This window comes from Mytilus trossulus, chromosome 10 (assembly GCF_036588685.1).
Source record: "Mytilus trossulus isolate FHL-02 chromosome 10, PNRI_Mtr1.1.1.hap1, whole genome shotgun sequence".
Lineage (NCBI taxonomy): Eukaryota > Metazoa > Mollusca > Bivalvia > Mytilida > Mytilidae > Mytilus > Mytilus trossulus.
In genome coordinates this window covers 63058314-63130402 of record NC_086382.1, presented here as the reverse complement: position 1 = coordinate 63130402, position 72089 = coordinate 63058314, and the positions used below count along the sequence as shown (strand labels likewise).

The window sequence follows — 72089 nt, the reverse complement described above, 5'->3', positions numbered from 1 at the left end:
CCTCATGTGCCACCCCTTGTGCTGCTTGTTATTACAAATCCAGTAAAAAGTCTAGTTCGGTTATTCACAATCGTGACAAATTAGGGTATTGTAGTTACTATATAAGGAAGATATACGATATCATCTGTGAAACGTGTATTCCATAATGGTCAACCAACTAGTGATGAAGTCTGTAAAAAATTTCCAAGGGATGATTTTAACTTCATCATTTGGAACTCTTTGTTTTTTTTGACAGATAACTATTCAGGCTTTTGATTATTCATTCACTGTGTCGACTTTTTACTTTATAAAAGTATATGAAAATTAAAATAAGTAAGTCTGGGTTTCATCAAGAACAAATTTCTGTAAAAATTATAAAAAAATTTGAGCTTGCATTTAGGAGATAACTGTATTGTATTTTAAGCTCCGACGGCATCAATTGGGGATTTGATGGTCTCAAATTAAGTTTACTGGCGACGCGTTAGCGGAGACAGTAAACGGGTATTTGCGACCATCAAATCCAAAATTGATGCCGTCGGAGCTTAAAATACAATATTGTTATCTCCATTCTAATGAAACTGACAGAAAACAACGTTAAAACATGTATTTAAAACCTGTCATATGCCGTCTGCGCTTGCGCGTACTTCTCATAGCATCAATTGTCAATTGATGCCATGTAAGAAAGTGACGTTATCCAATCAAAATGAACGTTACAAACGTTGTTGCATTAGAATCCACGTTATTTTAGTACATATGATGATATGATATGATTATCAATTAGATAACTCTCCACAAGAGATCAAATGACACATACAATAACAAATGTAGGTCACCGTTTGATAAGAATCTGTATTAAAACTTTAATCTGTCCATATTGTAATGTAAGTAAATATTTACAGTACTTCTATGCATACAGTGATTATAAAAACACCAAAGTTATGCGACATGGGACACTTTTTATATAAAAACTGAAATTGATATGTCGAAATGCACATATGGGACCAATAAGTATGAAATATTACAACAGACCTAACATCATTAGTGTGTTTTATTACTCTTTTTAATTTCACTAGTTGATTGAATTGTATTCCGATACAAGTAATGTTCAACACTTGTAGTGAAATATAATCAGAAAAGCTTGAATAATTGAAAAGATAACGGAACTGATAAAATGTCTGACATCATGGCTTGTAAAGAGTACAAAAAGGTCGTCTCTTTTCGTATTTTTTTTCTAAATAAAAGATGCCCGGATATCATTTAAAATGGTTAATCAAACAAAACATTTTTTTTAATCTTTTCAAAAGAAGAACAATAAGCAAAATGAAACCCTCAGAAAAGTGGGATGGTCGCATGTTCATAGAAAGGGTAAGTAGGTTATGCCTCACATGTGGAACCCTTTGTGTTACTGCTGTTAATATCAAACAGTTGGTAATAGGTCTAATTCGGTAGATTACTATGTTGTTAGTCAAATATCATGTCATTCAACTGATATATACATGGTATAAATAGTTCGTCAACAAGAGTAAAACAACAAGGACTTTACAGATGCAAATTAAAAGACCAATCAAAGCCGTATGAAACAGTTAAATAACAAAAAGAAAATTTTTGACGAATATCTACTTCCAAAGGTCAACTTCCCATACCTAAAAACAATAGAAACATTACAAAATGTGAACACTTGTTTGCTGAGTAATACTAAATCTGTATTTCATCTGTTTAATGTTTCAAAACGATGTCGATCTGTCATATGAAACATAAATTTACCTCTTTAGCTTTAAATTATTTGTGTTTCTAAAATCTTTATATATTGCTGCATAGAATGTGCTATTGATTTTTGGATGATACTTGGGTAGTACTGACTGTGCAAAACAAAAGCAGTCAAAGTTGAATACTGGTTCACAACCCAAGGTAATATGCCCATAGAAAGTGTAACAAAATAGTTTTACAGGAGATTGGAACATATTACCTGTTTCTATTTGGCAAAAGACAATATATTCAGTGAACGTTAATTAATCCATAGATTTGTTTTAAATCAAAATCTATAATGATCTTCTTTGTGAACTATTTTACTAACAATACCGATAAATACTAAGAATGTATAAACACTTTAAGGGATAATTTTAATACAAAGCGATACAAATGAAATAAACAGGTTTAACCTTGAGCTAATTCAAACAATTAATGAACCAACTCGTTTCCTTTTAGTCCCTACTGATTTATTTTTAATCAAACTCTTAGAGTCATTGAACTGGTGGAATAACTCGGTAACACAGTCAATAAAGCTGCAAATATTTAATCACAATACATAGATTCAAATAAATAGTGAAAGAAAAACCATGGTGTTCAGAGCTTGTACAGAGAAGTTAAAATTATGTTAAGGGTTTTGAAAACGAAGATTGTGGGTACATGTTTACTGTAATCAATCTAAAAACAATAATCGGGCGTGATCATAATTTAAAAGACACAAACCTCACAAGACATTTGAAAATATCAAACTTTGACTTTACTTTTTTCTCATTTATTAATGAACTCTCCGTGTTTTTGTTTTTCTTTTTATTAAATACTCGATATAACTGTTGCTACTCATATGAAGTAACATTTTACATACTTCAATAGCAAAGGGTATGATATTTACCCTAAAACAACTTCAAAAGAGTTATGAAGAAGAATGACTGAAATCGTTTTATGGTTGTCATCATCAATTGGTTCAGCGATACAACTTGTTTAGGTCTTAGCTCACTAGCGACATGTTTTCAGGGCCTTGGATCTTTAGATGCTAGAATCATCGTTTATTTTGTAATTTTACTCATGATTTCCCTTTCCCGAATCTGACATTTTGATAGATTGTCAATTCACTAGGCGGGTGATGCGCGCAAACATTCCTACTCTTTATTTGTAGAAGTACCCAGTCTTGTTCCTCTTGAATATCACATGAATCCTTTACTATTACTATGTGTTGGTTAATTAAATCATTGTTGCCTTGACACAGTATGGTATTGTTGTTTTTGTTAACACTTGTATGATATATGTTTTCTAGTTAACTTCATGTTAGTTATCAAAGGTACCAGGATTATAATTTAGTACGCCAGTTTTGTCTACATAAGAGTCATCAGTGACGCTCATATCAAATGAAGCAGGACGTTGATATAGCATAACACTACTTCGTCTGTCAAAAGTCAGGAAAACTGGTATCTTCTCGATTTTTTTAATGACTTTTACAAAAGTAACGAAAACATAAGATACATTCAGAAAGATTAAATGTTGGCCGACCGGTTATTGTTTTTGATAGTGATTTATTTGAGAAAGAGTTTAGCAACTATTTAAATCTAAAAAGTTATATCAGATGATCTTGAAGGTGAGCAGATCCTACAATATAAACTGACTTTAGTTTAAACATATTCATTTAGTGAAGTTTAAACATATCTATTTATAGTGGATTAGGAAACACGTTATTACAACTTAAATTCATACCTTTCCATTTGGCGGGTGCGAGTGCTACTTTGTTGCAGCGTTCACCTGCTCCATTTCGAAATCTACAAGGGGGTCTTCTTGTTATCCATTCGTTTGAGCTTTTTATTTTGCCATTTGATTAGGGACTTTCCGTTTTGAATTTTCCTTGGATTTAATTGTTTTTGTAATTTTACTTTTAACGTGCAAAAGATATGGTTCTCTCATAACACAGGTCAACAATTTATCGTTCCCTGCAGATGGACTATAATTGTTTCTCAGACCATACTCGCAAATGGCTCGCAAATTGTCTGTATATTCTTTATGTGACACATATGGAAAAGACAATGTAAATGCTGTTGGTCATGGTTCTTATTGGTCGACGATTGTCTTTGCACACAAAGTACTGAAATGTTAAGAAAAACACACATTTATGGCATTTCCTTGACATAACTTCCATCTGTCAATCTATAAAGCAACTTACGTGTTTGAGTTTAGGAGAAATTGACGTTAGATGCAAGCACTTTTGAGTAATTTGGAAGGTCTAGTGTTAATATACCCTTACATCCTAAAAAACCTGCAGTGAAACATTTCCTTTCCGACCAATATTTAAAGAGTGTACAACTATTAACAAAGTGATGTACAAGCTTTGAAAGTTCCACCTGCGTAGATTGTGTTGTTGCCGTTTTGATCGTTTGACATGACCAATTTTAAAGTATTCTCTGCTCATACAATATTAATTAACAACTGGGATTTTATTATCATATCTAATCTATTTGCTGTTTGAAGTTGACATGCATGTGTGTATAATGTAAATAGTTGTTCAATTAAAAAGGACGTTGGTTACATTGATTTGATAAATAGACCAAATTGTACAAATAGTAATTATAAAATTATAGATATCTTTTTTCATTTGAAATGTTATGTAATTTATCAAAAGTGCATCCTTACTGATGTTTTACTTAATAATTCATAGATACAATGATATCAAAGCAAACGACGTGTACAAGATATGTAATAACCAAATACTGAATGTTAGAATCCTACAAATTTGGTGAAAAATACACATGTAAATGCAAAATACAACAAATCATTCACCTTTATATGGCCATACACTTTAAAGACAGCCAATAGGTCATAGCTTATATTGTAAATATGCATTGCTACTATCAGTTAGTATTTAACTAGACGTCGGATACGTACCGATAGATCATATAACAATTGCTCAATCATCATTTTTTCCATTATCAGCATTGATTGTAATGTTGATTATAAAATTACAACGGACTGATTCCAATATTTGAAAGTTAGAAATGTATAGATGTTGAAATTATATGAAGGGTTCTGAAATAATTCTAATAATCACATTGGAGTTAAAATGTAGTTGATGAATTTAACATCGCCTGATTTGAGTAAGTTTCATAAAATTAGTACAAGTTTTGCTTTAATTTTTTTTATATATATTATGTATAATTATGTAAAAAAAAGGTGTACCTACATGTACTGACGACAGCACGGCTATTTATGTTCACACCTTCAACCCATCGTGTGGCCTTCAACAGCAATTAAAAACATAAAGTGCGGTAAGTAATAAAAATCCTCTGTTTCACAAAGTTCAAAATAGCTCGAAAGCAATGGAATACAATGGATTTCGGGGTACTGACTCAAAACAGACAACCAAAGAATGTTGCAGTGTTACGATGTTAGTGACTGCATACATACATGTACCTCTCATCCGGGAATAGAGAACATTTATAACAGCTTTACAAATCAATTGAAAACGTATTCAATGACAAAAGTGATAAAAAAAACCGACAAAAGACAGAGTAAGACCTTCTTTCAAAGCAAAATTCCCACTAATGATTGGTTATCTTTCTCTGCATATCTTGGAGGGAAACGCTAATACATACAGCGTTAAGATGTTATTGCCACTTTGGGGGAATATGTATAATATGGCTGGCGACAAGATGCGGGTAGCTTCAAAACAACTGGGTAAAAATATTTATTAGTGCTGTACTTAGTCATTGTGAGTTCTGTGAGATCTTGTCACAGATTCCGAATATTTTTTTTCTATGATGGTGTCTAAGCCAAATTTTTATTTGAAATTAAAAATTCATATGGCTAAAGTACTCGTCTACTTTCAATATGATGGCCTTTTGCATGATGAATTCATTTGTATTTGTAAATGTCAGTATACAATTTTACACTTGATGTAGTCCTTTGATAATACAACATGTATCAACAGCATTTCAATTTCAGTGGTTTATAATCAGTTTCCTTTGAACTACATTCTCGTGTCTCCGTTACGATCGTTGTTAACTTTCATTATCTATGTTATAATATCTACATATACATATGGCCAGTTAGTTAAAAAAAAGTTTAAAACATATTGCCTGCAGAAACAACTCGTCAAAATGCAATGCTTATGGTAGCACCCAAAATAGGAAGGTTGAAAGACCAATTAAACAATAAAAAAATATAAAGAGCCAAACACGACAAAGTTTTCTATTTCCTTGGGAAAAACCCTAAGTTTATTCCTCATAACTCATTATTGTATAAAACAGTCATTTACAGAATTTGAACACCAATTTTCAATGGTTTTACATGGCAACACAAAATTGCTGAATATTGAGATGGTGGAAAACTGAGAAAAGAAACTTCCAACCGCAGTTACATTGACTAATGGTTGTTAAAATTCGCTGAAAATACGAGGATAATTATTTTGGATAAGTATCCCAGTTGCAATAAGAAAACACCATGATTCGAGAACACCTTTGAAAATATTGTTTTTTTGTTTTTTTGATAATCGCTGTCAATCAATAACTTTATATTTTCTCTATATATTTATCTCCAGTATTTATTCGTTATCCATAGAAAATAATAGACAATATAAGTATTACCAATGTTATTTAAACTGATCGGGCGGAGCTTACGTTTTAATTTGCATAAGGACAGTCTATTTGCAGATGTGTGTGATAAGGATGATTGCCGTTATAATTATAACTGATTTCTAATCACCTATCAGTGTCATCAAAGGAATTTACAAAAAAATGACTGGACACTTCATTGATGAGTTTGTTCTTAAACACCTATCCATAGATGGACTGGTTAATTATGAGCGAACCGGTTAAACTCCGCCAAGTCAAGTGAAATAAATTGAGTAATAGTTAGGAAGTAAATGCAATATATGATATGTTATTTAAATAGTCTTTATTATGTTTTGATTTCTTTACGTTTAGTGAATGTCACGTGATCGTTTCCTTATGAGTTAAAATCACGACATTTGAAAATATCCTGACATGAATATTTAAGTTAAAAATTTCGAAAAATGAATTTGACACTCCCAATGAGAAATTTAAGCCATGAATTTCTGACATAACGAATGTGACATTTACACTGATAAAACTTTAAACAGGAAAGATATTTTTGTTTTGAGAAATGGGCTAGAGCTCGAAAACTTTAAAACAACTGTTCATTTTTTTTTATTAGATGTTTATAAAATATAAGATGGCAACAGTATGCTTAAAAGACGGAAACGAGTTTATAAAAATATTTCAAACAATATTGCACATAAAGAAAATGAGTATTCAAATCTTACAAACCTCACTCTATCGAGAAAAAAAAAAGCTAAATTTTCCGAAATATTAAATTAATCTTACAAATAGCCTTCCAAAATCATTGAGTTTGTTTTCATTTAAGGACTTTTCTGTTATAAAAGTGCGATGGAATGAATCTTTATTTTTTAAAGTTTATAAAATTAATTTAGCAAAATGTTCGAGACTAAAATGGTATTCGATCTCAAGCTTTTGACAGCCTTACACAAAAGTAAAATCACTTAAATACTGAACTCCGAAGAGAATTACTCAATGAATATTTTTTGTGTATAGTTCAAGTAATCTTAATTTATCATATTGTAGACACGCTAGTATCTATTCCTTAAAACTATCTTGTGATGCCATGCAATGATCAAATAGAAGCATAAAGTCTCTGTAGATTTTGTAAATATGTGCTTTATTCCATCAGAAGGATATACTAGATCAAATTTCATTCACAAGAGCATGGAAGATTTAGTAGGTTTTTAGTACAATTATTAGAAAACAGAGACTTATAAATCTTCTACTAATGAATAAATAATGTACTTTCACGATTCGAGAACCATAGTCAATGCTTATATGTTCACCATCTTATTTCGTATCAAATTTCAATGTATCATTATTAGGAATGACGGATTTGGTGTTTCTATTAGTAAACAGTTTGTATCATACATAGTGAATACTACATGACTACTCAATTCATAATGATGATTTTACCGTAACGTGCTCACCTCAAGTGACGAATGTCGTAAATCCCTGTTTTGGTCAAATAAAGACTTGAAAACTGCTAAGCATTGGACATTTTAGAGTGAGAGCGAAGACTGAAGAATCCAGTTTCTGCATGTTGCAGCTATAATCCCATTTAGAAGTAATCCTCAATTGTTTTCTGTGCATATTATGTTGAAAAATATTGCTAATATTTGTATTTTTAAATACTCTTATCATTAAATTCTACATTTCTAAATTTCATCATTTTTCAAAGAAGTTATTGATTTGCATAGGCTATAGTCAGCAATGCAGTAAGTGCAATAAGTGTTGCAACCAATATGTACTTAAAAATAGTTTGTATTAATAATGGAAGTGGTTTGTCTCTTGGAATAACCAAAACAAGCGTAGATAAAGGTATCTAATAAAGTTTTGTTCAAATATTAGCAATGTTTAATGGTTTATTTACTGAGCATAAAAAACATCTATTGATACAGTGTGAACAACATATTGTGTAAATGGTTGATGACCGTAAATCATATTGCGTCAAACATATGTGTTAAATGATTTCAACTTGTCATAGATAATACATTGGTGTACGCTAGTCTAGAAAGACTCATTAGAAAAACATATGTCTTCTTCAAGAAACTTCACGTACACTTGTTTTATTGTAACACATTTTCAACATTTGATCTTATATTTGAAGTTGAATATGACTAATGACATAAATTGTGCAAATATCTAGAAGTCAAACTGAATATTATTATGTTGTTATGTTACATCACTGCCCCAGGTTATAGAGACAGTTGGGATCCCACTAATATGATTAACTCCGCTAACATGTTAGCCCCGCCACATTCTGTATATATGTGCCTGTTCCAAGTCAGGAGCCTGTACTTCAGTGGTTGTCGTTTGGTGATTTTTTTTTTTTTTTTTTTTTATTTTTTTTTACATAAATTAGGCCGTTAGTTGTCTCATTTGAATTGTTTTATATTTGTCATTTTGGGACCTTTTAAAGTTGACTATTTGATAAGGGCTTTGATCATTGTAGAAGGCCGTATAGTTGTTCATTTCTGAGTTATTTGGTCTTTGACGGAGAGTTGTCTCATTGGCAATAATACTATATCTTCTTTTATATTTATAAGTACGTCTGAGTCAGTGACAACCCTACAACAGATGTATCCATCGGATCGCCATCAATGATGGTGATACATGGCTGTGTACATAATGTATATACAACTCGTCTAAACATCAACCCAACAATGTTAGATCTGTAAATTTGCTTTCGCAAATTTTTGGTTCTTCCCTCGCCGGGATTCGAACCTGCACTGCAGCCGTCCCGCTAGACCACACGACCACCTGGGCTCTCAAAAAAAGAGCTTTCGGTGGCCATATGTTACCTTTTTTTTTATATATATATACGGTAAGACCTTTTCTCATTGTTCGTTGTGGTGTATATATGCGCGTATTTACTTTTGCCAATCGAGTTATTATGTTCCACAATCTTGTAATCCCTCATATATTTCTTTATCAAGAACAGTAGTCACTTAGTTTCTAATTTTCTCTTCTATTTTTGTACAAAATAAAAGTAAGTCATGAACAACATCAAAATAATTTCCAGAAAATCTACAAAAATGTTGAAATTATCATACAATGGATTATTTATGCAATCTCGTAAAGACTTTACTCTCCCAAAACAGTATGCATTTCAAAGCTTTAGAATGAATGTTTAATTGGCAAAAAATGAAACTTTCTTCGGTTTAATGTGAAAATGAATGACTACCAACTGCCAATATTTACGGATTGTTCATCCAACAACAACTATATATCAATAAACGTCACTATCTATTTCATTATCAATATCTGATATTAGATTATTAGAGAATAAGCCACTTACCAGTATTGCCATATATTGAAAGGGAGATGTACAGAAGTGGATGTTATTTGACGAATTATGATATTATTAACAAACTTGTAATAAATAAAGAAAAATCAGCGGTTGTTTCCATTGAATTAACACAAGCTTCTCTTTGATAAAACATAAAATATCTATATCATTCAAAAATAGAAATGGCACAAAAATGACAAACGAGTCACCGTGCGGTCCTCAACAATGAGAATAATTTATATTATATGGTAAACTAAAAGCACTGGTAAACATGATGTCAACACAACGACAACCAAAGGACTTTGGAGTCCTGTACAAGGAAAAATAAACGAACAGAACTTGTTGATGTGTGCTATACTATCGACCCTTACTGTCTCTCTGGTATCTTTCGTCCCTCTTTTACCCTGCACAGTGGTGTTACACATTATAATAAACTGTTGAAATCAGTAAAACTGTTGAAAATGTATTACATACAAAAAGCTACAAAATTACCAATCTTCGAGTTTTGGAAAGCTAGTTCGAAGCCTAAATTATACTCATACATGATGATATGTACCAGAATACTATTCAATATAGTTATATAGCAGATATAAAATAACAATTACACGGAACTTCTTGGGAGATTATGACATACTGTAATGCCAAAATATAAGTATCAACGAGACGCCGGGCAATAAGTGGACATAATTGAGATATATTTGTTAAGTCAATGCGAGAGCAGATTGACAGAGAAAGTTGCATTGATTACGATTTTTTTTTAAGGATAGTATATAAATTTGCAATCTCTAAATACAATTTCACCATAAAACTAAAATGTGAGTTTCGTTTGTAATGAGATTCATACATGAACAACTGAAGATCCATTTATTTTTATTTGAAATAATTAGGAAAACTCTAGTTATGAACTTCATGTCTAAATCACTACTTTTATAGACGTTTAAGATATTTCTAAAATGGTCTTCTTATCATGTGTACCAATACAGATTTTGTTTCAGTACGTAGTTTATAATAAATGTTTTCAAAATCAATTAAACAAGCAACTTTTGGTTGCTTTCTTAATTGCTTTTGTATATAACCCTAAAAATTAATACAACACTAAAAGCAGCACTTCTAATTGAGTGGTTTATGTTCAACCTATAGTTTTCATTCTCATTACATTATTGTCTTCTGGTTACTTTGTTTTCCGAACATTGATCGCCTGAGTATTATTCATACATACATTTAGTAATTAACACCAATAGCATGTTTCCCGTGGGAAATAAATCCCTTATGCAATGAGAACAAAACTGCAGTTCGAGAATACTCTTAAAATCTTGTTATTTCCTCTTTACTCTGATCGATGTCAGCGAAGAAATTCGTTTTCTTTGAATGCGATATTTGCAGTATTAATTCTGTCTGTGTGTGGATAATAAAACTAGTAAGAAAGCTACTGTAATGTGTAAATGCTATATAGTCCTAAAATTTGTTCCGAATACTTTCCGTCAAGTATGATGTACCAAATTGTTTTTGATGTGTTATAGTCAAGACATTTAACAATACCTTGTAATGAAAATTTAAGCTCACATTCTTTAAGTCATAAGAGTATGTTCATTTTATAAATTTCCGGCGATAAACGTTGTAAGATGGTGTTGTCTTCTTTGCGTACAAAATTTGAAGCCAATCCGCTGATTCAATTTTAAATACAAAATAAATGAGAGTAAACGGGGAATGTGGTAAAAGAGAAAAACAATCCTAGAATTAATAAGAAACAAGTTACAGGCCACAAGCACAGCGAAAAATCCAATAATCAAAGGCGGGCTTCAGTTGTCCCAAAAACAATAATTGATACTGTTTCAACGTAATGAACGCCACCCATTATTGCAAAATTATCAATAAACAAAAATAAAAACAAATACCAAGACTAACAAGGAATAAAGGTTCCTTACTTGGGACAGGCGCAATTATATGTATTTGAAATTGAAAACGGCATAGTGTCCAACCGAATATATCTTTTTTCTGAGAAATGGACCATATTGTTCGGAATTTTTTTTTTTTTTCGAAATTAATGAGTGAGTTTTAAACAGTCTTAAACGGTAATTTTGAACCGAATATAGTTATCAACTGGTACCAGGATCATAATGTAGTACGCCAGACGCGTGCTTCGTCTACACAATACTCATCAGTGACGCTCATATCAAAATATTTTATAAAGCCAAACTAGTACAAAGTTGAAGAGCATTGAGGATCCACAATTTCAAAACGTTGTGCCAAATACGGCTAAGGAAATATATGCCTGGGAAAAGAAAATCATCTAAAAATTCTACATAATGGCTTACTATTCAGTCATTTTTAGTCAACATTCAGATTTAACCGTTTGGTTGAACTTCTTTCTGTTTGACAATTCAATTGTAATCATCCATTAGTGTCCGATAAATTGACAGACATTCAAAACCATGTACTTCTACGTCATTCGTTATTCCAACATACTACCTCATTATATTAATCATATTAATGATTTGGAGGTTCACACCGTTCAAGAGCTGCATTAATTGACGTATATCAACCGGACCGTGAACCCAGAGATAAATAATTATTAAAAGCTTGTAAACATTGTTTTCCGTCTTGCAAGTCGTCAGTGGGTTCTTTGAGAAAAAAAATCTCTAAGAATTTCGTTCTTAGCAGTATATGTGTGCTGAATAATGGCAATCAACAACTTACTATGACAAATTCGTGTTTTACATTGAAGACCTGTTGGTAATCTTCTGCTGTTGTTTTTTCTATGGTCGGGTTGTTGTCTCTTTGATACATTCCCAATTTCCATTATCAATTTTATTATAAAGATTGCAAGAAATGTTTTGTGTTTATTTACTTCAAGCTTACGTGTTCATGTATCTTCTGTCAGGTTTGCATTTTTGCTTAAGTATGCAATTTTCTTTGTGGTTTGCGATCCACATGTCTTCAATATTAACCGAAAGAAATAGTTTTTTGCATTGATATTGCGTAAAGATAGTATAGGGCAATCAATCAACTAGTAGGTCTCTTCGTTATTTGTGAATGTAATAGAATAAGTTGATTAATTGAAGAAGAAATTAAGTATTCAAAGACATGATTCCTATTCAAGACGTATATGGATTTAGTCAACTATATTATCAATCAAAAGGTGTTCGTTAAATTTAAATTGGTTGTTCATATCATAGTTATAACAGCGCCATAGAAACCGCCACCCATTTGACCTCTATAATGTATGTCTTTCCATTATAGCACTACTCGCAATTACAAAAAATAAAATAAGAAGTGTAAAGGAAGGGAGAAAGATACCAAATAGATTTTCAAACTCATAAGTCCAACACAAACAACCATACCATGGCTAAAAAGAAAAAAGACATACAATAATACAAATGCCATAACAATGTATAAATAGTCTGAACAACATAAACCAAATAAAAAAAGAGGATGATCTGAGATGCAAAAGTTTCAGAATACCATTCACAATGGTGAGGTGATATTACACTTTTATACTCAATCAAACAAAATTTACAAACATCCAATGTCTTATTTAACGCTCTTTTTTAAAAATTATTTGCTTTGAGTGTTCCTGTAAAGGATAAATCCAGAAAAACGCTTTGGCCGCATCCATTTGATGAAGTGTTGTTTTTATTCTTTGTAGGAAAAATGATTTTTTTTGTCCCAATTGAGCCTTTTTGGAAAAAACGACAGATTTCCGCACCATGAAGTGATTTTGTACATATTGTAACAAACAGACATTTTTATATATTTTATTTCAAAAATATTTCAACAATTTAGGAAGTTAAAATCATTTACAATTAACAAAAATATGCAAGAATGACCATTAATAAGGAAGTAATATATATAAATAGGAATAACATATGCCATGTCAACAAGAAAATAGACGCTATATCACAGAAAATGTATTTATAACAAAAGCTAATTTTGTAAAGCAGCATGCTATTTTTTCGAATTATATAACAAACAACCAAAAACATTGGTGTGCTAAATTTTCAACTTACACTCAGTAGTATCATTTGAAACTTTTTTGAAAACTATGATTTTATTATTCTTAAATGTTCTCGTTCTTCACAGATATTATTTTACAATACCTTTGTTTATTTGATATCATCCAAGCGACCAACTGTAATTTGCATTATCCTGATTGATTTAGAGTAATTTCTCGCAATTTGATTGGCTGATATTGTCCTAATAAATTTCAGTACAATTTTTTATTACGTCATAGGAATTATCTCCCTTATTTGTTACGTCAATTGGGATTATCTCCCTTCTACCATTGACCTAATAAATTATTTTTTTAAAACGAGTTGCTTCATAGTCCTAATATTTTAATTTTTCACAGTTTTAGATTAAATATCTAAAATATATTTGGTTGATGTTGTCATTATATTGAATTTAAATATAATAATATGCAATAATTCGCCTCACCCGATATGAATTTTATTGACCCGATAAATTCTCGTATTAGGACAATTACACACTGTGTAACTAATATTACTCGAATTTTGCAATTTATATCAGAAATAATGGATCAATAAAAAAACATCAGATCTTAGATTCAAAAGGTAGCGTAAGTAGAATGGTTGCCCTTTCGCACTATTAAATGTTATACGAATCTTGCTAAATGAAGACTCATGATTAACAATACATCAAGTCAATATAAACTTGACGTAATATTATAGTTAGTGAAAAGTAAAATCACAAAAATACTGAACTCTGAGGAAAGTTCAAAAAGGAAAGTCCCTATAATCAAAAGCTCACGCACATCAACTGAAAGGACAACAACTGTCCCACTCCTGACTTGGTACATGCATTTTGTATGTAGAAAATATGGATTAAACTCGGTTTTATATCTAGCTAAATCCCTCGCTTGTTTGACAGTCGCATAAAATGCTATTATAAGGAGTCAGCAAGAACTGCAGTGAAAAAAATGCAGAAATTTTCACAATGGCTTTTGATTATTTTTTTTGAATCACCAATATTCCAACATTAACCCAATTAAGCAGCATATAAACCAGTCGTTTGTAAAAACGAAAATAGTATTTGTTAATTGCAACTTATAAATGATATAAAAATTGAGAAATTTAAAGCAAATACTCCAGCTCAATGTGTCAACTGTAGAGCTACTTATTACTGTCTTTTTTATATCTGCATAACAAAAAGTATAATGATCAGTATTTCTTGTCTGAAAATACTTTAAATTCTGCGGTTTAAAGCCTATTTAATTTGCACATATTTTGAAGCAACCATCCGAAGTATTTGGTCATATTGACATTTTTGTCGATCATATATTTCTAAAGATCTTGACATTTTATGCATTTTTGCCATAGTCAAAATTGTCTTTATCTTTCATGGTCAAAAGATTAACTGCCTTTTATCCTGTATTTTGTTCTAACCAGTCTTGCCATGTTTGTTTTACGCCTCGAAATTAAACGTTATATGAGATACGATAAGGACCATTTACCATATGTTTGGTTGACATAGCGTAGTAGGTGCATTTAAAAGATTTTTGTTAAAGTTTACAAAACACGCCACTGAAGGCAATATCTCACATGGCTCAGGTCAACTAAAATATAGGTCAACTGAAATGGTTTAATTGTTTTTGCACAATACACTATTTTTAATTCAATGTTTTCATGAATATTTCATTCATATACATACGACAAAAACAGGGATTTTGCATGCATATGATTATCGAGAGAGATGCACATAAATTGTAGGTTACAAAATTGCTTAAGTATAAATACAAAAATTTATGATATGAACATGGATTATAAAATAACAGTTTTAACATAGTAAGCACACGTAGAGAATAACAATAACACCAAACTTCATAAAGTGCTGCCATCACTCGAATCTATCGTAGTTTGTCTAGAATGACACGTTTTACATTTGCTAACAGGTATGCTACTGGTCGCACACATTGGCACGTGCTCCTGAAGTGGGTACCATTGAGCAACTGGTTTCCTTGGATTTTCTAGCATTTCGAACCAATGATCTCTTGCTATTCCAACAAACATAGGTCCAAGGGCAGTACATCCCATTACCTCATTACAGCCAATTCTAAAATATAATAACTTGAAACATATAACAAAACTTCACGCAGAAAACATAAAATTATGTAGTAGAGACCCAAATAGAAACCAATAAGTGAACTTTTAGGTGTAATACCAACAAATCATGGTATGTCACATCCGGTTGTATACGAAAGTAGGTCGAAAAAAATATTCCCTTGAATTTGACCGTTGTAGGTAATTAATCTTACATTTTATTGCAGTAAAACTATTTCTGTGTCATAAACATATATCTTGGGTATTTCAAAACACCATTATTTTTTATTTGTGATTTCTATAAGAATTTTATAATCTTGAGGTTACATGGTGACTAAACCTTGTGCACAGAGAGAATAAGGGGAGAAATTTGATTGGTTAACTTCCAATGATGGTTATTTTCTTATATGCAATGAAATGTTATATGAAATGTTTTCTATAGATCTGGACAGGATACAACTTTACTCATGCTCTTTATTTGAAACAAAGACAAATTCTGCACAATTTTTTGAAAAGTACAAATTTAACAAAGACTAATAGGGGAAAATCAATGGTGGTATTACACCTACTGTGGATTTATTAATATTCGTTGGATACCAATTTTCGTGGATTTCGTGGGTACAGGAGAACCACGAATTCCAATGTTCAACGAAATACAAAGTTTGTAAAGGAATGAGTGTAGACCTTGCAAAAACCATGAAATTAGATATCCACGAATATGCAAATTTTCCTCAAACCACGAAAATTGGTACCCATGAAAATAAATGAATCCACAGTATATGGTTTCTAAGAAAGTATTCCGTATACCTAATTCTAGATTTTTTTTAAAGAAACAAGAGGCTCTCAAGAGCCTGAATCGCTCACCTTAATTTTTTGGTTAAATCTCTTATCAATGATTATTTTGGCTTTTCAATTTATTTAAATGTTCTTTGAATCGTCCTATTTTCTTCAAAAGCAAAAAAAAAATCATTTTTTCCTATTTTCTATTTTAGCCATAGGAGCTATGTTTCTTGACATACAAGGAAATGAAATATAAAATTTATACTAGATACTCTGAAACTCATTTAGCCTAAGTTTGGCTGAAATTGATACAGCAGTTTCAAAGGAGAAGATTTTTTAAAGTAAGTCAACATGATGAACAAATTGTGAAAAAAAAGTCTTTAAAGGGCAATAACTCCTTAAGGGGTCAATTGACAATTTTGGTCAAATTGACTTATTTGTAGATCTTACTTTGCTTAACATTTTTGCTATTAACAGTTTATCTGTATCTATAATAGTATTCAAGATAATAACCAAAAACTGCAAAATTTCTTTAAAATCATCAATTCAGGGGCATTATACCTGTTAAACCAGTTACCCAATTCGGCTGAAAATTACAGGACAGGTAGACCTTGAGCTAATAAATACTTTAACATCTTGTCTTATTTGCTCTAAATGCTGGAGTTTTTGAGATATAAGCCAAAAACTGCATTTTACCCTGTGATCTATTTTTAGCCATGACGGCCATGTTTTTTGACGAAATAAAAAATAAAGCACAAACTTTATTTTATACACCCTACTGATCATTCAGTTGACGTTTGGTTGAATTTAGTTGAGTAGTTTTAGAGGAGAAGATTTTTTAAAGTTAGCAAATATGATGAACAAATTGTGAAAAATTGTCATTAAAGGACAATAACCCCTTAAGGGGTCAATTGACAATTTTGGTCATTTTAACTTATTTGTAGATCTAACTTTGCTGATCATTTTTGCTGTTTACAGTTTATCTTTATCTATAATAATATTCAAGATAATGAACAAAAACTGCAAAATTTCCTTAAAATTACCAATTAAGTGGCAGTAACCCAACAATTGGTTGTTTGATTCATCTGAAAATTTCAGGACTGATAGATATTGACCTAATGAACATTTTTACTCCAGTCAGATTTGCTCTAAATGCTTTTGTTTTTGAGATATAAGCCAAAAACTGCATTTGACCCCTATGTTCTATTCTAAGTAACGGCGGCCATGTTTTTTTACGGATCAAAAATCAAAGCACACACTTTGTGCAGGATAATCTAAGGAACAATCATGCTAAGTTTTAACCAAATCCGTTCAGTAGTTTCAGAGGAGAAGATTTTTTAAAGTTAGCAAATATGATGAACAAATTGTGAAAAATTGTCATTAAAGGACAATAACCCCTTAAGGGGTCAATTGACAATTTTGGTTATATTAACTTATTTGTAGATCTTACTTTGCTGATCATTTTTGCTGTTTACAGTTTATCTTTATCTATAATAATATTCAAGATAATGACCAAAAACTGCAAAATTTCCTTAAAATTACCAATTAAGTGGCAGCAACCCAACAATGGTTTGTTTGATTCATCTGAAAATTTCAGGACTGATAGATATTGACCTAATGAACATTTTTACTCCATGTCAGATTTGATCTAAATGCTTTTGTTTTTGAGATATAAGCCAAAAACTGCATTTGACCCCTATGTTCTATTTTTAGTAACGGCGGCCATGTTTTTTGACGGATCAAAAATCGAAGCGCACATTTTGTGCAGGATATACTAAGGAACAATCATGCTAAGTTTCATTCAAATCCATTCAGTCGTTTCAGAGAAGAAGATGTTTGAAAATTTTTTAACGACGACAGACGACGACGACGACGACGACGTCGACGACGACGGACGCCAAGTGATGAGAAAAGCTCACATGGCCTTTAAGGCCAGGTGAGCTAAAAAAGGAAAAGGAAACAATGGGTGTGTGGTGACATTGGCAACATTATGAATTTGTTAAAATGTTCTTAGCTAAGAAAATATTTATTTTATAATTGAATTGTAAAATGTTAGCATACGCAATAACTTCATCGCATTGGGATACTTTACGGCATATTTTTGTAATAGTGAACAAAAAGGTAGAACATACTGCATCCCAACGGAAATAAACTGTGCCCCTCTACTTGCCGACTTGTTTCTTTATTATTATGAGGCTGACTTCATACAGGAACTTCTTAGGAAGAAAGATAAGAAGTTAGCAATATCCTTTAACTCTACTTTCCGCTATATAGATGCCGTTCTTTCCCTAAACAATTCAAAATTTGGTGATTATGTGAAACACATCTATCCCATCGAATTGGAGATAAAGGATACTACAAATATTGTTAAGTCGGCTTCATATCTTGACTTACATCTAGAAATTGACAATGAGCGTCGGTTGAAGACAAAACTTTACGACAAACGAGATGATTTCAGCTTTCCAATTGAAAACGTTACTTTTCAAAGTAGCAAGTTTCAAGCAGCACCTGCATACGGGGTATATATCTCCCAATTGATACGATATTCCTGTGCTTGCCTTTCCTATCATGATTTTCTTGATAGAGGGCTGCTGCTTACAAGGAAGCTATTAAACCAAGAGTTCGAAATGGTGAAGTTGAAATCCTCCAGTCGTAAATTTTACGGACGCCATCACGAGTTGGTTGACCGTTATGGAATAACCGTTTCACAAATGATATCGGATATGTTCTGTACGTCTTAAATACAATCCCCTTCCCTTTCATGAATGTGACCTACCGAATTAGACTATTTACCGGATTTGTAATCACATAAGAACCACGACGGGTGCCACATGTGGAGAAGGATCTGCTTAACCTTCCGGAGCACCTGAGATCACTCCTAGTTTTTGGTGGTGTTCGTGTCGTTTATTCTTTAGTTTTCTATGTTGTGTCATGTGTACTATTGTTTTCCTGTTTGTCTTTTTCATTTTTAGCCATGGCGTTGTCAGTTTGTTTTTCATTTATGAGTTTGACTGTCCCTTTGGTATCTTTCGTCCCTCTTCTACACCGATAAACAATTGATTATTTCATTGCATTATGCAGGAATTCCTTAATGACAAGATGATTGCCTGTAACTCATTTGCAATAATACCGCGTCTACATATTTCCAATTCATCCGACATTTTTTACATCAGGTAATCACTGCAGCAAGTCTGGAATACGACAGCGTTTTGTTTCTTTTGTTTACTGAGTTTGAGTTTTTGATTTTGAAAATTTATGTTTTTGATTTTCCTTGGAATTTGTTATGTTTTTAATTTTATTTTAGAAATAGATATTCAAGAATATTGCACAGAATGCTAAAACAACATATTGTCATATTCCCGCATCTATACTATAAATTAGTGTCTAAGGCTCCAATTATTATGATGGTCATTAAGGCATATGTTTCATTTTTTTTCATTTTGATATATAAATGTTTGATAATAGTACACGAATCAAAGAATGAGGAAAACATACATCAATTAGTATTATGTACGTAACACAATGTGGCACGTACAAATAAATTGTTTACAAAACAATACCGCTAAATTGCATGTAAAGTGCTGACCATGTTGAGATTGAATCAAACAAATAAAAAGTAAAATTATAAAAAAAACGAACTCTGCAAAAAAAGTCAAAGCGGAAAATCTCTAATCAAAATCTCAAACACATCAAACGAATAGATAACAACTGTCATATTCTTGACTTGATACATGCATTTTCTTATGATATCATGATAAATGGTAAGACCTGTTGATGAGAAACTATCCAAATGTATAAACTATACAACTTTCTTAATTTTGTCAAAAAAACATTTGAAGAAGAGTTTAAAATTGTGTTATACAGACAAAATCAGTTCTAAAGATGCTCATACAGATTTTCATAAAAAGCCATAGTTATTCATGTATAGTTTTACTCCTACCGACATACCTGTCATAATCAATGACCTTGATCACCATATGAATGTCATCAACGTTTTCTCTTGGAACATCGAACACCATAGCTTCATTATAAACAGGACTCAACGTACACTTTTTAACAGAAGTCTTCCTCTTCTTAATTCTTTTTCCTTCACACATCAGTGAAACTTTGGCATATGGGTCTGTAAAAAGTTGAGTAATTTTTATTTTGAGTCTATATACTTGTAGTAATTGCTCCTTTTTTGACCAGTTAAATTTAACAATACAAAAGTATTATAGATATACGAAATCAAATTCTTCACGTGTTATATTGATTTTGTGGTCTCACATATAAAAGAAGGCGAAATGTTTTCGGGTATTTTTATCTTTATTCTGGTTTGAAGGATGCTACTTTCAATCTTCTTGAATAAAAAAACTGTCAAAATACCATCATTTCATGATCTTGTCAGAAACACTTAGTATGAGCGAAGGCTATATCCTTAACGAAATATAGCAATGACATACAGCAGTATTCAATAAAGGTGTAAAATACAATAAATACTAGATAGTTTTTGTCCGTCCGAATCGCCCTTCTGGATTTTCATCGCCAATCTTAAACAAAAAGTCACAACATTTGATAGACAGTGTTGTGTGATTACCATTCAATATTGCATGTAGGATCTATATGACCGTTTGTATGTTCAAATGTGCATAAAAGATCACTTTGAGTAGAGCCTTTGTTCACATCTTTTTTTAACCAAGTACGATGCGTTATTGGCAATGCCTTGTCAAATATGTCAATTTCGACATCATTGTGACATCAAATTTGACTTTTCTACACTAAAGATTCAAGATAACTTTTACCTGATCAGTAATCAATGAAAACTAGCATATTTTGGAAGTCCTGAATACTTTTACTATTTTTGCATTCTCGTGATATCTCTACTATTATATGCAATTAAGTATGTACATGTTCATTCACACGTCACGTTCCATTTATGTAGAAAGATATTTCAAAATAATTTAAATGAGTGTTCTATTATTATTATTTTTTTTTTTTATGTCTAATCACTAACTGTATCTTGAAATAAAACACCAATGACCGCTTACCGGCATTTTTGTCATGAAGAATGTAATCTTTTAGAACAGTAGAAACTGATAACGATTATAGCAACACTTCTATATAATCTAGCTCTATGAACTAGTCATTAAAAATATAGTTTGCTACGATAATTCAAATTACCTGAAGAACCAGTAATGTCCATTGCCTTTAGGTTTCTGGCCTTGATAATGGTCAGTGTAAGTCTTCCTGCAGTTGGCAAGTAACATAATGAGATCATTATTTCTCCTAAGTCAAACTTTTCCTGAAATTATCAGAAAAACAATATCTCAGTTATTTACACATTTATGAATTCCTTATGTTCATAAGTACATAGATCAATTACACTTACCATCTTGACTTACTAGCAAACTCCTGTTTTCAAACTTACACTATCGATGACTTTTTGTTCAATTTTGAAGGGCAAACTAGATTAAAGATATGACAAAGCAATACAAACGACGTTCTTATGTTGTGTTTCATTACCTCCGTTAATAACATACAACAATACAAAGGCAAAAATGAAAAAAACAACCAAACAAATCTAATATAACTTTCAAATTAACCCATTTTCATGTAAACTACTAGTAGATGCTTTACACACTTCTAACTTTTTTATTTGCATATAAGTAGAAGGACATATAAAGTTATATATATTGGTCAAACAGTCAGAAAGCAACCTTGCAAACAACAATTTAAGCCCAAAATGTAGGTCTTCCCGATCCGAAAATTCATTGCGCATTGTGCATGCTCAGTAATCAATTCACATCTGACCAAAATGTAACAAGGGCATAATAATTTTTACATTTTTACAACAAACGAAAGACACGGAAAACAAAACTAAAAGAAAATTTTTACAAAGATATAAATTCCTCTCGGCAATTTTGCATAACGGTCTGATTAAAATGAAAGTTTGATTTTTTCTTTAACTAATTTCCTCAAATTGGCGGTATATGAGATAATTATAGATTATCGTTGATCATCTGAACGAATTTGATTTAGAGATGACCAATGATAATCTGCTTATCGCTATTTTACCTATGACGACGTTGTCAATTTCATGTCAAGTTCGTTAGCAAAGGCAAGTCTCCCTTAGTTTCTAGCGATTATTTTCATATCACTCGACTACGCTTAAAAAGGAAATTATCAGTCAGTGAAATCAAAACAAAATTTCGTAAAATAGCGATAAAAGCAATCATTGAAGTTTAAACTTCTATTCTAATCTTCTTTTTCTTTGCGCCTTTTTTTGTGAATATTATTTTTAATCTTAGATACCAAGTTTACAATTTGATTATAAGATATATTAAATTGAGGATATTAACCATTCAATACACAGGGGAGAAGATTGGCACAATTTTTCTATAATCAAGTTACGAACTATGAATGCCGAATAATTTAAAACAAATTGAACATCTTTCATATATTTTTAATATGATTGTCAATTAATTAAAGTTCCTTAGGGTCTACGCGAATGAAATAATAATCCAATGTAACAAAAAGCTAAAAATAAACCAAGCTCAATGTATTATGTTAAAAGAATAAAAATTAACATATGAAACATATTCTTTTCTTTCTGACACATTCATTGATAGAACTAATTTAACCGTTCATTAACCTAATTATTTCAGTTGCAATTAACTGAAGACGATCAATCTCTTGTCGTGTGGACTGAACAATCTTGTCTCATACTATTTTTAGATTAATTGAACATTTCTTTTTTATCGAGTCCGTTTGACAAGTGAGGATAACAGTAGATAAATACATTTTTCTATAACATGTTGTAATGACAGAAAACGTGTCAATACCGGGAGCAATACTGTGTTAATGAAACTCTTTAGAGAATTCTACGGTATATCAGGCAAACTTATCCGTAAGTCTATAGATGAGTATAAAGCAATACTTATTTATTCTTCGTTAATGCAAATAGTCACCAACGGACCCGTCAAATATTTGTTAAGAACCTTAAGCTTAAAACAGTATGGTACCTTTCCAACACAGACAATAGGACTAAACGTTACCCTTCCGTCCGGACGTGGCTATTTTTTTTTTTAAAAGATACCATTTCTTAGCTGGATGTCAGGACCACTGCCATTTCCTCGATCTTGATATCTATATCACTAACGGAAAGCTGAATACTAAAATTTATGATAAAAGGGATGATTTTTCATTTCCTATCGTTATTCATCCTTTTTTAGATGGTGACGTTCCCTTGTCACCATCTTACGGTGTTTATATATCTCAACTTGTACGATTCGCTCGTGTATGTAACAATGTTTTAGATTTAAACGAGAGAAATTTATGTTTTACTGAAAAATTATTACACCAGGGTTTTCGATATCACAAACTAGTCAAAATATTTACTAAATTTTATCATCGGTATAAAGACATCATTCGTAAATATAGATCAACATGCAGACTTCTTATACGTTCAGGTATTTCACATCCAATTTTTTATGGAAATATTCTTTATAAAGCATAAAGGTGTCAGTATTCACCTCAGAAACTTACAAAACCTTTGAATAGACTTATTAAGAAGGGATAAAATTACGATACTGTTGTCAAGTCATTAAAGATTGCATATGTTGGCGTTAATATTGAGTCACTGATAAGGTCTTTGCGTCGGAACTCAACACATTTATTATAAAAACAGTTGTTGGCATGACACGGGTTATGTTCATCTCATATATGTTATGATGGTATGATACTAAACTCCTAACGGGAAGGATTACGCCTGATGTTCATATGATGAAATCATAATCTTTCAGTCAGTTTAATTGAAGTCTGGAGCTAGCATGTCAGTTAGCTGCTAGAAGTCTGTTGTTATTTATGTATTATTGTCATTTTGTTTATTTCCTTTGGTTACATCTTCTAACGTCAGACTCGGACTTCTCTTGAACTGAATTTTAATGTGCGTATTGTTATGTGTTTACTTTTCTACATTGGTTAGAGGTATAGGGGGAGGGTTGAGATCTCACAAACATGTTTGACCCCGCCGCATTTTTGCGCCTGTCCCAAGTCAGGAGCCTCTGGCCTTTGTTAGTCTTGTATTATTTTAATTTTAGTTTCTTATGTACAATTTGGAAATTAATATGGCGTTCATTATCTATGAAATATTATATATCTGTTTAGGGGCCAGCTGAAGGACGACTCCGGGTGCGGGAATTTCTCGTTCACCTGTTGGTGACCTTCTGCTGTTGTTTTTTTTTATTTGGTCGGGTTGTTGTCTCTTTGACACATCCCCCATTTCCATTCTCAACTTTATGTCTTGTTTACACAAATAGACATATACATTGTGTAATATATAATTCTTTGTATACAGAAACGCTGTGAAATTTGACCGTTAGAGCCTCCAAAGTAAAAATTGAAATTAAAAATACTAAATCGTGTTTAAGTGTTTTTCAGTACCATTATTGAAAGGGTGACCAAGACGTACTTTTATAGAGAAACACAACCACAATTGTTTAGATGATGGTTGATTGTTCAGAAATGCTATGGAAATGGTTGTGATGTATTGTATTTTGCTAAGATGTTCGCATATTTAAACATATATTACGTGACTTGGTTTAATTTCAGTAGCACACATGGGATAATGCAATCATTAAAACCGAATAAGACGAGATACTGTACGGAAAACAACCATATTGAGTATATTGTACGCATACTAACTATATAATTATACTTTGCATAATATCTACAATGTTATTGGCTTATTGGCATACATACAGATAATAAAAAAAAACTTATAGAACAGGGGTGGTGTTCTCGAAGCTATCTTAGGATTAGGACGTGTCCTAAGTCTATCTTATGACAAGTCTTTGTCCTAAGTCGTGTTCTCGAAGCTTTCTTAACCTATGATATATCTTATTTTTCGTCATAACTTTAAGACACCCAATAAGGTGTCTAAAGAGCATCCTATCTTCATCCTAGTGTAATAAAGTTTGGATTTCGCTTTTTGCTCATTATTTTACGTGAAAATGAACATGAAATGAAACGCACCATCGGTTATTAACTCGCACATAAAGAAAAGGTGCATGATTTTAAACTTTGAACTTTGTGTTTCACGATACGATTATACTAAAAATTTAATTCTCTTTTCAAAACAAATTGTTTTCCAGTTTAAATAACAATCTTTTTTTTACATAATCACATTGGTAATTATGCAATTTATTCTGCACATGTTATTATAAAATTCGTAAACAATTTTATTAAATATTTTCGTCATTAATAAATGTTTTATCAACAAATATCTTTGAAGATTTAAAATTTCGACTTAGGATATGTTTAGGACGTCCTAACATAAGATTCGTCTGAGATAGCTTCGAGACACAACTTAAGAGTGTCCTAAGTTGATCTTAAGTCCGTCCGAAAATTGGTCTTATCTATTACTTAGGACGAATCTTAGGATACTTTCGAGAACACCACCCAAGGACTACGTGTTTAGTAGAACACCTTGTACAGCTTGCATTATCACATTAACATATTAAGTGAGCAGCGATAATTGATTAAATTTTTTTTATGGGCGCTCGACGTTCTAAAATTCCTTAATTACGGTTACAAAAGTAATGTCACCAGACAGGCGAGTCTCATATATATTACTTCTTATCTTACATTACTTTCCATTATGATTCACTTCTGTCTACTAAGATTGAACGTAATCATGATATTGCGCCATTTATGTGTTATATTAAAAGGCCATATATGATCAAGGCAATATGCATCAATTTCAATTTATAATAAATCAATTCAAGAGAGAGATTATGTAACATCGTTTGACATATAAAGTTTAAGGAGAATGACTTGTTTTGCATGAAAAAGTGACAGTTACACACTTGTATTCTGATGTTTCTAAAATGTTTTCACATCCCTACAGTTTACATGAGAAATTGTTTACGCGTATTAAATAAATCAAACATGGTGTTTCGACATTTGACTATACAGTTTATCTCTGAATTTGTTGATTTCAGTTGTTATATCATATTTTTGGGAATTCGATGCGACTGTGATACAGATGAGAGGTTTAGCTAGCTATAAAACTAGGTTCAATCTACATAAACAAATGTTTACACAGTCAGGGATTTGACAGTTGTTATCCATTTCGTTGATTTGTATGAGCCTTAGATTTTGAAATTGGATAAGGGCCTTTTCGTTTTAAATTTTCCCCGGAGTTTAGTGATTTTGTGATTTTACTTTTTACAATGACTTTTTCTTATTTCCTTTCGCTTTACTTAACAATGCCGTCAGTTTCAAGATATCAAATACTCATGTACGTTCTGCTTTAAAGATTGATTTTATAACTGTACATTTCTATTCTATAACAGTTTAATTGTAGTGTGTCTCGAGTCGCCCACCTTGATCACATTGTATTTGTTTTATCTCGACAATAATGATATGAAAAATAAAATAGACAAAAAAGTATTACGATGTTCAATTGATTGTCGTATGAGGCCTAGTGTGCTATCATCGATCCATTAACTAGGAATAGATTTATACTGTTTGAACACAATTAAATTTAATCGGATCAGAATTTGAATAAACAATGTTAGAAAAAAACATACCACAGATATCAGGCTGTCAAGTGGATATCGTTAGGTTCTTTCCGTCGTAATTGGTTTTAAATAATTTGTGAAGACACAGCAGTTCGTTTATTTTTTTCATTTGAATTGCTTAACATTTTCTCAAGCTCGACATTCAAAATGATACTTACTATACAGTATACGGGTTATTTTAGTTTTAAAAGACATGTATTTGCGACGATTACCCAAATATGCCTTAAAACCAACGAATCGCTTTAATTTCCTTACACTGAACCTCGCTCAGTTGGTTATTTTGTATATATGACATTTGTCTCTACCGTTAGAAAAATGACACGCAAAACCAACTATTCATTAAGATAATGATTTAACATGAAAATCCAACAATGATCAACAGTACTTTATTGTTAAAATTACGCGAGAGCCTTTTTTGAAAAAATTATCCATCCTAACTATCATTCATCGATACTAACGGCCATTTAACTTCAACTTCTAAAAAAAACATCAAACTAATAATGGATCGATACCTCAGAAATAGGGAAACAAGTGGTATTCAACTAAAAAAATTGTATAGTGTATATATTCTCCTTATATAAGTTATGTAATCCGACTGACCTGATACAGGTCTACAAAATAGAGATGTTTTATTTTTATTTTAGAAGTTGCGTTTGTATAATTCTATATACTACGCTGCAAATACGACATTCAAGCAAGTCTAACAGCATGTTTGAACTGTTGTTTTCTGAAATATTGTTTAAAAAAAACCGATGATTGTTGAAACAAGAGTGATATCAGAACTAGGTGAACAAACAGATTTTTTTTCATTTAGATCGTTTCATTATCGATTATCTTTTAACTTTCGATTCATTGTTAAAGTAAAATTACTAAAAGTACAGTACAATCATAACAGATTATCTACTACTACACGAAATCATTTGATGATAAAATGTAAAAATGTTCCCTGTAGGGAATATTGGGATCAAAAGAGCGATGATTTCTACCGAAGAATCTTGCTTCCTGGTCGCATCACGTAGAATGTCTGAATTAATGGATTTATATTGCAAATAAAGACAAAATGCCATTATCTTCATGACTAGTTTATGATTATGCCATACCAAGCGAGCAACATTTTCACTATCTAAGCTCTTTTATACATGGCTTTAAAGTGGAAGTTATTTTCGCTCCCTTTGAAGGCATTTCACTTTATTCTTGGTTCTTCCCACATATGTGTATAGTTTAAAAAATATCTGATACATATCAAAGCGTAAAATCAGACTTTATGTTTGCTGATTATTACTATATTTAATAATGAACTAAAGAAATTATAACGCTTTTACGCGACCATTTATAATGACGTCATATAGAAAGACCACGTGTCTTCATTGCTCATTCAGATTAAGAGATAAAAGTTGGCAACAATTTACCTAAAAACAATAGTAGATACACTGATTCCATCGTTTCTCATGCGAGGCAATAATTCATTATTTAAAAAAAAAGATCATGAAGCCATGCCTTTAAAATTAAGATATTTAATTGTCCCGATTGGAGAAATATCGTTTCACACTCGATGCAGTCACTGTGGTAGAATCTGTATGCATAAATATGGCCGCAATTAAAAGAGTATATAAGCCTTTACGTATTATTAACTGATTTTACAGATTGCGGCCATAACCTGTTTGAATGTACTTCTTTTAAAACATTTATGATGTATGAGATGTATTTTTCGTTACTCTAAATACATTGCTTATCTTAAGATTCATTTGTCATGTGTACTATTAATTATATAAATTCCTGTTTACAAAACTTTGAATTTTCGAGAAAAAAAAGGATTTCATTCTCCCAGACATAGATTACCTTAGCCGTATTTGGTACAACTTTTGAATTTTGGATCCTCAATGCTCTTCAACTTTGTACTTGTTTGGCTTTAAAAATATTCTGATATGGACGTCACTGATGAGTCTTATAAAGATGAAACGCGCGTCTGGCGTACTAAATGATAATCCTGGTACCTTTGATAACTATCATAACTCATATATACCAAATGGAATACCTGATGTATCTTACTTATCATAATTTATATCGTTTTAGACTTTAGACCATAACATATTTAAAAGAAGCCTCATAACATTCCCCTGAAAAAAAACCCGTTTAAATCTTCAACAGATAGTATCTGAATAGTTGTCGTAATAGCAACTATCTGATTTGCAATGGATTCCAATATGTAATTTGTTTAGTAAAGTTCACAAGATGCAATGCTGAATACTATTAACAGATAAGCCAGGAGTCGATTGAAGTTGATATAAATGAACCAGGATTTGCAAGAGGAATCAGAGCTATATCAAAATTAACGAAACCCAAATCTGAAACAGATTTTAACGTGTTGTTTTTCTACAAAAGCATCATTTTAGATGACTAGTTTGATGAATAACATCCGAACATGTTTGTGATTTGTCACAATTAACCTTAGAGAGCTAATGCATTTTTGATCAACCCACATATAACTATCAACGTCTGATTGAAGTTTTACAATGGATTAATGTCCTTATAGATTTTTAAAGTTTACTAATTGACAAGGTACTTTGTTATATTTGCATTACAATGCAATCTGCTTGAAAATTATCTTCTACAGGCCTTTCGAATTTTAATACAGCATGTGGATGTTTTGTACTGAAGGCAATTTACACAGTATTTATCTAACGAAGCTGCAATTTATTGTATTAAGTTATCGTATCGGTCTCTACATTAAGATTAAAAGTTTCACACAAAGAACATACTTCTAATATGTATTTTGATGTTTCTCTACACAAATCCCTACCATATTTGTTCTAGATTTAAGTTCAACTTGGTGATTTCAAGAATTACATTCTTGACAAGATTTCCATGCAAGAATTTTTTAATGAAAACTATCTGTGCAGGTTTGTTCACCACATGATGTTGAAAATAAAATAATGAGAAATCAGAGCTAAAGAATGAACAGCTAATTAATCAAATATGTAAATTAGATAGAATTTACAATCGTCGTGATTGATTTGAGTAAAATAACATTTGCCCTTTAAATGTTTGTGACACGATGGAATATTTCTAAAGCCTAATCCGGCATTCTTAAGTTCTAAATTTTTCCCTGCTTAACTTTTACAGTTAAAAAAATTACATTATTTCGCTGTAACGATTTCATTTCAACACTTAGTATGCGTCACATTCCAATTTAAGAAGTTTAAGAAATGACATTTCGAAATCTTACAACAAAACTGTATATAACTTGTATTATTTTACAAAGAAAAGGAAATGTTGGGTATATGTCAATGAGACAGTAACACAATTACAAAATGACCCATACTATGTTATAGACAATATGATGATTAATGTCCTTTTATTAAAATGAAAGGGGAAAACAAAATAAACGACAGATTTTATCTTAGTACCAATAAAAACAATGTTCACAGAACTTATAACAGTGTTTGAACTGATAACCTTTAAAACGTTATTGTACAGTTTTTGGAGAAAAAAAACTTAAAAGTGACAACAAATGCAGTTTGCCATGGCCTTTGTTTATTCTCGTATGATTTTTAATTTTAGTTCGTTTATATGTTTTGTAGTTTATTATGGCCTCCATTATCACTGAATTAGTACACATTTGTGTTGAGATGACATTTGAAGCCTGCCTTCGGATGCTGGATTTCTCGCTGTATTGGACACTTTTGGTGGCCTTCGGTTGTTTTATACTCTGTGATAGGGTAATTGTCTCTTTGACACATTCCCTTTTTCCATTCTCAATTTTATTTGACTACTTTCGGAAATTTAGAACAAATAACGAACCTTTAGCGGGGCACGTATGGGATGTGGTAGCATGTAATAAAGTAATGTGGTAGCTTGTAATAAAGTAATGTGGTGGACTAGTTTTTCATTCAAAAACAATTAGGTCTATCACTTTCTCGACAATATATAGGACAATGTATTTACTTCGTGTTTGAACATCCATAAAACCCACTTGCCTAATGAATATAGTATGGCTGCTATCGATCATCTGGCATTTGTATCAAATGTCAACAATTACATGTTCAACCCAAGGAGATATTTAATACTCCTTTATTATTGCAACGTAGTAGGTCAGGGAGGCTTATATAACTTTGTCAATGGTAAAACAATGTCATCAATTCTCTAACAAAGTAAATAGATTAAATGTCAACAATACCATGTTCACCTAAAGGAGAACATGCCTTCCTCCTTTATTATTGCAACCAACTAGGTTAGTGAGGATTTATATAAAATGCAATGGTAAAAAATGTCATTAGTTTTTCTAAAGAGTACACATAGTAAATGTAGATAAACTCATCATAGATAACTGGATTAAAAAAACATTTGTGCCAGATGCCGTTTCGTCTGTCTACAAAAGAGTCTTCAGTGACGCTCGAATACAAAAAGTATAAGTAAAAGGCCACAGAAAGTACGAAGTTGAAGAGGAATGAGAACTAAAATTTCTAAAAGTTTTGCCAAATACTGCTAAGGTAATCTATTCCTGATGAAGAAAAGACAGAAGTATTTCAAAACTTCAAAATTGTGTAAGCAATACTATCCCGAGGAGAATATGTTTCCTCTTTCGTTATGGCAACCAACTAGGTCAGTGAGAATTGATATGACTATGTCAATATTTAAACAATGTCATCAATTCTTCTACAGGGTTTACAGATTTTAAAAATGTCAACAATACCATGATAAACCAAAGGAACATATGTGGCACTCCTTTATTATTGTGCCAACTAGGTCAGGGAGGATTGATATAAGTGTGTCAATGGTAAAACAATGTCATCAATTCTTCTACAGGGTAAAAATATCAATAATACCATGATAATCCAAAGGAACATATGTTTCCCTCCTTAATTATTACAACCAAATAGGTCAGTGAGGATTTATATAAGTTGTCAATGAAAAACACAATGTCATCAATTCTTCTACAGGGTAAAAATATCAATAATACCATGATAAACCAAAGGAGAATATGCTTCCCTCCTTAATTATTGCAACCAAATAGGTCAGTGAGGATTTATATAAGTTGTCAATGGTAAAACAATGTCATTAATTCGTTTAAGGGGTAAATATATTAAATAAGATACAGTTGGCTGTCATTAAACCATGTGTGACATATTGAATATATAACTATGATTAAAAAATGGGGTGAACAATACCAGAGGGATATTCAACCTCATAGATCAAAAATGAACTGACAACGCTAGAAAAGAAAAACTTAAATAAGTAGTTAAATGAAAAGGAATATGAATTCTCGGTAAGAACCCACACTTGTATGAATATGATAAAGATAAAACTACTTGTGAGCTACATGTATTCCACTCGTACTCTCCATAGTCCAGCTCTGGAAATAAAGACCTTTGATTTCCCCAAAAAGACAAGCTTGCAGCCATAATTAAATCATTTTATAGGATTAATAGCTTACTGTTGTTTTTAAGTAACAATGGCAATGGTTGTTACATTTGACGATCCGTTATAAACCGTATATTTTTATTCTTAATGTTTTTCATCTTCGTTCTTTGGCTATTTCAGCAGATAATGATAGTGATATTTGATTGAAGTAATGGTATTCATCGTAATTGACCCTTTCATTCAGACGAACAGAAAAGTATGAACATGACCCTCTACATTATTAGAATTGAAAAATAATTATTCTATTTTTGGCCATATATTTAATAGTCTAAATCCGTAATACAAAATAATTTACCTCTAAAAGAGACTAATGTAGTTTCAATCGATGTTGTCTATATAGTTTTATTAATTATTAATAAAGAATTACTGTCTGTGAAATTCTGTAATTTCCCGATTGACTTGATTTTCCGGTTATATTGAACACTGAGTAGTCATTGATCAAAGGACGCTTTCGAGTCTCGATCCGATCTATCAACAAATCCTTTTAAATTTGACAAACAATTGCTAAAATTTCATATTTACAACCTATTCCCACTTCATAACAAAGCTTCAAAATGGCTAGTTATATATTTTATAAACGAGCATACACATAAAAAAATACACAGAATAACGACTACATTAAGATACAGATATAGACGAATTATATCTTCGAAACAAATCATAAAATAGAAGCAGGAATAACTTGCTTGAAACCAGGCCTCCCGAGGGTAAGCGTTTCCTACTTCACCAACAGTACATTTACATAGGATAATCAAGTCGCCATTACTATCGTAAAAATATCAGAATGATATATTGAAATCTACATATAAAAACCATTGTCCAGTAGTTATCACCAATTTATAAATCACATTTTCTAGAGATTATAAAGAATACATTAACAGACTCATACTTAGTCTACTGATTTTATTATTATGATATCAAGCACTTGTCTCAGAAATTGTTTTCTTATGTATACATTAATATGATGGCATATAGAAACTTTTATTCTGAGACAAGTGCCTGTGATTATAATACCCCAAGTAACCTGTTAGGAATGTTGCTTTTGATTTACGTTTGTGTAAACAACCAAAAGTTTGGCTATCGTTTAAGCTTCTTTTTTGCGCCTGTCCAAAGTCAGAAGCCTCTGGCCTTTGTTAGTCTTGTATTATTGTTAATTTTAGTTTCTTGTGTACAATTTGGAGTTGAGTATGACGATCATTATCACTGAACTAGTATATATATTTGTAAGGGGCCAGCTGAAGGACGCCTCGGAGTGCGGAAATTTCTCGCTGCTTTGATGACCTGTTGGCGACTTTCTGTTGTTGTCTGTTCTATGGTCGGGTTGTTGTCTCTTTGACACATTCCCCATTTCCATTCTCAATTTTTTCTACTTCAGTTTTAATTCATAACATATTTAACATATATTACGTGATACTCGTCTTATTTGAAGCTATACTGTACGATCTATATAGGCGAGTGACATTTTCAGAAAAGACGCTTAGTTAGTGACTTTAATGCACTCACCTAACACACAGCGGAATTTTTTATATGTTATAGTATAGTATCTGAACTTCCTTTTTTGGTCGGTCGTAAAAAAATTGTACGGTGCAATTTTTGTAAAAATTGAATTAAATTTGAGAAATAATTCCAAATTGACAAATTATCAACAGTGTTGAAGCGTGAAAAATTAACATGAAGCTTTATTTTCTGTTGTCACAATGCAAACATTATGTACGTTTAACATGTCATTGAATAAAAAAATATTTTTCGAAAATAAAAGAAGTAATTTTTGCGAGAGAAAAAAAGATTGTCGTAACATTTTTGAATTTTTTTATAAAAATGGTGCCAATTTTCATATTTTTTTCATTTCTTATATATTTTTGGCTAGAAACACAAATTAATGATGTTCGTATTATTCAAAAGTTCATTACTTGTTTCATACATATCGTTATCACTGTATTATTCTCGATTTTATACCCTTTTACACACTCCCCCTTTTCAATCAAATTTCACAAATCGCTTTCTCTGTTAATAACCCTTAAGTTAACGGACCTAAATGCTTTGAAAAATGTATGAACAACCATGAAGGCATTGTTTTTAGTACAAATATTACGCAAAATATAAAAAAAATAAATTAAAGGGCCAAAAGACATGTAGAAGCTGAGATGTCAACGTTTTTTTCTTGGTAGAAAACCAAGATCTCATCATTCTTTGTCAATTTGCACTTACAAAAGGCAGTGATTATGAAGAACTATTAAAAAATACTTCTTTCTCAATTGGAGCAATGCACATTTTAGTTTTACAACTAAAAGTACGCAAAAATGTGTCAAATCTGATAGTTTCCCCATGAACTTGAACGTGAGATATGTCCACCTTTTAAATTTCCTACCGTTTTAACCATCGCATACGGTAGACGTATTGATGGTGCAAATTTGGTCAGTGTTTTAGAGGAAGCATAGTGTAATACTATGTGTCAGGGCCACGTCAAGAGCCTGTATGTTGACATGCTATAAATACTTATATCTCTTCATTCAGTTGACAAATTTTGAATTCTTCGTAGACATTTGAAATGGTGTCTTCTCATTTATCCAACTTTTTAAAATAAGTTCGAGCGTCACCGATGAGTCTTATGTAGATGAAACGCGAGTCTAACGTAAACAATCGATCATATGCCTGATAAATTTCAAATTGATTTGTTATTCATTATGGTTGTCGTTAGTTGCTTTTTATGATTTTTGCCTCTTTTTTTGTTTTAAGCATGAATCAAGCTTTTGAGTATCTAATTAAAATTGTTTTAGAACCTTTGTAGCTTATTATACAGTGTTGGCTATTGCTTCTTGTTTTCAGCCATACGATAAGCTAAAGTTGTTTACCTCAAATCATTTAGTTTCTGGTATACATATTTCATAGTGTCCTTTTAATCATACTTATCAAAGGTACCGGGCTTATAATATGATATAATCAGGCTTCGTATTAAAAAATTTAGAAGAGTAATGTCAGAGGATCAAAGATGGCCTGACACTTCGTTGTATTTTAGACCTGGAACAACTATGTGCTGTTTACGAGTTTTATAACCAATGGGAATTATGGTTGGCGATGCACCATGTTTATTGTGCATGTATAGTTTCTTCTATTAAATATATGTTCCTTCATGCTCTTTCAGGTTTTAACAGCTCAACTATCTATGTTCCTAAGAAAACTCTCTTTTAACGCTTTCGATATCATCAATAGATGGCGGGTCTGTCACAAATAATACAAAATTCATATTGACACGTAGATCAGTGCTGCAAGAAAACTCTAAAGTGTCCGAAACCAAAAATAAGTATGTATAAGTCTAATCAAGACGATTTGAGCCAGCTTCTTAATATCAGACTTTTAATCAAATAGATTTCCATCGTGTCAAGCCTACCACCAAGTGCATCATCATTCAACTACATGTTCTGAAAACTGCCAAACAAAGACATGGCGTCATAACAAACAAATACGGCAGTAGGTTTACCCAAGTATGAGTACGGATGACAAAAGTGGTCGTAAAACGTCATACTTTCTTCAGGATTTGATTAATTTGTTTTTGTGAAGTAAAAATATATGCATTATGGACCTTAAGCTAGTGCATGTACTGAAATCATTGTAAGCATCTGTTTCAATGAATAATGTCAGAAACAGCTAAGTATACGGAATTGTTCCAGTAGAGAAAAAGCCTCACAGGCTCAGATTTAAAATATGAATTTCGACTGTCTTATATTGTTAAAAATCACAAAAAAGATTAATTGTAATAAATTTGATTTATGTCGTTTCTTTTAAAGAAATAGGCTATTCACAGAGACTCATCCAGAATGACAAAAACCTATATAATAAGTTTAGACGAACTATATCTTGCAAATTCATACTAGTTGATAAATATCTATATATTATATCTTAGTTTTGAATACTGGTAAGAGATAAATGCTTGCATTTTTAACTGCAAACCTTTTGACTGCACAAGTGTGAGTGAAAATAAATGCAGTCGTAATAAAAAAAAATACGTTAAGAAATTAAAATGTATGTAAAGTATTATAATTCCAAATATCAAAATAAAGGTCACCGTGGGACCTAACTTTAGTTTGTAAATCACTGCATTACAATTTTGCATATGGGGTCAGTTTCACAACAAATCTTACGACATTAAGCTGGTCGTAAGTCATGAATAGTTCAGTTTACTTACGATTAATCTTGTCTTATGTTTTTTTGTGAAACCGACTTCTGTATCTGAAGTTTGTAAACCTTGGTTTTGCAGCTATATATGTCGCGGGCAGGATTACATTATGATTGGATCCATATTATAATGACCTAATTTTGGTTTATGACCATCCCCTATTATATGATGTGTATGCATACTTAGTTTGGAAAACCCAGGTTCAACGGTTCAAAAGATATATACCGGACACAAACCAGACAAGCACGAATCAAACAATGTTTGAAAACTTGACGGCTCAAATGTCAATGTCAAAATAAACTGATTTAATTTATGAAGAACCACGTGTCATCCCATTATAAATCTCTGAACTAAGTGTGTTTAACATCAGTTCTATAGTTCAAAGCAATGCATTTCATATTTGAAATCATTGGTTTTTGGATGAACTATATATGTGTATACATGTATAGGTTATCTGATTTAATTTGACACTGGTCGCAAACAAGAGGGGACTGACAGACGGACAGACTTAAAATGTGATTCATATATCCGGTTTAACTTTGCTTGTGGTTGTATTAAACATGTAAAATAGTGATTTCCGATCTTGACACGGTGTGTAGGCTGTTATCAAACAGGAGACTTGTGTCACTGTTAATGTGACAAAGACGTCTAATTTTTACCCTCCATATTACGTTGTTTTCTCTCTCTTTTACTCGTCCAACTTACAAATATTTCATCATATTTTTTTATTTTGCATAGCACACCATCACTTATAGGAAATATCAACACATTTAAGGTCAAATATTTGATATTATACGTCGTTTTTGTAGAAAGTACCGTTTTATGTATAGCAAAGTGAAAACGTCAAAATGACGGCAATTATCGCCAAACCATAAACGATATGCAACTAAGAATCAGAGAGATGTTATCATAGTATCGTGTAAAGTTAAATTTGAAGTTATATATTACCAGCTTCTTCAAATAAGACAATAATGCTACAAAAGTGTTATTCTTTCATTTTTTTTATGAATGACCTTCGACCCAAATTCCAAAAAAAATGCACCATATTTCACTTTTACGACCGGGAAAAAGGAATCTACAGATGTTTTCCTTTCGAATGACATATAATATAGCTGTGTGTTAGATGGGTGCATTAAAAATATTTTTTAGGTCTGAATCTCACTCGCCTAATATTAATATAGGTCAATTATAAAGACAGGTCTGTACGCTTTATGTCATTTGTAACTGTACCAAATCTATACCAAATGTTTTGTTGGTCGTGTTTTGAATACATTTTTTCTCTCTCTGAAAAGTCGGTTGTAGGTAAAGTAGTTGGCTTGTTTAAGTATATTTGGTACTTCATCTTCTTTTTATAAAACAATTAAGGAAGCAAAATTAACTCTATATGAACATTGTTACCTCAATCCCTTTATGGCGTAAAAGCAAATTGTTTATTTTCTTTCATTCAATACAATCTTACATCCTTTTGATATAAACAAAATGCAGAGGTTGAAAATAGATTTTTGTTTACTTAATACCCAGTGGCAAATATTTTATGGATAATAAAGTTACTGCAGTGAAGGACGGCAAATGTGAACTGCTTTTGAAAATAAAGGTTCGATCGATAGATACAGTGCAAACTATGGCAGTATTATACAATACGATATAAACAATGTAATCATTTAGATAACTACGAAGCATATCTCTATAGTTTCTAGATAACTTGATAAAACTTGTAATAGAGTAGAGATAGGGTAAAAAATCGAATGTACTTAAGCAAATAAAAGTATGAACTGATAGACCAAACACGTTGTTGTTAAGAACGAATGAAAGCAGAAATACATAGAACAAATGCAGCTTAACCGTAAACATATCTATTGTAAGTACGAGCTATAAGCATATTTTTAGTTTACTTTCTATAGTCTCTGCACTACACGGTAGCTGAAGTTTAGCCGCAGGGTATTCATTGTGAATTTTTTTAAGAGATAAAACATTTTTCTGGAGTAGAAATGTTCATCCTTATGCATGGCTGGTCTACATTGAAATTTATGAAAGATTTAAAAAAGAACAGTTGTGCTTATTGTTTCTGTTTTCCAGGTGCCTATTTGATTATTTATGTTACTATCTATCATTTATGTTTTAGCTGGGATCGACAAGTAAGTAGACATACGGATAATTATAGCAAATATAGTTAAATAAACTTCCTTTAGAAATTATATTAAAATTCCGTATCAAACACACCGTGAACCATTACTGTTTTTTGTTTCTCGTGTTTATGCTATTCAACGTTAACCACCACGGTTTTAGAAACATTGTCATCCATGAATCTCTGTCGTCTATTCGGTAGCTAAACATATGAGCGAGAAGGTTGCTGATTTATCTGTAAGGGAAATATTTAAAGAAAAAAAAACTGCAGATAAATACGCAGCCGCGTCGAGTCGAAATAGGATGTCTTTTAAAGTGTAAGTATTAAGATCGCTTAAGTTGAAGAACCCATGCAACAACTCTTTGACCTTGCAAAATGTCTGCTCCTATCAAAAGATCCTGTCTCGTTTAAAAGTGATATCGAAAATTCCAATCCTTTTTCCCGATCCTACCAATGTGTAGAACCTACCTATTTCGTGAACTATTTGTCACTGCACTCTACGAAAGCAGTAAATGATCGATCACGTTATCCTGACTTATTGATAATAGTAAAAACGAAAGTACAGAACAACCAGGAAGAAATTTGAATTATATTCCATAAAAGGAGTTCGGCTGTTGTTGAAGAGATAGAATAATAAATGAATAATAACGGTAGTATAGACAGCTGAAAATGTCACATGACATCATGGTTATAAAAACGGATAAATCACAGAACATAAGTGAAATGTCTGCTTTCAATAAAATCCTCAGACATCCACGACAAATTACCTTGCCGCATTAATGGCACTTCAATCAATGCTACGGACAAAACCATTTTTGTAATTGATAATCGTTGGCTGTGTGTGTAAATTTTGTCATTAACTGGTTCTCTGGACATATTGTTACATTATTAATGACCAAAGTTCTCAACGCTATTTGTGGATTATACTTTTTTTAGCAAAATAACAGAGGAACGTAATACTGTGAAGTGAGAAAATTTCGGGAAGAGGTATCACTTTTGATACCTTGGGGAAGATAAACTTGCAAGCCTATACCCTCGCGTATATTTGATCTTAATGATCGAGAAAATAAATCCTTGCCAACAAAGTTGATACTTGAAATATTGAAAAATTAATTATTATACTAATATTTTTAGGGGTATTTTTCACTTAATGAAGAACTAACTATTAATATTTCTTGCATTCTGGCTCACTGCTCGACTGTTGAGGCAAAAGGGAGAACAGACCAGGATTACAGGCTACAATAGATCTATCAATCAAAACACGACTCTAAATGATTCCAAGACGAAAATATGTCCGTTATTCTTATTTTTATCTAACCAACAGGTTTGATGAACGGTATTTGCATAACAATTAAAAAAAGGAGGCAATAAAATTTTAATAAATCTGGCAATATTTATCCCTCCTTTCTGTTAGATATGTTGATTCTCTAATTTGAGACAAAACTATAATGATGACATTCAAGACAATTGTATAAATCCTTGTAATTCGAGAGGTTTTAATTGGCTATTTTACGCATAGCATGTATATATGGCATTTCTCTTTCTGAAGGTTATTATCAAATCTGTTTCACCAAGTTTTATATCCAATTGTGATTGTTTCATCTCAATCGAAGAGTTAAATTACAATAAATCATTTGGATTCGTTTTTCTTAGAAACGAAACAGCACCAGATGTAATCACAAAGTCCGGTGAAGAAAGTTCTTTAATTCCTCCGAGAGATGATTGTGACAATCATGATAAAGATATATTTGATGTATGTGATTTTGAAGTGTTAAGACATAGTTTGGTCCCTATCTCTTAGTTACAATTACTATGTTTTCTTATATCTTTGACGAAAACGTTAGTCTTGTATTATTCTAATGTTAGTTTCTTCAACTTGTGTACAATTTGGAAATTAGTATGGCGTTCATTATCACTGAACTAGTATAAATTTGTTAAGGGGCCAGCTGAAGAACGCCTTTGGGTGCGGGAATTTCTCGCTACATTGAAGACCTGCTGTTGTTTTTCCTATGGTCGGGTTGTTGTCTCTTTGACACATTCCCAATTTCCATTCTCAATTTTAACATCAAATTTTCAGGTTATAACATGCAATATGTCCTACATTTTAAAGTTAAACTATTATATTGAACGATACTGTTACTAATGCAATATTTTGTAATGGATTTTTTTTGTTCTTTATGAAATTGGTTAATGTTAGCGAATGCTATCACTATAGACTAGATTATATTCGTCTGACGACATCCGTTAATTTAGAAAAAGGTATCCTCTGATATTACTGGGCCAAATAGAACCAACGATGACCAAACTCATTCTGAAGAGTATCTAGCCATTACAAAAGTTAGACGATCACCGTAAGACAATATGGTCATCATTGCTGAAATATTACATTAGGTAAAATGCAAGTAGTCATATATCTGACATATTTAAATAAATTTATCACAGGATAAAACATGCTATAAAGAGTGTCTTGATCTACCTACCACCGTTTAGAGAAGTTGTCTAAATTACTAACGACTTCTTATAGCAGGTATTGCACTTAAACATTATAATTAAACCCCACTCCCCCGGAAAAAAAAGGAAAAAAAACGAACAGAAATTTACGAACACCATATCCTATTCCGTTTTACGACCCTACAAAAGGTAAGTAGAAATAAGAAGATGTTGTATAAGTACAAATGAGACAACTCTTAATTTCTTCCTTTTAAACGGAAATACCTTTGTCTTTATCTTGTTCCAAATTCATATCCCCTAACACATTCTTCTCAATCACAATCTTTATAATCTATATGGTTTATAGTATATAACGTCATAGATACGTGATTTCTCTTCAATTTTACACCTTCGCATTCACAAAGAAATAAGGACGTCAAGTTAATTATAATTATATGACTGAAAGCTTACCTGCATTGTGCTAAGAACATCTCTGACAAAAAAGGTTTCTTTAGCTAAACTTCCTTCGGACAATATGTCTTTTAAAACAACAGCACCTATTAAATCATGCCTTGAAAATCTATCAAAGTCGTAAACATTCAATTGAAGTGTGCGATCTTGAAGTTCTTGATATAACGCCGAAAATGTAAACGATTCATTAAATTCTGGATCTAATGTCTTCCTGTGTACCTTTGTTTGACATTTATTTTTCCTGTCCGGAAGCAGGTATATTTTGACATAAGGATCCGAAGTACCAGAGAAGTCGCGTGCAGGAAGGTCTTCAGCACTAATTATGTTTACTTTTAATTCCTCATTATCATGGAGGTAATTGAGACTAAAATATAGTTTTCCACAGAGTCTATGCTCACTCCTTATGCTATCAACCGATGATTGTTTGTATAATTCGGGCTTTATTTTGCCAAGTTTCGGTTGTTCCTTTTGTCTTACACTTTGTATTTGAAATTCTATATTTGATAACTGTCGCTGGAATGTAAGATGCCGTTGCGACACTGTTGGCAGTGTTGCTTGTCTCGAATTTGTTTTGAAAAGTCCTCTTCGACGGAAAAAGTCTAATTTTGATTGAGATTGCTTAGCTAGGTCTGGAGTGCTCTGACTTATTTTAAGGTTGCTACTATGAAGTGAGTTTGGGGATTCATCGGTTTCTATAGACAATTCTGATGAAAGAAGTTTCTTCTTTCGGCGACAGAACATCCATGATAGATAAACCACAACAGCAGCAAACAATACAATGACCCCAGATAGAATGGTAAAGATATATCCTAGAGATAAACCTGAAAAAAATTAATTTGAGAGTCTTGAAGAATCACGTCAAGGGTATAGTATTATGTCGGATTATCTCTCTGATCAAATAAACATTTGGTTTACTTTTGATAATTTGCTGAATACTGTTTTGACCATTGTTTGTATGTGCAGGCAAATGTGTAACTGTTATTCCTATTCTGGTTGACATGACACTATTTTTTAATTTTACTGAAGTTGCTAGTTTCTGTTTTAATTATTAATTTTACTCGATTTCAATGTTCGTTCCATTTGGTGTTTGCTGCATTTTTTGTACACTTTATAACTCAAAATCTTTTTTTTGTTCAGCTTGATCACTATCACAGCAACGTAATAAGAACTAAGTGTCCATACAAATAAGTAATTTTTGTATCGTTCAGATGGGAACATGGTTCATATTATCTCAGGAGTGTACAAGGGATAAATGAATATGCTCAAATATAGATATTTTTTTGGACGAAAAGGAATCCGAATTGATTTTATTTTTAAACAATAATTGTAACGTAGGTGGACATAATGAGATAATTACATACATACATGTTTAGAGGACAACATCATCAATGAATGGTCCTTACTTTTGTATGTGTTTGTTTGTTCCCTTTGTGGATCGCGGATTGTAAAATAGCATTTACCACTGATACAACTTAAAGCTAATGCACATGGATTGTGTGTAGCACACTCACAGAATGGCCATTATTTGTACTATGTAATATTAATTAAAAGCTAGTGCCATTATTTTGTTACTTATTCAACGAAAATGCATGCAAGTTCCACGCACATCACATGCATTAAAAGCCGAATTAAAGAAAAAATAAAGTAATAATAGGTAGTAAATGAATTAAATTTTATAAATGGGTGTAGTATAATTCTAAAAATGTATATCAACTTGGGGTAATCATTTCAAGAAAACACACGTTTGGTTAGATACAGGATAACTGTATGGCCTATTCTGTCCCGTACGTTGAGTTGATTCTTCGTATAGGGTGCGTGTCATGCTCTCTACACGGCAAAGAGCCTTTGCAACACAATCTCGGAGTGGCATGTTAGAAGGTCAATTTTCTGTTCTTATCCACTATGTCTTCATTTCTAAGTGGCACTCCAAATTCAAGCTCATCATCCAAGATGACCACCCTTTGAGAAATAATGTGTTGTATAATTTGCTAAATTAATCTCGCCATAAATATGCATGAAATATGTGCCACTGGACGTTAAGCAAGCGATATAAGAAAGTCGTTTCAACAATTAATAACTATTATTAGAGCTTACCAGTGTCTGGTTGGTGGACTTTTGAATGTTCCTTCATCTCATTTGGTATGCAAACCAGCTAATCTAACTAAATAAAATATTTTAAATGTGTCATCCCAAGTAAACGTAGCATAAAACATCCATTCTGCAATGGCGTTATGTCTACCATATGAACAACTTCTAGTAGTCCGAGTAATCCTATTAAACTAGACTGCTATACAGAAAACAATATCTACTCAGCCATTAAAACTTTAATTGCACTGCACTTGTAAATATTACGCAAAAATATATTTAATATTATATGTTTTTACGACGGCATTGTGGTGTTCACAAGACTATTGATATAATGTCGTATCTTGTATATTAATTATGTATACGTACAATACTAGAATCCCGATAAATAATTATTGCATGGCTGTAAATCCTACAGACTGAATTGTAAACTGAGAGACAATAACGCTCCTGATTATCATCCGAAACTAATATAAAGGTAAAAAAAAGCTATTAACCTGTTTCCAATGAAGTCGGACTGTACGTACAATATTTGTTTAGAAAGGTCTTGTTTAAATAGCTTAGATACATTTTTACTGCATATTTTGTTGCGTTTCAACGTTTATTGATTTAATTTGATACGTGGAGATAATAATCTGAGGGAATAAAACATTATCCATTAGAAAATTAAACGGTACATGCATAATATGAATGGTGCAATATGCTGGTTAGCACAGAGGTGGTATATCTATTATGTCAATGCAATGCTTTTTTATATGTTTAATTACTACGATATATATACATGTAGTATCTAAGATCCGTAACAAAAACTCGCTGATACACCAAAACAAAAAAGTGCTGTAAAATCCAAACGAAAAGAGAATCTGTCTTTATTTCAAAATTAAGAAAAACGAGTATAGGGTAAATCTTATTTAGTAAAATAAACTCCTTTAAATGAAACAACATATTTGTAACGTTTGGAGGACGAGTTGTTTTCAACAAACTATCCGCATGCCAATGAGAACCAGATGTACTATCTTTTGTTCTGGAATATGACTCCTGAATTAGATTTCTCGCCGAGTTTGTACTAACATGAGCAAAACGACGGGTGTCACATATGGATAAGGAGTTGCATACACTTCTGAAACACACGAGATCATCCCCAGTTTTTGTGGGGATCGTGTTGCTCAGTATTTAGTTTACTATGTTGTGTTTTTATACTGCTGCTTTTCTTGTCGTGTTTCTTTTTCCTTTTTACGCCATGACGTTGTCAATTTATTTTCAAATTATGTCTTTGAATATCCCTTTGTTATCTTCCGGCTTGGTTAAGATTAAGGTTAACAAAATGGTTTAACGAAAAGTACAAAATGACTAACTTGAAGTTTAATAGAAATGTCATTGTGCGCCATTTATATCTACCTTTGCAACCGATTGTGTTTTTTTTTCATTATTATTGGTGCACTTGTCTCTTGACTTCAATATTTGATTTCTTTTTTATCACAACTGAAGAATGATTTTATATTATATTTACTTGAAGGTATCATATTCTACTGAATATTTACATAAACGAAAATATCTAGTATAAACCAATATACGACAATTTAATTTGTTGAACGAATGACACATAACATATATTTAACATGTGTGATATTGAAAGTAAATTGGTTTATGTTTTGTTCTCCAGTCAAAACCAGCTCGGATAAAAATTGTCCTTATAAGACCAGTTGCAATGAAATTTGACACACTGATTATTAATGTCTTTTCTCACCTGATATGATTAAGTAGTAAATGAAACAAAGCCAACAAACTCATATTCATGTGAAATCCTCATCACAATGGTTATCAATGCGCCACTTCAAAGAGTTCTCAATCGCTTAATCAAAAATACCTCAAGCAAAATGTATAGTCTCGATAATAGACACGAATGGAGTCATTCTAAGGTTAACTTGAAAATTGTGCAAGATGAACGTGATATGAATAAGGTATATCAACATCAAAGAGGCGAAACCTAAATAAATCATAACAAAAAAGTAACAGGGTATCAAGAAGGCGATAGAATCTAAGAAGTACATATATTATATTTTAAACTTGAAGAATTAAATACGACGTACTGTTCAATCGAATGACCAAAAGTATACATAATACCACCCCACTCCCTGTAGACTTTTAGAACTAGCGTATAGTTGTTTTCTTACGTCCATTATCAACTATTTCATCCAAGTTTAGCACATAGAGTTAAACAAATTTGACAGATAATCAATGTTGATATGTTCTCTGGGCAGAGAGGAAAACTGAGAACGTTAGAATGTACAGTCTGTACCCATTTCCATCGGGCATTACTGTGTATTAAACAGTCCAACCTAAACCTTGAATATATCTTTCTACGAGACTGCTGAACTGCAACTGACTGTAAGTATAAAATTTGTCTCATGAAACCCTCGTTTGTGCATATAATTGCAGTGGTTGTCCCTGTGAATTTAATCCCTATAGCGTCGTCCTTTGTTTTATTTTCAACATTGCAATTCAGGTTGTTAGATTAGTTTTATATTGTTTCTTGTATCATATTGATGTTGGATTAAGTTTATATTGTTTTCATATCTTATATGAGTGTTGGGTTAGTTTAAGATTCTTTTCGTGTATTATATGAATGTTTCATAAGTTGTAGATTGTTTTCATGTCTTCTAGGATTGTAAGACTCGTTTTAGATTGTTTCGTGTTTTTAGTTTGTTTTTTTAGGGTTGTTGGATTTTTTTACGGTTGTTTTCATGTCTTATGTTGTTGTTAGTTTAATTTTACGTTGTTTTCATGTCTTATGATAATGTTGTTGTTAGTTTACTTTTACGTTGTTTTCATGTCTTATGTTGTTTTTAGTTCAATTTTACGTTGTTTTCATGTCTTATGTTGTTGTTAGTTTAATTTTATGTTGTTTTCATGTCTGATGTTGTTGTTAGTTTAATTTTATGTTGTTTTCATGTCTGATGTTGTTGTTAGTTTAATTTTATGTTGTTTTCATGTCTGATGTTGCTGTTGGTTTAATTTTATGTTGTTTTCGTGTCTTATGTTGTTGTTAGTTTAATTTTATGTTGTTTTCATGTCTGATGTTGTTGTTAGTTTAATTTTATGTTGTTTTCATGTCTGATGTTGATGTTAGTTTAATTTTACGTTGTTTTCATGTCTTATGTTGTTGTTGGTTTAATTTTATGTTGTTTTCATGTCTTATGATAATGTTGTTGTTAGTTTACTTTTACGTTGTTTTCATGTCTTATGTTGTTTTTAGTTCAATTTTACGTTGTTTTCATGTCTTATGTTGTTGTTAGTTTAATTTTATGTTGTTTTCATGTCTGATGTTGTTGTTAGTTTAATTTTATGTTGTTTTCATGTCTGATGTTGTTGTTAGTTTAATTTTATGTTGTTTTCATGTCTGATGTTGCTGTTGGTTTAATTTTATGTTGTTTTCGTGTCTTATGTTGTTGTTAGTTTAATTTTATGTTGTTTTCATGTCTGATGTTGTTGTTAGTTTAATTTTATGTTGTTTTCATGTCTGATGTTGATGTTAGTTTAATTTTACGTTGTTTTCATGTCTGATGTTGTTGTCAGTTTAATTTTATGTTGTTTTCATATCTGATCTGAATGTTGGAAAAGTTTTATAAAGTGTACATTCTCTTTTTTGATATAAAAATGATCCTTGAATAAAATGTATAAATCATGTACACGCTTGTTTTATTATTATTTCGTTTAACCAATGAGGTTATTCACATGTGACGTGGCTCTGTACTTATACATCTCGTTATTTTGGTATTGGGTCCTAGTAAATGTTTGTTTATATATCTGTTTGTTTTGTAGCGATTAAGATAATAATAAAACGTTCAGTGATAGCGCTGTACCCCTATTTTTGACCTTTCGACATTTCATGTCTGTTTGTTTTATTCATACATCGTTGTCAATATAATGTTATTTTATACAATGTCAAACAAGTACGATATTTAGCTAGCTATAAAAACCAGGTTTAATCCTTCATATTATATATAAGAAGATGTCTGTATAAAGTCAGTAAAAGAAGGACGAATTTTACCAAAAGGACAGTCAAACTCTTAAATCTAAAATAAACTGACAACGCCATGGCTAAAAATGAAAAAGACAAACAGACAAACAATAGTTCACATGACACAAGATAGAAAACAAACTAAAGAATAAACAACACGAACCCCATCAAAAACTAGGGGTGATCTCAGGTGCTCCGGAAAGGTAAGCAGATCCTTCTCCACATGTGGCACCCATCGTTTTGCTTATGTGATAACAAGTCAGGTCAATAGTCTAATATGACAGTTGTTTTCCATTCGTTTGATGTGTTTCATACTTTGAATTTTGCCATTTAACTATGGACTTTCCGTTTTGAATTTTCCTCGGACTTCAGTATTTTTGTGATTTTTCTTTTGATTAACAAAAGCCTAGTTTAGTTTGCGAAGATAAATCAGTAGTGAATGCAAGATCTATCTTGAAAGCCGGTTTAGTGGCACATTAGTAAGGAGAGAAGGGTTGGGGCAAACTTTGGTAACGTTTACTCGAGTTCACAACAATCTAAAGACATTTGAACTTGCAAATCCCAAACAGGTCCATTTTCTATCCTACTTTAAAATCTTTATTCTGGGGTCCTTTTCTATCCCAAATTCATGTATTTGGTTTTGATGATATATTTGTTATTCTCATCGGATTTTGTCTAATGCTTAGTTCGTTTCTGTGTGTGTTACATTTTAATGTTGTATCGTTATTCTCCTCTTATATCTAATGCGTTTCCCTCAGTTTTAGGTTGTTACACCAATTTTTTTTTTGTCCATAGATTTAAGAGTTTTGAACAGCGGTATTCTACTGTTGCTTTTAATTCATAATTAGATATAGGAAGATGTGGTGTGAGTGCCAATGAGACAACTCTCCATCCAAATAACAATTTAAAAAGTAAACCATTATAGGTTAAAGTACGGCCTTCAACACGGAGCCATTGGCTCACACCGAATCACAAGCTATAAAGGGCCCCAAAATTACTAGTGTAAAACCATTCGAACGGGAAAACCAACGGTCTAATCTATATTAACAAAACGAGAAACACGTATATATTACATAAACAAACGACAGCTACTGTACAACACAGATTAGAATTATCATGTCATGTTTTGTGGAAATTCGAATAAATAATATCTTTGCTTGAATAATTTCACGCCCGTTCATCACTAAACTTTATATTCTGGGCACACCCATTTTATGAAGATGGTATTCAGAATTAAGAGTTTGACTCTGATTGCACGATATCACGTTGTTCTTTATTATCAGAGACGCCGTGCACTCTGTATTTTACCAAAGGGCTAAATCATATATTTTCGTTAGCCTTAACGGAAGTAGAATGTTTTACGCTAGGTAGAGACACATGATTGTAAGTGTAAACTTGATAGGAAAAGGAGATCAGTACCAATTCGTCAAAAAAAAGTTACCCAATAGATATAGGAAGATATGGTGTGAGTGCCAATGAGACAACTCTCCATCCAAATAACAATTTAAAAGTAAACCTTTATAGGTTAAAGTACGGCCTTCAAACCTATATTTTGTTCTTTGATTCTAGCAATGTTTCGTTTATAAAAATCAACATTCTAAAGTCTGTTTTTCGAAGAAAAAAAAAGCTATCATTTTCACCAGTGGAGAAATTAATTATTTATGCAATCTATAAAGAGCTTGTTATATAGTATAGACTGTGAGCCGATTATGCCTATTGCATGTCTGTGTGTATATGTGTTTGTGTATATTCCTTTTAAAGAATATCTTGATTTTTTTTTCTCAATAGAGCAACTATTTTAAATATTTTCACTATAAACTTGAATTCTTAAGATCAAATATATGTGTACTTTGAGGTTCTTGAAATATTGTGGCGGGTTTTTAAACATATGATCAAAGTTAAGCTCAAAAAGATTACCCGATTTTAGAAAAGTTTTAACTGTTTATCCAAAAAGTGAATTAGAATGACAATCTTAATAAAAACCAAGATTTTGATGAAAATGAATGTGTCTGTCGTATTAATATACATTCGAATTGCCATTTAGATGAGTAACGTCTGTCAATGTAAAATTTGCATGTACAAAATAAATCAAAATTCGTGTGAATTCAATTTAACAGAATACCAGAATTTCAGATATTTTCAAGGTCATCATGTATAAAAAAAAAAAAAAAAAAGAGAGAGACTGAACACACAAAAAAGCTTAGGATTGTGCAATATTATAAGATCCACGTCAAAAACCGGGAATTTCATTTGGTGCTTCAAAAGGGGAAACGGTTTTTGTTCCTCTTTTAAAATATTGTAATTTGTCAGTGGAAATCATTGCCAGTAACTATTATCCCCCTGTTAACCTACATTTTTTAACGAATGATTTTTATATTTGAAAATAATTTGGACACTTTATATGACAAACGATCGATAGTTACTGGTGCTATATTAATTTGATATGGCAATATATCGAACCTTTGAGTTTTAGATATGACATGATAGGTGGTGAAATGAATTATTAATGAGTATTTAATTTTCGATACTCAGAATACATAAACAACAATACTTTTATTTTTCCCATTATATTGTCGCAAATGTCCATTAAGAAAATTGCTTCATCGATGAACCAATAATTAATTGTATACGACATGAATTCTTATATTCACCGATATTCCACTGCATATGATGTATCATTAGAAACTTTATTGATGACCACACAATACATCGAGAAAAATAAATGTGTTTGTCCATATTCACTGAGCTATTACACATTTTAATTTAAGGGCCACCTCAGGGTGTGGGATTTTCTCGCTTCGTTGAAGACCCATTGGTGGTCTTTCGTCTGTTCTCTGATATTTAGTCGGGTTGTTGTCTGTTTGACATATTCCCCATCTTCATTCTCAATTGTTTTTCCTTCCTAAAATTGTTAGTCCCTAACAGTAAAGTACCAATATCATATTAACTTTTCATATTCCTTATTTGCCGACTGTTATCTATATTTTGTGAGTTGTGAGTTGATGTGGCATAGTAAATATTGTTTATACACTTCGTATCTTTTAATCATAATTGTTTTGTATGATCTGCTCTTATTTATATATAAATAAATTTTGTGTATGTAGTGTCTTCTGATTGGTTAAAATTATTAGTTTTATTTTCAATGTTGCTAATTTTAATGGCGACACGCCCACTCTGACGTTGTGTATTCATACGCCAACATGTTCGTACGTTGTTATTGTCAAGATTAATTATATAAAAAGTTCTTTGAGCCTTGTTTTTGATAGAAATTTATTTATAATGAATGGCAACAATTTATTTTGATTTTATTGAACCATAAAACTAATTTTTGACTCCTCACATTTTACATAATCCGCTTCGCGGATTATTCAATGTGGAGAGTCAAAAATTAGTTTTATGGTTCAATAAATTCAAAATAAATGATAGCCATTCATTAAATGAGACACTTGTATACCATATATCTGTATATTATCCATCTCAGCCAGCAAATGTTTGACAAAGGTTACATAAACTAATTAAATTGATCGTTATTGTTTTCCTCAATTATTTTGTATTGATTTGACCTACGGGTTTTTAGTCCTATCATGATTGAACCTCTAGAGATTAATACAATTTATGTTGAATATACTATATATAAGATAAGAATATATAATAGGATTACAATGATAGTACAAGCCAAGATGGTTCAAATGATGAAGACGGAAGCACAGCCAGTAACCGAAAAACGTTAAACAATGAGTAACAACAAAGCCGGACAGTAATCTACAACAGCCACACACATGACAAAATGTGAAACAATTCAAATGAGAAAAATCATAAAACAAAATCAATATATGAAAGAGGGCAACCAAAAACAACCACTTGAAAAAACGTTTAGATTATTTGTAAATTGTTCAGGAACAACTTTATAGGTAGATCTTATTACACAATCCGAAGCCTTTTTAAAAGTGTTCAGTCTTTGTTTTTTTTTTTACCCAGGATGACCTTGAGGAAATCTGAAGTTGTATTATCAAATTGAAGTCACACGAATTTTGTTTTATTTTGTACATGTTTTTACAAATTTTACATCGAAGGACGTTCCTCATCTGAATGAAAAATCTTTTGAAACCAAAATTGCATATATTTCATGTGTTTGAACCGTTTTTCTGTTATTATAAACCATCTAATGCATTTTTTGTTATATATATATATCTAATCAAATCAAGGTAGACTATATGTATTAATGTAAAGTCTTGATTCAATTCAAGATCAACTTACAACCTACATATAGCTACATTTCTGTAACATTTGCAAAACTGTTATATCCTGTTACTCAATGTGTTATCATACAATCCCTGTATCAGGATGCAATCAACTATATAGAACGGCTTTAAACAGGACATGAATGTATCAATAAACAATCATTTAACATAGTATCGGACATATACAATGGATCTATAAATCAATTATTTAGTCTGATTTATGTAAGGAACCATTCAAAGGGTAGTCTATCACAGACGAAGCTACAAGTTTAGTATTGCGATTACGCTTCATTCATTTGGGGTTTTGAAATTTGTAATTGGATTTATGAAAATAGGTAAATGTCATCAGAATTTTGATTCATTCAGAGTGGTGGGCTTGTATTAATAGTACAGTAACAATGGAATATAATTCAGGAATTCTGTATTCTTTTATCCCTAAATTTTTACACTTGTTTAATCCCTAATTATTTCAACAACCACTGGAGTCTGTTTTGTAAGTTCGAATCCGTTTTAGACTTCCAGAGTGCAATACTAAAGCGACTCTTTCTATCAAATATGAAATCATTAGCAGGCATGAAGAACAAAATATATTTCAAAACGGAAATATCGATTAACGTCAATTTACAAATATTATATAAACATTATTGACATGGAACTCATATAAAACACGGAGTATCAAATGTCCTTGAATATCTAATATATGTTTTACCTCCTCGCCCCTGTTAATTTCGATATATATTCACTCGAAAGAGTTAACATTTGGAAATTTTACTATCGAGAGTGTATACATAATGCAATTACATCTTTAACTTATTAAAGTATCATGAATTTTTATTGGTTCATATCTAGTGTGTTTTTCATATTGTTATCCATCCTTTTTAGTATGTGACTGGGATTTTCTTATCTCTCTCTCTCTTGAATAGCAGTATACTGCGGTTGTGATTATTTCTAATATCTGGCGAGTACTTATAACAGAGGAAGCATAGGCTAGGCATGACAAACTCTTTTCCATGATAAAAGATGACCGAAATCATCAAAACTATGGCACATTTACCGAACCTTCCTTTGGCACAACTTTATGTTTTATGTATAGTAAAACATTCATAATACCGTATAGCGGGTTATTTTCGCGGGTGTAAAATTTCGCGATTTTCATTGAATAAGGTATACGAAAAATTTTGGCGGTTATTATTTTGGCGGATTCAACATTTTTAACATTACGTTTGCATGTACACTTTTAAATTGGCGGAATTTATTTTGGCGATTTTGTTCTGTCCGCGAAAATAAGCGAAAATTTACACCCCGCGAAAATAACCCACTATACGGTATAATGTGAAGCAAATAAAACCAACAGTAGTATACAGGGATTGAAAGGTCATAAATCGGTTAGAAGAAAACAAATCCGCATTACAAATCAAACTGAGGAAAACACATCGAATATAAGAAGAATACGAAGCAACAACAGTAACACTTGAGTGCAAAAAAAACCCAAACTCAAACACACATAGAAACGAACTCCACAAGAGACCAAATATCACAGAAATTAACAATTATAGGTCACCATACCGCCTTCAACAATGAGTAAAACCCATACCGATAGTCAGATATAAAAGGCCTCAAATTGCAAATGTAAAACAATTCAAACGAGACAACCAGCTCAATGTATGTACAACATAAACGAAAACAAATATGTAACACATCAACAATCAACAACCCCTAAAGTACTGGCTCCTGACTTGGGACAGATATACATCAGAATATGCAGGTTGAACATGTTAGAGGTATCCCAACCCTGTCATAATATTGAACAGTGGTGTAACAGGTAAAGTTTTGGGTCAGAAATGATCTTCAATTTTGTAATTCATTTGTCCCTTCCAACTTCCATGATTGGACCTTCACTTTTGTTTGCAGACAAAAGGCGTGAATTGTCATCCTGGTATTTATGATAATTTGTTTTAAAGTGCTTATCGGTTATTGTAGGAGAAACAGCACTTGTAAAATGCAAACTTTAGTATTTTTGTATGAGCATAACATTGACATCGGATATTTGTTTTATAACAGCTGAACGAAAACTTTAAAAATAGATAACTAACTGTCACACAAAGTGTCTTCTATATTAAAACAATCACGTTCCGCCTTATAATTGTGAATAAATGTCCCGATGTTTATTTATTTACATTAATACGTGCAGCTTTAAGTGTTAAACAATGTAATTTCAGGAAGGTGTAGGCAGTCTTGTTATTTCATATTATCAGCATTATCACATTTTGATTGGCATTCACGTAATTATTGTTTTTTTTTACATTCAATTCGTTACAGTTTTAACGTTATAACTTATTCCAGTGCAATGTAATTGTGATTTAACTTTTTATACATTGCATTGTTTGAAAATATTGTAACATTTAATTTTTATTTAAAATTTACTGTTTCCTTGTCCCTTTATACTATATAAACCCATTTTTTTATTTTCAGGCAAGGCGTAAAGCATAACGCTATTGATATGTTAAATATAAGACATTCCTAATTGGTTGAAAATGATTTCTAGATGCAGAATATGAGCAGGACCAGTATACTGCGAATAAAGTGCCAAAGAACACTAGGTACACATTGTGCTAATTTCCCATTTAAAATGTCAATCTATTTATTATAGTTTTCGAGATAAATGTTTAAAAAGCAAGCACAAACAATAAAAAGCAAAAAATATAATTATTTTTGTTATTTTACTTTTTGAGTACAAATCGTGATTTTACCTAAGCACTTACCTCATCATTTACCTAGTATGTAGACTATATTACGCTAAAGTAAACAAAGACAAGAGTAGAATACTGCTGTTCAATAATCATAAATCGAATTACGAAAGCAAAACCGGATTACACAGTTTAAAAATAGTACACAGTCCAACTACCAACAAGTTGAAATTACAAACTGACCAATGAAAGGACACATATTTAAAAAGCAGGGTCAATAAGTGTTCAGTACAACGGGAGGCTACATAAGAAGTCCAGATATGTTCGTTTAATACTTATGAAAATCGAAACGATAAAAGACTCCTACGAGCTTTCGTAAAGCTTGTCTTAACAACTAATTGCTATCAGTAGTATTTGTAAGTGAAAAGAAAGGATGGACCATCAAATGTAAGACACTCTATGCCTATCATAGTTAACCTAATCTACTGTTGCTAACATCGATGTATTTTAGTCCCTGCTGGATAGTTGTCTCATTATTAATATTACCTCATTTAAGCATCTTTGATTGTTAAAAACGCTTTGATAATCATAGATGTGCTGGTCTCATAATGAAACAATGTTGCCGTATGGAACGCCAAAACTGTCTTGTTATGCCCATTTTTCATTATATGATGTGCATTTGCCTTTATATGATGTGCACTTGTCATTATATGACGTGCAAATATGCTTATATTATGTGCAAGTATCTTTATATGATGTCCATATATCTTTATATGATGTGCATAAATACTTATATGATGTTCAAAGGTTCTATCATGTACAAATGTACTTATGTGATGTGCAAATGTACTCATATGATGTGCAAATGTACTTATATGATGTGCAAATGTATTTATATGATGTGCAAACGTACTTATATGATGTGCAAATGTACTTATATGATGTGCAAATGTATTTATATTATGTGCAAATATATTTATATGATGTGCAAATATCTTTATATGATGTGCATTTTCCCTTATATTATGTGCAAAGATCCTTTATATGATGTGGTTGTGTCATTATATTATGTGCTTGTAATCTTATATCATGTGGTTCGGTTAACTTCATTATAATTATGATGTCGAAACGTCATTATATGATGTGCTTTCATCGTCGTTATGGTCAATGAACATGATTAGAATGATTACTGTCTACGTCATAACTGATTCCGATCTGCTTCTTCAGAATTGATATAAACCCGGATCAAATCTAAAGTTATTTAAAAAGAGAAAAACCTTGACATGTTTGTTCCTTGATTTATAAAGATGAAACAAAAAATACACCAAATATTGATTGAAAATTGTATAATTATAAATTTTAATCAATAATGAGGAAACAGTTAACTTATTACGTTTTAGAAATAGATCTTTTATCTTTTAAGCGAAAGTACATTTTTTAAGATAAAGTGAGACAGTGCATTTTAATAAAAATTACAGTTGTATTTTTTATGAGGTTTGATAGTCTTATAAAAAGTGCCTCAGATGTTATGCGAGCATATATGTTTGCTATTTTTGATGAATGAACAAAAATGCGATATTAGTAAAAGCTGCAAACAAATGTATGGATTTAAAATCAATTTTCGAATTTTTATAACTGCGATACTCAAGTAGGCGCATTTTTAACATTAATAGATGCCTCGCAATAATTTTTGAATTTACAGTAATAAATGACAAAATAACATATGCCTTTGTTGGCAACTGATATGCTTTAAATTACCTGTAATCTCTTGACGGGTGTGAATTGGTACTTTTATTATTACAATGATCTTTGCAAAAATGAAGAATGAGATAAGGCAAAAATTTTAATGAGACAACTTTCCACCAAAGTTCAAATTCATTAGATATTTCATAAAAGAAAAACGAATATTTGCACAAAAGACTTTGTTTTATTTATGAAATTTGGCAAATTCCAGTAGAAGTTTATATCGAAAATTTGAACAAATGAGTGAGCGATTGTATTTCAAAAATGACTCATTAACACGACTTTAATATGCTTACTTCATTTTTCTTGTAGTCTACAAAATATATGCATTTTTCTACACCTATCTTGGTGGTTTTGCTGTTTCATTATGTTATTTTGGTCATGAAGCTCTTCAATTGTTTCAGTTCTTATAAATCCTTGGCATTAACACACTTGGCTTTGATATGATAGGGGTAAATCCAGATATACCTTCAGATGCATTTATACGTTTACTTTTCTACATTGGCTAGATGTTTAGAGGGAGGGTTGAGATCTCATAAACATGTTTAACCCCGCCGCATTTTAGCGCCTGTCCCAAGCCAGGAGCCTCTGGCCTTTGTTAGTCTTGTATTATTTTAATTTTAGTTTCTTGTGTACAATTTGGAAATTAGTATGGCGTTCAATATCACTGAACTACTATATATTTGTTTAGGGGCCAGCTTGAGGACGCCTCCGGGTGCGGGAATTTCTCGTTACATTAAAGACCTGTTGGTAACATTCTGCTGTTGTTTTTTCTATGGTCGGGTTGTTGTCTCTTTGATACATTCCCATTTCCATTCTCAATTTTATATAATAGGCTGTATTAATTTTGATTTTATTCAAATCAAGGATTAACAAAGTTACTCATCTAAAATCAAAATTAAGAAGATGATATTTGTCGATCTTGTTTAAGTTCAAGATCAAATAACAGCCTACATATCCGTAACTTCTGCACAATTTTAATATCCTGTTACTCAATATGTTATAACACAGTCCATGTATCCGGATGTAATCAACTGTAAATAACGGATTTTAACAGGACATGAATATTGCAATAAACAATTATTTAACATTGTATCCAACGTATAAGATGGATGTTTAGATGCATTATTTAGTCTGATTGATGTGAAAAAATCATTCAAAGAACAGTTTGTCACAGTGAACGTGACCAATTTTCCTGCACCAGAATCGCATTTGTAACTTTGTAACTGAGATTCATTCATTTGAGGGTATAGTGATTTTTAAAATGAATTAATACGAAACTATAATACACACATCAAGGATCATATACGGAGGAAACCTTGATACTAATTCTACATCATAACCCCGTTGAGTAGGATATTTATCACTTGATAGAGAAAACATTTGAGAATTAAACTATTGGGGGTTGATAAATATTTTAAATACATCATTAAGTTATAAACGTAATTTAAATTTCCATTGGTTGATACACAGTGTAAATTATAATCTGGTATCTTTGATAACTTTATTTCAAATTATTGTCTTAACAATATGTTGTTAACTATTCAAGAAAACACTCTTTCCCAGTAAATGAGAAATTAATGAAAAGTATTGCAGTTACACACACCACCAACAATCAATAACCGACTCGTGTGAAGAAATAGACGCACAAATTAATGACAACGAACAGCAATTTGCCAATACATCTTTCACTTGTTATAAGCACAAAATGATATGAGGTTTAAACAGCTATTTTGAATAAATTTATATGTATGATATATTATTGACATAGATATAGGAAGATGTGGTGTAAGTGCTAACGAGACAACTCTCCACCCAAATAACAATTTAAAAAAAGTAAAAACATTATAGGTCAATGTACGGCCTTCAACACGGAGCCTTGGCTCACACCGAGCAACAAGCTATAAAGGACCCCAAAATTACTAGTGTAAAACCATTCATACGGTAAAAGCAATGATTACTAACAATGACTGTAATGACTGTCTTGACTAATTATGTTATGGAAAAGTTACAAAAGCGATTGCTAGAAAAATGTTGATACTGAAATAATTATTAGAGAGACAGCACAACAGTACAAAGGAAACAGAGATATATCAAACATATATTATGCATTTACTTTTCTACATTCGATAGAGGTATAGGGAGAGGGTTGAGATCGCACACACATGTTTAACCCCGCCGCATTTTTGCGCCAGTCCCAAGTCAGGAGCCTCTGACCTTTGTTAGTCTTGTATTATTTTAATTTTAGTTTCTTGTGTACAATTTGGAAATTAGTATGGCGTTCAATATCACTGAACTACTATATATTTGCTTAGGGACCAGCTGAAGGACCCCTCCGGTTGCGGGAACTCCTTCTGCTGTTGTTTTTAACTCTTGTCGGGTTGTTGTCTCTTTGACACATTCCCCATTTCCATCCTCAATTTTATCAAAAAGATAGAAGTATAATCAATAAGAACACACTAGAGATATGGTTTAGACCGCTGCAAGATCGTGTTAAACCTACTAACACTGTAAAAGTTGTACCATAATTACAGAGTAAACCATAATTAGAGTAAACTATTACACTGGAAGAAAAATAATGTATGAGTACTACAGAGAACAAAAGACTGCAATACATGTTTGTAATTATTCAAAGACAAATGCACATGATTTCCGCAGACTCTGTTTTGAATTTTTTTTTATACCTTGTGTTTATAATTTAAGTTGAGATTTTAAGTTTTGTAAAAGAGAGAATAACAAAAGAAAACACGAATTTCGAGGAAACCTAAAAATGGATAGTCCCAAAGCATGTCAAACAAATGATTACCAAGTGTCATGTTCCTGACTCGGTACTAGCTTCTTCTTATACAGAAAAAGGTGGATTAAACCTAGTTTTATAGCTTTCTAAACGTCTAACGTGTAAGACAGTCGTATAAAATTCTATTATATTGACAACCATGTTTAACAAAACAAAAAGGGGGGGAATTAGGTAAAAATGTCAAAAATAGGTGTCAACATTATGTTGTAATCTTAATTACATCATATGATAAATATATCAACAACGAAAAACATTAAAGACATATAAACATGGAGGATAGGAATACAGAGATTAACCGTTTTACCATAACACAAAGTGTAAATACCTGAATCAATTTACTAGATTCACCTTTACTTTGAAAGCGTAAACATAAAATCTTGAAAGCAAGATCAGTGTAGGGATGTATTTATACGTTGAAATGTTATTTAAAAAAAAGTAAAGTAAATAATAACGAATTCATGTAAATTAAAGGCAAACTCCGCTTGAGGTAGTTGGGACCATTGTTTCAAAAATCATATATCTTGTTTATTTTGTTAAAATCCTTTTTAAAACTGAGGAGTTTTTTTCATGCAATGCGACACATATCCATCAAGGTTAAATAAAGTTTATACAAGCAATTACAAGCCAAACAATTGTCTTCAATGAAGAGGGACATACATATTTGTTTTAATGCAAAGCTTGCACGTTATTCAAACACACATATAGTATCATAGGATCAGTTACACCTTGGGAAAAACCAACACGCGTAAGTATAACATTCTTACATCACCAGTCTGTTTTATAACTGTTGCACGAAGACTGTGAGAAGAAATGTCACATATACCGTCATCAACATTAAAACATCAATTTCGCCATTACAACGTGTCCTAACGTAATTCATTATTGGGTACGTATAGTTTCAAGTGTTCAATATTGCTATATCAAGAAGTTTGTGACACATTATTTTAAATTATCACCTAATAATATTTTTATCGACATATACGTTACTTTGTTTTTACTATTCTAGAGTCTGATGCTTTTAAGTGACGCTGGTGATTATATAATTGATGGAACTAATGTTTTGTCACATATGCAAATTTCTGCAGTTTATCTCTCTTCTATGATGCATAATACCAATATATATGAATTTAATAAAACCTTTTCAAACGTTGAATATATAATCAATCACAACCGACCTACAGTAAAACCTGATCAGAACAAAAATTCAAAGCTTTAAATGTGGCAAATAAAATTGAGAATGGAAATGGGGAATGTGTCAAAGAGACAACAACCCGACCAAATAAAAAACCCAACATCAGAAGGTCACCAACAGGTCTTCAATGTTGCGAGAAATTCCCGCAACCGGAGGCGTCCTTCAGCTGGCCCCTAAACAAATATATACTAGTTCAGTGATAATAAACGCCATACTAATTTCCAAATTGTACACAAGAAACTAAAATTAAAATAATACAAGACTAATAAAGGCCAGAGGCTCCTGACTTGGGACAGGCGCAAAAATGCGGCGGGGTTAAACATGTTTGTGAGATCTCAACCCTCCCCTATACCTCTAACCAATGTTGAAAAGTAAACGCATAACAATACGTACATTAAAATTCAGTTCAAGAGAAGTCCGAATCTGATGTCAGAAGATGTAACCAAAGAAAATAAACAAATGACAATAATACATATATAACAACAGACTACTAGCAGTTAACTGACATGCCAGCTCCAGACTTCAATTAAACTGACTGAAAGATTATGATTTCATCATATGAACATCAGGCACAATCCTTCCCGTTAGGGGTTTAGTATCATACCATCATAACATATATGAGAAGAACATTACCCGTGTCATGCCAACAACTGTTTTTAGAATAAATGTGCTTAGTTCCGACGCAAAGACCTTATCAGTGACTCAATATTAACGCCAACATATGCAATCTTTAATGACTTGACAACAGTATCGTAATTATATCCTTTCTTAATAAGTCTATTCAAAGGTTTTGTAAGTTTCTGTGGTGAATACTGACACCTTTGTATTTATAAAGAATATTTCCATAAAAAATTGGATGTGAACTACCTGAACGTATAAGAAGTCTGCATGTTGAGCTATATTTACGAATGATGTCTTTATACCGATGATAAAATTTAGTAAATTTTTTGACTAGTTTGTGATATCGAAAACCCTGGTGTAATAATTTTTCAGTAGTACATAAATTTGTCTCGTTAAAATCTAAAACATTGTTACATACACGAGCGAATCGTACAAGTTGAGATATATAAACACCGTAAGATGGTGACAAGGGAACGTCACCATCTAAAACGGATAATTAACGATAGGAAATGAAAAATCATCCCTTTTATCATAAATTTTAGTATTCAGCTTTCCGTTAGTGATTTAAATATCAAGATCGAGGAAAGGGCAGTGGTCATTGTTAGTATTAGCTTTATTTAAAGTAAGTTCAGCAGGATAAATTTCATTAATATACATACTGAAGTCGTCATTATTGAGAGCCAAAATATCATCCAAATATCTAAAAGTATTATTAAATTTGTTTATCAGATGTTGTTTTGATGGGTCTTTACTTATTTTTGTCATAACTTGTAACTCATAACAATACAAAAAGAGGTCCGCAATAAGTGGTGCACAGTTAGTCCCCATTGGAATTCCGATAATCTGACGATATACGGAATCCCCAAAGCGAACAAAAATGTTATCTAGTAAACATTCAAGGGCATATATAGTATCAAAGCATGTCCAATTAACATAGTTTTTTTGTTTATTGCTACTAAAAAATGTCCTAAAAGAGTTTGAACATATATATTCACATTCACATTCTGATTTTTTGAATGCCCATTTAATTAGGTGTGTGATTTTTTTCTTAATGAGAATGTGAGGCAATGTGGTATACAGGGTAGAAAAATCAAAACGTTCAACAGATTCAAAATCACCAATATAAGCATGCAATTTATCAAGTACTTCCAACGAGTTCTTGACACTCCAAAAGTAATTTATTCCACTATCTTCGAAGGCCGTATTTGAACAATTTATTATAAGGTTTTTAATTGTACCAAGTGTGCTGGTAAGAAGAATAGACAATTCAGTAGTTGAGAATTATTCAATGATTTTTTCAATGTTATTGTCAATGTTTGTACAGTTCCGTTACATACAAACTTGTTTTATTCATGCGAACTTCAATCTGATTGAGAAATAACAATGTCATACTTGATTACAATGATAAATGCCATGCTATTGTAACTTTCAGGGTTATTGTTTTCATTAAAGGTGTTGATATTTGTTGTGAGTATTATCAACGTTGATTGTTTAAAAAAGAACTGCAATGTGCGCTAAATATTTATACAATTAGCTGCATATACTTCAGTAACTTTATACGACATAATAAAGAAAGATGTGCAATGATTTCAATGGAAAACAAACTATCCATCAGAGTTTAAATGAATTGGATGTAAACAATCTCATCGTCTGACCTATAAATATAAGTAAATTAATACATGACAGTTAGCTATTAAAGACAACGATATCACAAAATTAAAACAATTTAAACGAAAAACCAAAGGAAAATGAAAATTGACATTGATGCACATTATCGCGCATTATCGTATCAAACTTTTTGTAAGGTGTGTATTTAAAACTGTTCAAGTCACGTTAGGATGCCTTTCGTCAAATCTTTGTTCTGGCAATGGGATACCTTATTTTCAAGGCATGATATGTTCCGATTAACGATAAACAATAGTTTTATCTTTATTTCGCTCATATTCGTATGCCCTAAATGTTAAGTGTCATTCAAGATGTTTCTCTCATTTTAGCAAAATAAATACTAGAAAATGATAATTGTTTATTTGTTATCGTTCCAAATATGTATCAAAGTACTTCCGACTGAACGACAATAAAACAATCAGTCGTTCTTTTGAATTAAAAACGTTTTGATAAAAAACGTTGAAGACACCAAGATGTTTTCAAAATGCAAGTCAAAGAAAAATATTGACTAAGTTTCAGTAACGACTAGTACTCTTGTATAGGTGCTTTGTGAATGATTTTATGCTTGTTGTTTTTTGGGCTTCGTACTCATATTTCAGTTAAGCCAATTGCAACTGATTGATGTGAATTCACCGCATCATGCTAGGGGGTTGAGGGCTCAAAGACGTGATTGTTAATGTGTTTGTCCTTAGGTCGTAGTCAGTAGTTCTGTGATTTCTGTTAATACATGTCATTCAAATTTGTCTTTCGAAATTGATTTGTTGTTTATTAGGTCGTTAGCTTTCTCGTTTGAATTGTTGACCATTTTCACTTCAGTGATGTACCCCATAAGAATAATAAGAATAAGAATAAGAATTTTATTAGTTTGAATTCCAAACAATAGGATTGCTATCAAAATACACAACCAAAACAAACTAACAGACAGGCATATTCAAATTACAAAACGATAGTCATTAAACACTACAAACATGTAGCATTGAAAGAAAAACAAAAACATAGATTAATAGTATTAATTATAATACTAATTTTGACAGCATGTCTCCTCTTCAAAGTTATCAATTAAAATATTACGCTTATGTATCAAAAAATATGTTATAATATACATTACACAGTTCATATATTGACATTGTAATTGTTTCTCTCATTATACATTTCACTTATGTAGTTAACAATGATAAGTAAAATATCACATTCTTCGCAGGAAAATATAAAATCAAATTTGTTTTCTTCACTCATGGAATTAAAACAGGGGACAATATTAGAAATTTCATCGAACATTTTGATCCTTGTTATAATAATTTCTGAACATGTTATAATAGAATGGAATTCATCTTCCAACTCTTTATGGCATAAAGGACATAATCTATTTTCTAGAGCTGTTTTGTTGTATCTACCACGTTCAACAGCCAACATACTATTACTTATTCTTATTTTAGCATATTTTTTTTAACATTTTTATCTAAATATGAAATTAACTTACCCAATATGTGTCTTATAAGGTTACTAGGCCTCTATTAAACTTATGATATCGACATTCGACTTTTGTAAAGCTCTGTTGGAGAGTTGTGTGTCTTATTGACAATCATACTTTATCTCCTTATAGGCATATTTGTAAACATGCTTTATCTGATCATAAATGACTACATTGTAAGTAATATGACAGTTGCTTTCTAATCGTATGATGCCTTTTAGAATGTGTTTTGAACTGTAATTAGGGACTGTCTGTTCCCTTGGGGTTTGGTTACTTGATTATTTTACTTTTTACATTGCTAACACTATTAGCAAGTGTAGAGATTGGAAAAAAACCCACAAAGGAACATAATAATAAACCTACTTGTCAACCGAACGCATTTACAAAAAATGAGTACTCAGACTAAGTATATGCAAGTATATTGTTCTATTAACTTTTATCAGAGTGTGTACCTTGGACTATACTTAAGACTAGATTTCATACACGAAAGTCCTGCTCATTGCAAGTATCCATGATTTTGTTTTGGGCATCAAAAAATAATACCAACAAAAAATACTCTATAAAGTTATTGTGAAATAAAGAATTGTTAAACATTTTCGTCTTTAAAGATATTGTATCCAATTATTGATATATTTCCATCTGCTTAATATATAAAACCTTACAAATCGCAGATATGAAATTTGTCTGTATTGTTTAGTAAAGAAAATGTACCAAGAATGTACTTGTACCAGAGAAAGAAAACTGTGTTGAAAGTATCAAAAATAATATAATGTTTTTGAAAACCAATATAATTAAAACACATTTTATACCCTTGTGTGAAATATACATTATCCAATATTTGTTTTCACGCTGATAACCATCAAACGATCACTTAAAAGCTATCATGTTTATCCGTTACGAAATTTTAAACGTTAATTTATGAAAGATAAAGATCTCCCGGTCGATATGAAAGCAGAAAAAACATAGAAAAATATCAAAAAACAACAAAAAATATATCGTGTGAGTAAATCAAATTAAATGTCTGTTTGTTCTCCAGTTAGCACCTATACAGTTACTATCAGATTTTCACCAGATATTCTCATGTACACTACATTGTTAATGATAATGGGAAGAAAGGAGATAAACGATTCGACAATTTCATATTTTCTATATATATATTTGATAATTTCCAACAATAGTGATACAAATACCCTTGCACTAAAAAATATTTCACAAAGTACTCATTCTGTTCTTACCAAAGTCATATCTTGTTGTCTAATCCTATTAGGGAAGGATATGCACGATTGTGTGTAAACAAACAGGAAACACACTAGTTTTTTAAATTCGTAATTAGTTTGGCGTATTGAAAACCGTCTTCCAACCGAGGACTTCACAATTTGTAATTAAAAATCCGCTAATTACGGGTCATTTAGGAGAAAGTGTAAAGACAGGACTGTCGAGAGTCAATATAATGATTCCAAGTGCGATATGCTAGCACTTTATAGTGTGCCGGTCTAGTACAAGGTATGATTCATACTCATATATACTTTATATCATGATCATTGTTATTTTTATAACTTGTCACTGGACGTTAAATAAATGACTGTCATAACCAACCACTCGCATTAGAGAACTTGTCTTCGTTTGTAGTATGGGATTGTTCGAGACAGTGGATGTTTAAAAGTCGTCTGTGTATACCGTTAAATTTTATGTTGCCTAAATACTTTTAGGCATAATAGTTACAAAGATACACATGACGGACATCCCCCCCCCAAAAAAAAAAACCCACCAAAAAACAAAAACAAACCAAAAAAACAACAAAAAAACAAAATCCAACAAACAAACAAAAAAAAATAACAAAAAAAATAACAAGCAACAAAAAATGATTAAGATGCAATAAGTTAATGTAACCTTATTTTGCGCAAGAAAAATATATAAATTTGGTTGAATGATTGGTGAAACTGTTTCATCTTCTGTATTTGCTATCAAATTGTAATTTCGAGAGCATATCCTCGTAAAATGTTATGTAACTTTAGTGTAAGTATTTTGCCATGACTTTATTGTCACTGCTTATAATTGTTACTTCCGAACAAACATTAAATGTAATAGATCATCAGAGCGAATACAGAATTATATTTAATTAAAACCATTAATCATCTCACTTCAAACATTTTTCTGAAATTCATATAGCTCAAAATAATATATTTGATCCTTGACCTTTAAATAAATATGAAACAAATAAATTAAAATTTCAGCATTTCCCAAACGGCATTTCCTCAATCATAAACAGAATATAGGGCTCGTATCTTGACAACGATGTACGTGTTTTATGATATTATGAAACGAATTTCGGCATTAGTTTAATTGATTAGATTTGAAAACCTATTTATATATTTGTCAAGAGAACCTTGGATATTTTTTACCACATTACGAATTGTCGTAAAATGCAATTAAAGTAGTTCATATTCGAATTTATCAACTCATCTCTTAGTATGTAATGTTGTACATTGAATCTAAGTTTGTCTTTAACTTTTTCTTAATTATATTTCATTTCGGGTTTGTTAAAACAAGAAAGTGAAAAAGAATATACCTGTGTTAATATCATGTTTAAATTGAAATTATACTACCTTCTAAATGAATAAACAATTGTACACGTTCTAGTCAGTTGTCGTATTTATTTTGCCAAAGCATAGGACGCTCAAATATATATAAAATGAATGTAAATTATTATAGGCATCTTTCATATGCATTTCAAATTGTTTCCTCAAGTCAAAATTGTGATTCAAAACTTAGTTATTGTTTTGAAAAAAGATGAAACCTCTGAGAATTACATTTTAGCTAGGACGTAAATGTAAAAGTTATAATTTGCTATAACAAAATGATGTTCTGATTAAACATTTCTTGCAATGATCGAGAATACATGCTAGATAGAAGAGATATGGTTTGAATGCCAATGAGATAACTCTTAATTCAAGTCACAGTTCGTACAAAGTAAACCATTATAGGTCAAAGTACAGCATTCAACATGGGTTTTGGCTCACACCGAACAGCAAGCTATGAAAAGAACGAAGAAATTACTATTTTAAACCATTTAAACAGTATAACAAACGTTCGAATCTACAACCCCCAAAAAAAGAGAGATACGAAAAACGGAAATGAACCACATTTACATACGAAAACCATCGAGCAACATGTTTCTGACTCATGACAGGTGCAAATGAATACCGCGGGTTTAAACGTTTCAACAGGCACCAAACTTCATTCTTACTTGGATTAATTATGTATCATTATAATAAACAAAGACCTAAATTAATTGCTGGTATCAAAATTATGAAAATTGACAACCGATGAACATTTGCTTTGTAAGCATCAGTTGCTTTGCTTCACACACTGTTGTACACGTAAGGCCATTGATGACAACCCAGGTTTCTAATTGAACTTTTTACGATTTGTTAATGCGTGAAATGAACATATCATTGATATTTCATGTCAACACAAACATCATAAAACGGAGAAAGGACATGGGGAATGTGTCAAAGCGACAACAACCCGACCACAGAGCAGACAACAGCCAAATGCCACCAACAGGTCTTCAATGTAGCGAGAAACTCATGCACCCGTATGCGTTATTCAGCTGACCCCTTAAAAATATGTATACTCGTACAGTGATAATGGACGTCATACTCAACTCCGAATTAAAAACACAAGAAACTAAAATTAAAAATCATACAAGACTAACAAAGGCCACAGGCTCTTCACTTTGGACAGGCGCAAAATTGCGGCGAGGTTAACCATGTTTATGAGATCTCAACCCTCTAGCCAATTTAGAAAAGTACACGCATAACTATACGCACATTAAAATTAAGTTCAAGAGAAGTCCGAGTCTGATGTCAGAAGTAAACAAAATGACAATAATTCATACATAACAACATACTACTAGCAATTAACTAACATGCCGGTTCCAGACCTCAATTAAACTGATTGAAAGATTATGTCTTCATCATTTGAATATCAGGCACAATCCCTCCCGTTAGGGGTTTGGTATAATACTATCATAAAAATATATGAGAAGAAAATAACCCGTGTCATGTCAACAACTGTTTTTTAAACAAATGTGTTTAGTTCCGATGCAAAGACCCTTTTCATGTCTTCTTAGCTGGTCATACCTTGATTAAGTAAGAGAAAGTTAATTGCTTATAGTAGACAAACAAATATTCCTTCCAAACCAATCATTTATCCGTGAAACTATGATGAGTACCCATGTAGTAAATCAAAAAGGTTGCAGTTACTTAAATCCGGACAAAATTTCAATGTATTGATGCTTACACGGATTTTGTCAGACAATTCGCATGTTTGAAATAGAGTTTTTTGTTGATTAATTTATTTTGTTGTGTCCAAAGTGGTTACCAAATTATATTTTGAAAATTACCTTTTTTGGTATATTATTGTGGTTCTATTGAACATGTCCTGCGTAATTGTCAATTTCTTTTTTTCTGAAAAAGGCAGACTGATAATGACAAAAGCTACATGTTTTTAGTATGTAACTTTCAATACGATATTATTCGTGTTTTTTTTTTGGCTTTTTCAAAATGCTGTGAAATTTCAGCTCTCTTTTCGTCTTTGACATCTGTGTTCACAGTTGATGGAACCAAGTATAGCTTTCATTTCCACTTTGGTCAAAATAACTTTTACAGCACTAGAATAATAAAATATAATCCATTGGTTTCACTTGCAATGAACGTTAAGGGACAAGACTAAAACCAATACCAGTGAATAGAAACACATTTTTTAACAAGTATATTCTACATCTATTTCAAGTCTTAAGGTAGATGGGGTGTCGACATTATAATCCATAGAATTTCTTAATAATTTGCCAAAATGTAGTTTATATCCTCCTTTATTAAGAACATTAATTAAAAAGAATGGGTCACCGGACTTATTTTCACACTACATGTTGTGCAAAATTGTCAAATCAAGCATGGAAAACCAAATTTTCGGCCATAAAACGAAAACTATAGCATAGAATTTTGAGATAAAATATGAGAAGATAGCTCAAATATTATTCTTTCAGATAAAAAGAAGAAAAAATGGGGTCTCCGGACTCGTTTTCTTGCTACATAGTAAAATGGGTAAATTTCTAACACATTCTATTGTAAAAATAACACTATCTGAATTATCTACCCTTGCATTTGGGTTGTCTCTCCTTATTTGGCAAAGTTGGAAAAAAATATATCAAACAAAAGTATTTGTTTTTTGGTAAAATACAACCATAAATATGGTAAAAAATTGATATTTTCTATATCATAATGAAAAATCTAACACATGAATTACCTATAAATTTCAAAATTTGCACATTTTATCAAAAATCTAGACCTTGTTTTCTGGTATTTCAAATTCCAAAATGGAGGAAGACACCCTATCTACCTTAATATGAGAAAACTGATGAGTTATCGATTGAAATACATTTTAAGTACGTAATGTTATTGAAAGTTCTGATGATTTTCGTACTTTTGCGTTTGTAAAACGTGCATTTGTGTGTTTTTTGAAAACGGTAGATGTAATACACTATATTAAATTTATTTTTCAGAATCAATCATTTCGATGACATGGAACTGTTTTAACGTGCCCGCATGCAACAGACATCAGGAAGTCTATGTCATTCTAAGTAGTGCTCAACTCTTACATACACATATACCTATCCATGTCTCTTTGGTATTCCGTTTTCTTTAAATTTTTGTTGGCTTCACGTCCAACTACTTCGTGATTCCTATTTCCCGAATGAGGGTTGTTGCAATTGTTTGCATCGAAGTTGACTGCTTGACACGAGCCTATGATCGGGTATAGTGTGTTTTTTATTGCAAAATCAAAGGTACTTTATTCAAATGATTTGTACCACATGACTTTGTCCCTTTTGATCAAATTACTTTCTTAAGCTTAAGACTGAAAATATAATTTATTTTAGATTAGCGGATAATCTAGTCCTTTTCCGTCATATATCTAAAACTAATGTACCTTTGAAAACTTCTTTTGGCGAATATTCACAAAAATATGTGAAATTCTACGGGGAAAATGCTTAAAAAAAGTTTTTAAAAGAATTTGGCCGAAAACTTCAGAAAGCAGGAAAGTAAAAAGTTATTTAACTTTAAAATTCAACCTACAAGGTGTTTCCCTATATGCAAAAAATCATTAACAATATTTCCTTTCATATGTATTTCTGTTTTGTAACTTACTAATTTACAATTTCCGTCATTGTATGTGATCCTATTTCACGGTGGGTATGGTTGTCCTGCGGGAGAACGTACTGTGCTGGTGATTCGGTCCTGACGGGTGCTGGTGATCAATGAAAAAATGTAAACAAAGACGAAAAAGATGATTTTTGACGTTTTCACTCATAAAAAATGGAAGAAAACGGTTCAGATTTTTCAATTTTGTTTCTTATGGGTTCATATGTAAACCATTAAAAAGTTGATATTCTAAACTGTTTCAGTAAGCGTAACACAAAAATGCTCATTTTCAGAAAATCTAGAACTGAAAAAACAAAACAAAAATGCTCATAGAGTCCGCTTTCTATACAGCAATCCACCCGACAAAACTATTTTGTGAAAAAAACATTGCAATTAATTAAAATTTAGCATTTTCTCAATTTATTCATGTCCTGATACTGTGCTGGTGGGTCCTGTCATTGTGATGGTGGGTCCTGATACGGTGCTGGTGATTTTGGATAAGAAGTTGGTCATATTTGAAACATATGTTACAAAATCAATAAAATTGGGCAGATAATTGTTGTCAATAGGATATTTTAGTATTTTAGCTCTTGTGCATCCATTTTGGCTGTTTAATATGTGTTTTCAAATGATTGTAACTTGTATTACATAATTACGTAAAAGGGCAACATCTTTCGTCCAATATCAGATAACAATATATAGGATAAAAAATAAAAATAGTTTTATTGAGATATTAAATGCCCCTTACATTAAGGCTTCAATAATGATCAAAGCCCATGCCGCATAGACATGTTTGCTAGCGCTCCGCATTCCCCGTCCTACTTCCACCCAACCAACCCTCCTCATTTCCTCCTTCATTGTTACAGTTGTGTACCAACACAACAAAATAATAACACAAAGACACACATTATTGAACAACGAATGCTCGCAGGTACTGAACATGCTGAAAGCTAGTTCAAAGTCGCATTTTGAACTAATAGATAAACCATGTTCTCATATACAAAAATCCAAATCGTGTCGATTAAAAAAGTCTCAAAGCTTAAGTTCACATTTTAATATTTGATGAAACAGAACTTTAAAAGTGTGCAGTGAATCTTGTGCTCACAACAGTTATTGTCATAATGATGTTTGCATAAGACTTATAACGGAATAAAGAAGGTATCAAGAAATATTTTACACTTCAATTTAATAATCATGAATGGAAGGAAATGGTACGGAAAATTACATAGGACAAAAAGAAATTGATAGTATTTTTTGGCGAAAGACTTAAACGCTTCTTTGCATTATATAGAATAGCTCTTCTTAAAAAAACATGCAAAAAAACAAACTTTGGTTGACTTGCTTGCTATGTTTGCTTGGATGTTTTCAAACAATAGGGAGGCGGAGTTTCAATGCATACTGGGATTAATGTGTATTGTCCAAACACATTCTAGTATATACATCTAGTAAACAGACTACTTGCCTGTCGTTTACTAACATCCAAACAATCATAGCAAGCAATTTGATCAATGGTTTGCTTTGCATATATTTATAGAAGAGCTGTAAATTCTAAGAAAAAAATCTTGTTGTCGTAGATGGTTAAATCCTCAACACAATCTCAATAACTTTGTTTAAACAAATAAAGGTTTCAAATCAAATATTCGTGGACTGTTTAACTTCCACCCTAACGATGCACCACATCATACTTGACAGGATTGTTATCCTAGTAACAGGTATAACCAATAAATTGAAC

At 31.6% G+C, this 72089-nt stretch overlaps 1 protein-coding gene across 1 annotated transcript; it reads right to left on the bottom strand.

The window, feature by feature from the left end:
• Positions 1–13434: 13434 nt before the first annotated feature.
• LOC134688363 (synaptotagmin-9-like) lies at positions 13435–44244 on the bottom strand. The gene is made up of 5 exons (XM_063549021.1): positions 43726–44244; positions 41632–42452; positions 21609–21729; positions 20397–20568; positions 13435–15681 (listed from the first exon to the last, which is right to left on the bottom strand). Exons 1-5 carry the CDS (start codon positions 43760–43762, stop codon positions 15450–15452), a joined length of 1383 nt encoding a protein of 460 aa, XP_063405091.1. The 5' UTR covers positions 43763–44244; the 3' UTR covers positions 13435–15449.
• Positions 44245–72089: the final 27845 nt, after the last annotated feature.

Bases quoted from the DNA above. Each gene is read 5' to 3' on its own strand.
- LOC134688363 (XM_063549021.1), bottom strand. From the start codon at position 43,762: ATGAAGGAACATTCAAAAGTCCACCAACCAGACACTG. The intron at 20,569-21,608 runs GTAATTTGAATT...AACTTTTTACAG, and splicing joins GGACATTACTGGTTCTTCAG to ACCCATATGCCAAAGTTTCA. The intron at 15,682-20,396 runs GTATGTCGGTAG...ATTATATTTTAG, and splicing joins AAGGTCATTGATTATGACAG to AATTGGCTGTAATGAGGTAA.